The sequence below is a fragment of the Sceloporus occidentalis genome, unplaced genomic scaffold, assembly GCF_023333645.1.
Source record: "Sceloporus occidentalis isolate IW3139 unplaced genomic scaffold, rSceOcc1.0.p SCAF_43, whole genome shotgun sequence".
Lineage (NCBI taxonomy): Eukaryota > Metazoa > Chordata > Lepidosauria > Squamata > Phrynosomatidae > Sceloporus > Sceloporus occidentalis.
In genome coordinates this window covers 1,118,095-1,190,183 of record NW_028317023.1, presented here as the reverse complement: position 1 = coordinate 1,190,183, position 72,089 = coordinate 1,118,095, and the positions used below count along the sequence as shown (strand labels likewise).

Below are 72,089 nucleotides of genomic sequence, written 5' to 3'. Positions count from 1 at the left end.
AAAATCAGTGGGGCAGGAAGAGTATTTGGGGTCACACAGGAGATGCAGCACAGAGCATCCTGAGAGTTATGATTTGAGAAATAGGGTTATGTTTCCATAAGTGAATCATAACATGAATATGTTCTGTGTGCTGACAGTGATAACTCCAGGATATGAAACATGGCAGGAGAGGGTTAAACAAAGACTTAGAAGTAAGAATAGGTCATCTATCTATCAGGTAAATAGGGGGTGTTTGGTACCTGTATGCTTGTAATAACACGGGGGACGTGATCATTCTGTGCTTTATTATACAATACTTAGTGTAACTAAGAATTCGTCTGTATGTAGGTACACTATATGACCAAAAGTATGTGGACACCTGACCATCACACTTACATGATCTTGTTGGACATCCCATTCCAAAACGATTGGCATTAATATGGATTTGCCCCCCCCCCCATTTCCACACATAACAGCCTCTACTCTTCTGGGAAGGCTTTCCACAAGATTTTGGAGTGTGTCTTTGAGAATTTGTGCCCATCCAGCCAACAGAGCATTTGTTCTGCACCAGGGCGCAGTCAACAGGAAAGGGCCTTCCCCACACTGGTGCCACAAAGTTGGAAGCATACGATTGTCTACAGTGTCTTTGTAAGCTGTAGCATTAACATTACTTTTCACTGGAACCCAAACCCTGAAAAACAGCCCCAGACTATTATACTTCCTCCAACTTTACAGAAGGCACTATGCCTTTGGTAGGTAGTGTTCTCCTGGCATCATGCTTATGTGCTTGATTTTATACATGTTAGCACTTAAACTCAATAATTAGGATTAGTGTCCACATATTTTTGGTCATATAGTGTACATTGTGGCCTTTTTCACTGATCAGAGCTAGCGTTAGCTGTGGTTTATTTGAAGAGGATCCAGACGCAGGTTACATGACTTGTAGAAAAGTAATATTTAATACCTTTTTTTTATTTTTGGCGACTAAATAGGCATGTACTGCATGACCTGTGCATAAAGTTATTTGCAACTTTAATTCTAAAAGTAACATTTGGAATATAAGTAAGTATTATATCCAACATTAGAGAAGACATACTTTTATACATAAACTAAAATGCTCTTTTGTGCCTAGTTAAGCACACAATTCTCATTCAAACATGTATCATATTTATTTATTTAGTTGTCTTTTTTCTCTAGTGACAAATCGTTTTGTCACCCACATGAAAAATACCTATGCAGTTGGTGAATCATATATAACAAATGTGAAAGTCCTTGAATGGCCAGTTAAAAGCTATTGTATACAATTATTGAACAGAAGCTGAATTAAACCTAACCAGTGAATAGAAAGCCTATGATACCCCAACAGTTCGGAACAACAATTCTGAATCTTGCACAGCTACATGTGTTTTTATGCTTGTGGACATACAGTATGTGGAGGGCAAAGCTTAACCAAGACTTTTTATGTGACATTGTGACATACTTAAAGTCATTTGTGTAACTAAATAAGGTATTTAGAAAATGGAATGATGCATTTTATTTGTATAGACATGTTAGTGTAACTTTTATTATGTAACTATTAGGCTGCAACACACTGTGAAACACTCAACCCCTAGCAAACCCCTAGCTCCTGGAAAAGAAGAGCATTGGGGGAGGAAAAGGGACCTAGTGATTTGGGTCCCAAAGAGTGACTCCAGGTGATGCACCGCTTCTCTGTTTCTCTGGGTCAACACACCCCACTCCCCGCCCATTTCCACTTCATATGGGGGTGTTTCCACAATGTCAGTGGGAATGCCCTTGACATCATCGGAAATGCCCCCGATGTCAGCGGGACCGCCCACTGACATCAGTTGGCAGTCCTGGCCGCATCCTGCAAGGGAAGGCTCTGGGTAGCCGGAGCTCAAAATCTCCCAGGTATGGATATGAGCGAACAAGTAAAGTACAATGTTAGCACAGATGGATTCATGATCTCGTATTTAAAGAGGGACTGTCACTCTCCCCACATACTAAAATCTGTCAAATATATAGCTTATCTTTATTGTCAATTAATAGGTCAGCAATGAACACTAGTGATATTTTAGTTGTACAACAGTTTGTGTGACTGTCATTTTGTGTGACTGTCATTTATTAGGGGTTTACATTGCTGTTGTTTTTATGGTAAAAATCATACGAAAAGTATTCATTAGTAAATATATGGTACAGTACATTTTAAATCCTCTCCAATGAACATTACCTTTCACAGGGAACTCTTTAACTCGTGAGCAGGGTCTTCTTTATCAAATGTCATGTCTAGTTCTGCCCGATCCTTTGATCGGCTGCATAATTTTTTGGCACTATATAAAACAGCCTAAACATTTTTTTTAGAACAAAAAAATAGAGGAGGAAGGTGTCGAAATCAAATATTATACCTTAGTTTTATGTTTAATAATAATAACCATTTAGATGGTGATTTTAATGCATAGTTTAATGTTCTATGATTAATGAACACTGATAAAGCACAAATCCGTAAAGATAACTTGTGGATGCTTTGAATGGCAGCACTGTGAATGTTTCAGGCACAATGGAATGTGTCGGTGTCATAGATGTGAAAACGAACACACGGTTTGTTTGTTATAAAAAAAAAAAGAGGTAAACACTAAAAAAAAAATTCTGATTTTGGTGTAAAGCATATTGGTTAATGAAAGGGCCGAGAGTAGAACTTGTGGATCCTATGAATGGCGCATTCCAAACTGAGTTTGATAGAATCACAATGCATGTTCCCTGGAGCCTGTGATTGTTTCAAATGCAAAATTTTTACTCAGCACCATGGAGAGGTGACCTCTATAATGAAGCATGCATAGCCCTTTTTGTGGCCCCCAGAGTCTAGCATATTGTAATTAATTACTATATAAGATGTTTCAGTAAATATTTAACCATATGAAAGGTATACATGTACATGTTAAGATAATGCATATATTTATTTTATATGTGTATATTGACATATAATTTGTATGAACCAGCTTCAAATCTGTAATAAAAATTCAAGAATGAAGGACATGGAGTTTTCCTTATAGTTATGTAGCACCATTACTTATACTACCCACTGAACATGATACCAATGGCATAGTGTACTGTTACCTACGGACATGTCTCGCAGGAGGGGAAAACTCACTATGGTTGGAATATCAGACATATGCAGATTTTAATAATGTATTCCATGTCACACTTCATCTTTGGATGAGCCTCTGTGCTCACATGCACCTTTGCATTTGTGAACCTCGCTTTACTTGGGCTTCTTTGGCCTTTGCCTCACAAAACTTAACATACATTCATATGTATTTATAGCATACCTACATACTTAAAGGACAACCTTCACACAACCAGGAACTCAACACTTACACACACACACTAGGATACCCAGACACACATCTAACATTACCCAAAATTAAGGGGGTAACAGAAGCATTATTAAAAACTAATCTACACCCACCAGACAAACCAGTAGGCTTGTTTTTCCCTCAGAAATCTTGTGGTGCTGCCACCTTTCACCTTTATATCACCTTTACCACACCATAACTTTTGTTATGTGTACTAACATACCCACACACACACACACAGTCACACACACTAACATACCTAGACACAAATACTGTCACACATACTAACACACACCAGGATACCCAGACATACAGTCACACACACACTAGGATACCCAGACACACACAGTCACACACACTAATAGACCCAGACACACACAGTCACACAAACTAAAATACCTAGACTCACACACATCTTTACCCCGTAAAGCCTCAGCCTGCATTTATTGCAACCTGCACACAACGTGAGCTGGCTTGCTACTTCTGTGAGATCACCCAACGCAAAGGTTTTTGGCGCCATGAGGTACCTAGTAATGTGTGCTTTGTGGACAGGTGTTAGGTGAAGCATTGTATTGGAAACATGTACTTCCCGGTTCCCTCCATGTACACAGCCTGCTGTATCTCCTTTCTTCACAGATCTTCTGCATCAACTCTCCACGATGGTCTTCAGACTCAATGGGACAGTACTATTCTATGCTGATATCAGATGCCCTGTATGTGAAGCCACGTATCGCAGAAAATAAGGCTGCTTTTTGCAGCTTTTTTGGCAATGCCGTATGGTAAGCTGGACTCCATTTGCTGTGTATATATATATCTTATGTAATGGTATATATATATATATATATATATATATATATATATATATATATATATATATATATATATATATATATGCAATTACATTGCAAGCTACATTGTCTATGATGCAAATACTGCCCCGATCTCCAGTAGGTGAGTAACTATGTGGGTTTTAGGGTAAAGTATTATGTATGCATTAATTACATACTTAGTGCTTTATTAAAAACAATTGGACAGGGTGAATGTTAAAGTTCCCCCTTAACATATTTTTAAAACTTCTGTTTGGACACTGTCTTTTTCTTGTATATACTATGTACAATATATATAAGTCTAAAAAGAGGTAAATTTTAACCAAGGTTGTCAAAAGCACTCTAAATTTAGCTTGAAAAAACAACCCATGAAGGTTACTTTGTTGTGGGATATGTTTTGTTCTGTTTGCATAGGGTGATAAGAAAATGAAATAGAGGGTGGTGCTAGGTGTGTGACCTGGTTCTAAAAATAAACAAAGAAATACAATCTATATTCTCATGCAATGACTAAACTCCTAAATTTTGAGATTTTTGAGAAGTTGAAGATCGTCTGGGATTTCCTTTTGGATCAAGAAACAGATACGGTATAATACTCTTAACCATTGGTTAATACATTTCTGGGGATATCTTCAGCACAGCATTGGCTTTCTATGAACCGAGAGAAAATTAAAAGCCGGCCCCCCCTCAACTGAAATTTGGATTTTTTTATTGATTTTGGTAGATATTCGGTAGATCCGGTAAGATCAACTGTTTTTTTTGTTAGATCTATCACGCAGGATAAATATGCATTATCCCATTAATTAGACTAGATCTATGCATTATCTCATTAATTAGACTAGATCTTTTGTCTGATCAAACCTGATCTAACACGGATCTATCATAATCAATAACAGTTTGTTGAAATTTTTTGTTATGGGGGCTGGCTATGGGTTAGCCCCCCCCTGAAAAAGATTGTTAATATTGCATATTTTAGAGTAGATCTACAGTTGATCTAACCTGATCTAACAAAGATCTAACAAATGGAATAATCTTTTGTTAAAAATTTTTATATGGGGGGCTAACCCGGGGGAGGTGAGTGGAACTTGTCCTCCTCCTCTAGTCCATAAGATAGTAGTCCCTTAGCAGGCTGTGAATGCGCCTGTGATTAAACAGGATGGTTGCAGTGTGTTTGCAAATTTATTGTACAGCGCTACGGAATTTGATGGCGCTATATTAAACAATAAATAATAATAATTTAGATTACACAGGATAGGTGCAAGGTGTTTGATGGCTTCTCAGATGGAACCCATGTGCTTCTGCCACTGCACTTTTCTTCCTTTAGATATGAGAAATGAATGGTTAAAAATAATGCAGGTTATTCACACATTAACCACCAACATAATTATATACACACCAACAGGGACTTTGATGACATCACATTCTAAATACATAGACATTAATATGTAGTTGGTTCCCCCTTTGTAGCTATAACAGCTTCCACTCTTCTGGGGAAGGCTTTTCACAAGATTTTGGAGTTTCTGTGGGAATTTTTGTCCATTCATCCCATAGAGCATATGTGAGGTCTGACTCACAATCTCCGTTCCAGTTCACCTCAAAGGTTTTCGATAGGGTTGAGGTCAGGGCTCTGTGAGTATATGCATGTGTGTTATGTTTTTTTTTCTCTAAGGTGAAAAAACACAGTACTACACCAGGCTTTAGGCACCAACATGCAGTGCTGGCAGTTTGAGGTCTGCAACTTATTTGCATGCAGAAAATGAAGCACTCAGGGCCAAAAATGTTTGCCATCACTGATCTATATCAAGGTTCTCCAAAAATCCTTTCCCCAAAGCCCAGTATTCTGCCTCTGTCTAACATTAACCCCTTAACGTCCATTGCCGGGTCAGGCACGTCATGCAAAACGGTCACTTAACGACCTATGACGTGCCTGACACATCATGAGATTTAAACAAGCTTAGAAAGTGATCAACGATCACTTTCTAAGCTTAAACGGTGTTGCTGTAATGCCTCGATGTCGAGGCATTCAGCAACACCGAGATCGGCATCATGGGCCATGTCTGGCCCCTCCCCGGGGCGTCAACATCCGCCATACATTGTATGGTGGCGGACGCCCGTTTTAAAAGCGTTTAGGAGGCGATCAACGATCACCTCCTAAACTTCAATGGTGTCGCTGGAATGCCTCGATCAGGAGGCATCCAGCGACACCAAATACTTACCCCAGGGCGGGCTGTGACCGCTCCGGAGAGCGGTCACAGCCGCAGCTGCACGCAGTCTTCGCCATCCGCAAGATGGCGGCGGCCCGGGAAAAAAAAAAATAAAATTGAAAAAGTTCGCTAGACGGTCTCCAGACCCTCTAGAGAACTCTGGCTCCACTTGCAGGTTGAATACAGGTACTGCATTCAACCATACAAGTCAATGGAGCCCAGCTTTCTAATCACTATGTGATTAGTAAAATATTTGAAAAAAAAAGAAAAAGCTTAAAAAAAACATGGTAACATTTAAAAATTATTATGCTTTAGAGGAACTATCCAGTTCCAGCAAAATGTAAAAAAAAAAAGTCCAAAAAGAGTAAAATAAATAAAATAAAAAAATAAAGTTTATTATTATGAGCAAGTGCTAAAATTAGCGCTGTATCTTCCCAAAAATCCTGACATGGAAAAATTTTAATAAAAGCATTTCAAATACCCAAGGGTTTGATGGGGTAAATTGGAGTGGCCGGGCTCAAAGATAGGGCATAGGCACAGACTGACCGAAATGGGGGGAAAAAAAACGCACTTCCAAAATGTGGCATTTTAACCCCAAACACCAGACAAACCCATACATGTGGGGTATGACTGAACTCGGGAGATGTTCCTGAACACATATTAGGGTGTTGTTTGATAGTGACGTATACCTGGAGCTATAAATTTATACCCAAAGTACAATTTGTGTGAAAAAAATACAAAAAAAAATACTACCACAAAGTGTGGCAAAGGCTGGTGGTAGAATCTGATGCATGGAAAGGGTTAAATACTACCATTTTAAGTACCTTGGGGTGTCTAGTTTTCAAAAATATATGGTTTTATGAGGTAAATTGTAGTGGCCAGGCTCAAAGATAGGGCATAGGCACAGACTGACCAAAATAGGGGGAAAAAAGCGCACTTCCCAAATGTGGCCTTTTAACCCCAAACAGCAGTCAAACCCATGCATGGGTGGTATCACTGTACTCGAGAGATGTTGTTGAACACATATTAGGGTGTTGTTTGATAGTGACGTATACCTGTAGCTATAAATGTATACCCAAAGTACAATTTGTGTAAAAAAAATACTAACACAAAGTGTGGCAAAGGCTGGTGGTAGAATCTCATGCATGGAAAGGGTTAAAATACTAGCATTTGAAATACCTTGGGGTGTCTAGTTTTCAAAAATATATGGTTTGATGGGGTAAATTGAATTAGCCGGCTTCAAAGATGGTCCTATTAGGACATGGGGGCAGAATGACCAGATGTAAAAGTTCCAAGTTAAAAAATGTGCACTTCCTAAATGTGGCGTTTTACCTCCCAAACAACCCGACAAACCCATGCATGGGGGCTATGACTGTACTCGGGAGATGTTGCTGAACACATATTGGGGTGTTGTTTGAAAGTGATGTATACCAGGAGCTGTAAATCCATACCTGAAGAGCAATTTTAGCGATAAAAAACACAAAATAAATTACTACCACAAAGTTTGACAAAGACTGGTGGTAGAATTAGTACATGGAAAGAGTTAAAATTCTAGCATTTGAAATACCTTGGGGTGTCTAGTTTTCAAAAATATATGATTTGATGGGGTAAATTGCATTGGCCGGCTTCAAAGATACCCGAAATGGCACATGGGGGGAAGAATTACCAGATTTGGAAAAAATGGTTTTGAAATAGCAAAACGCTACTTGTACTTTTTTTTTTACATTTTTCATCATATTTTATTATTTTTTTATGGGAAATTAGATAATATGATTAAAACAATGGTATCTGAAGAAAGCCCTTCTTGTCCTGAAAAAAACAACATATAATTTGTGTGGGTTCACTAATTGAGTGAAGAGAAAATTACATCTAAACACGAACACAGCAAAAGTGTTAAAACAGCCTCGGTCCCAATGGTACAAAAGGTAAAACACAGCCTGGTCCTTAAGGGGTTAAAGGAACATTGTAATAATGCAGTATACCACACAAAGAATTACTAATGCACCAGGGCTGCAGACTTTTTTTTTTTTTTTTACAAAAGAACTTAGCGCTTTCAATCATGCTAAAAAGATTTATGAAGGTTCTTGTACTGTGCCCAAGCAGAGCTCTTGTGGTGTGCTAGTCTGCATTTTCTACTTTAAAGGCTAGAAAATGAGGAAGATCAATAATTTATAATGCTAGAATTACACCTTTAGAAATGGAACACATAAAAGTGATTTGTCATTGAAAGCAGGTGACTGAGAACAGTATTCTTTGTTCGCTGTGCTAATTTCTAGGTGACAAATATCCAAACCTGTGAGTATTCTGTGATACATTTAGGAGTTCAAGTACCAATAGCAATGTTTGGGCTCAGCTGACTACTTGCCTTTCAAATAGCTGTCTGGAATTGTGTACCTAGCCATGGTAGTGTGTGTGTCCCAAAGGGCTTTATAAATGGACTTATAGCTGTAAGGCTTCCACATAGTAATTACTTGCAAGAAAGTAGCATCCCTGCTGTGACAGAGGATTTTTTATGCCCTGTCTGAGATGGAACAATGACATAAAGCATTTGAATCTAAAATACAAGGGGTGAATTATCGAGCCATGACCATCAACAAGGAATTATCTTTAAACAGATGAAATTGTGTAATCATCAAGAAGAGGAAGAAGCGGACAATAAAGTCACTTGAAGAAGATACTGTTTAGCAGGAGGCCTTAATGACAGCCTGAAGTTTATTCCATCCCTGGTGCCTGACAGGTTAAATGTTTGGGAATCCAAACATCTATTTGGCCATGTAAATAATCATAGTACTATTCTGATCTTTGTATAGATTGTACTAGATCTTCATAACAGAATGCCCTTTTGTCAGGGTTAGAATTAATGGGGACTTTTACAGGCCACCCTTTGTGGGTCCCACCTCCGTGAATGTGTATAAGCCTCTGCTGTAAGACCCATCTCTATGAGGTCCTGTCTGGGCGTCCTCTGTATGCAAGTTCCCAACACCTTACTTCATCTTAATAAAAGTTCTTTGACCTCCTCACAAATTTCCTTTTTTTGGGGGGAAATACCTCTTTCTAGCTTGAAGTCAGAAATTGAGAAACACAATTTCTAGCAACAAAGATATTCACTAGACTGTATTATATGAAGATTGGGCATATTCTGCATTCATAAAACCTTCAATTTTTGTTCGGCAAAAAGCAGAGGATAGTTCATATTGGATATGAGCAACTTACTTCCATTGATGCAAGAGCTATGATTGCAGACACTCCTGAGTACTAAGGGATTATAAAAATAAGTGAATAAGACGTCTTCCCTAATCCCAAGAGCATGTTATATGTGGAGCTGAAGCTATTAACAACCATAAACATAAATCATTCAAATCTTGAAACACCTCTTTAATCACATGTGTATTACAAAGGAAGTTCTATTTTACCTGCCCATCCAAAGGCTAGAAATACAAAATAAAAACTACAAAAAATAAATAGATTGTCTAGGACGCTGGTTTGTTTCCTACTTTTGGAATATTTATTCTGTTATACCTGATGATCTTCTGCATATGGGGGCATTACCTCTAGTACAAATCAAAATTATTATACATACATAAAAAGTACAGTTATTAAGGAGAAGGTATTAAAATATGCAATAACATGTTATATTAATTGAATTATACTATCATTCTATGTGAATGTATAAAAATGAAAAGTTTGATGTAATTATAAAGCATGAAAATAAAAAGACAAAATTGCAATAAAAGCCATTTGTATCCTAATATTACATTATAAAACATTCATTAAGTTTATACTTTCCATGCTTTGAATACAATACAAAGCTGAAAACGTGCTCTTCCCACAGCTTGCGTCTCCCTTCAACAAAACTATCTGTTCTCCCCTCAATGCCACAAACTTCTCCACATCACCCTTTCTACAATAACTCATTCTTTCTCAGCTAGTCCTTCTCATTCTGTCTCATTCCCCTCAACCCCCTAATAAACTTTAAAGAGCAGGGTCCTCTTCTCCTTCTCTACTGGTGTTTCTTGTCATCTGTTAATATTATTGTCAGTTTTAATGTTATTATTCATTTTCACTCTCCCCCTATTCTAATAATGCTAAGGAATCTGCTGACATTGTGTTAATATATGTAATGCAAAGTTGTAGTAGTCAAGGAAATAATTTGTCTAGAGGGGATTTTATGTGACTTAAAGGAAACTGAGTAGAAGAGAATTCTCATTCATTGGATTGTCCCCTGAAATTGGCTCATCTGGTCACAATACTCCTTCTGGGTCTTTATAGTCCCTTGAGTTATTCAGTACCTATACATTTCCACTTTATAGCATTAATTGTTTTCTGCATTACTTGAAGATGATGTACTTTTCGGTTTAGAAGTTTACCCAGCCTCATATGCACATGTATTACTGTTCTGCTGGTAAACTCATTTTTGTCTGAATCACAGTAGAAAAAGGCTGAGTTGTTTTAAGTAGCATTCTTTATTCCAGATGCCCCCCACGGATAGCCTATAAAGCAAATTGAGCTATCCTAATTTGCACTAATTAGTTTCCTAAACCCAAGTATGAACTGTTTATCCCATGGCAACATTATACTGTGTTAATAGGATCTGATGTACCCTGAAATTATGGAGTCAATTTATACCATAATAGCAGTACCAGTCTTTCATTAAATACCCCCTAGGATGTTTCATTTGTGTCTTGCACTTGAATTTCTTATACATTTATCTGACACCCTTAAGACTCCTTAGTCCCACGATATTCCATAACTTCCCACTGAAGCTTTGAATTTCAAAATGCACACAGCTAAACTTAAAAAGTGCATAGCTTTGATATCTTTGCTTCCATTTTTCTCTTGTCAGTATCCTTTGTGACATTTTTATTTCCTGATCTACTGAGCTCTAAATGGTGCCTTGGTCCCATTAAAAAGGCCACCGGGAATTTTCCTAGGAACCACAGGAGTCAAACACAGGACCGTTTCAAAGATGCCTTTCGTCTTCAGAAAACTTAGGAAAAGAAAAGGGGATTTTGCTTTCTAGATACGTGTGAAGTGTAAAGGCTATGTAGAGCCTGTCTGTTTAAAAGGCCAAAAGGGGGAATGTTGCTGGGGTTCTTTGCTAAATTGTGAAATTGTCCCTTGGCAATATATTATTAACTCTTTTATGTAGACATGGCACTGCAAAGCCAATATAATAATATCTTTTGATTCAGTAGTTGTTCACATTTATTTTTTTGCTGTTCTTATACTTCCATCATATGTCCTCTCCTATAAACTTAATTCTATGATTCATGTATGATTCATGTAATCTCTTAATGGCTGTTTTACGATGTCTCAGCAAGGGATTGTATAAGTTTTCAAAATATCAAACACATTAATGTGGATCTAGTGTAGGGTGTGATCTTTGCAAATGTGAAATATGCTAAATAATGTTTATTGTGTATTTTGATATTTTAGTCTGCGCTAGTATGCAGGGCAGCTGAGTGAGGTAACATTATTTTTCTATTCAAGCCACTGTTTGTTAATTTTGGGGAATCTTGTGCTGCCCCAACAGCAGCAGCGCAGACAAATATTTTATTCTAGTAGCTTGAAGTCCACAGAACCCCAGAGATTTTTACTTTTATTTCATGTAAGAAAGCTTTAGTTACTGTAAGAAAGATTTACTTTACTGAGAGGGTTGTGGGTATGTAGAACAGCCTCCCAGCAAAAGTAGCTTGAAGGTCCACAGAACCCCTGAGATTTTTATTTCCATCATCTTTGATTGCGATTTTTAGTTTTAGGGTGATCTTTGTAACCTCTTGCATCTTGCCCTTGATTGTTTCCTGGGGAGTTTGTATTTCTTAATAAGAAGCACCTCTTAGATTTATTGGACTCATGAATGCTTAACAAGTGTACATTAACCAAATTTTCTGGGAACACTGCCAAAATGCCAATCACATCTTGATTAAGCCTGTCTAGCTCCAACAAAAGTAACATCTTCCAATTAACTGGCAACTGCCCAGAAAATGTGTGAGTAGGAAAGACAAACTAATGAACGAATCTAAGGAATATTCCGAGGTTTTTTTCTTTGTTTCATCTGGGGCCCTCCTCGTTATTGGAGATTTGCACGAACGAACAAAATTGCCAATGTTTGTTAAAAATAAACTTTACAAAACTGAATGCACCTGTCTAGTTCTGATTTCATTATTCAGAGCCAATTTGGCCCATTTTACAGCAGAAACATAATGCTTAAGTTAATTCATAAGATGAATTGTTTTCTCTTAGCTCATTTCACCTAAAATGTACAGTTTAGTGAATAAATACCTAGATCTAATCCCACTAAGGCAGGCATGTTGTGGGCAGCTGTAGAGAAGAAGGGCTGAGTAGAATGCTATAAGCAATGAAGTTAAAGCTAAATACAAGTTGAAGGCTTCCTGCACAGCCAACACTTATACTGTATCTCTAAATGTCTATGCCTGTTCTTGAAGCTAAAGTTCTCCAATGTAGCCCATTTTGGCATATCTACCCTAAAGAATTACCACGCGCACTTTGTACAGATCCTAAGTTATATGTGCATTTAAGCCCCAATTTACTGAAAGCATTCCTCCTGTCTTACCTTAGGCAGATTTAAATCTCAATACAGATGAAAAATGAATTATCTTGAGGTATACAGACAAAGTGAACCTTCTTATAATAAGAAAAAGATGTTCCACCATTCTCTTATAATGGCCTTAATGTACTGCCTATGTACTTTACATCATATTCTGATTTCATGAATCACTGAAGTGGGATTGCAATGATATCCTGCAATAAATCATCAAGTATGGGGATTATGATACAAGCATTTTCTTTACACTAGTTATATTAAATCATGCATGAGAAAACGGAACATATAAGTGTCTTCCTCAGTCGGTCACCTGTTGCATTTTATATATATTGAACTATACACTCACTGGCCACTTTATTAGGTACACCTGTTCAATTGCTTGTTAGCACAAATAGCTAATCAGCCAATCACATTGCAGTAACTCAATGCATTAAGGCATGTAGACCTGGTGAAGACAACTTGCTAAAGTTCAAACCGAGCATCAGAATGGGGAAGAAAGGGGATTTAAGTGACTTTGAACATGGCATGGTTGTTGGTGCCAGATGGGGTGGTCTGAGTATTTCAGAAACTGCTGATCTACTGGGATTTTCACTCCATCTTGTTGCCTTGCTGATGTCAGAGGTCAGAGGAGAATGGAAAAACTGGTTCAAGATGACAGAAAGGCAACAGTAACTCAAATAACCACTCGTTACAACCAAGGTATGCAGAATACCATCTCAGAATGCAAAACTCAACAAACCTTGAAGCAGATGGACTACGGCAGCAGAAGACCACCCCGGGTGCCAGTCCTGTCAGCTAAGAACAGGAAACGGAGGCTACAATTCGCAGAGGCTCACCCAAATTGGACAATGGAAAACTGGAAGAACGTTGCCTGGTCTGATGAGTCTCGATTCCAGCTGCAACATTCAGATGGCAGGGTCAGACTTTGGCAACATGAACAAAATCGTTATTTATCATTCATTTAAACACCAAATAAACATCTTATGTACAAGTGTTATATGCAATGCACTGAAGATATCCAATCCATACATTAGATTTAAATCTAATGCAAATTAACTCAAATCTCTGGTATCATTAGCTATTTTCCCCACAATGTCTCTGATTATGTATACATCAGTCACATCATTTAGATTGTCAAAGTCGTGTTCCCGATGCCCAAAATGACCCAACACCAGCCTTGCCAAAATTATCCTCCCCTTGTTGTTTTTTTTAAATATAGCCTGTATCTGACAATGTGTGTGTCAGCTGTTTGTATGACCCTTGAAATCAAACCAATGAAAGAGCTGTCCTCGCTACTCAATCTAAGCCTTCACTTTGCTAAACTTTGTTAAGCCCATAAAATGTAAGCCTAGCCCAATTAAAAAAAAGGGACAAAGATAGGACAGGTGAAAGAATAACTATGCAGGCTTTGCCATGCCAGGCACGAAAAGGTATGAGGCTAATCAATCTCCTTCATAACAATTTTCCTATGAGAGCTAAAATAGCACTATTGCAGTACCTTTGTAACTATTACATGCTTCAAAAAAGGGAGAATTAGTATATATACCAGGTCTGTCACTGGCTCCCCTGACGGTCGTGAAGTTCGTGGGGACAGCCGTCTTCATGGTGGCAGAGTCCTGACTCTTACCTTCTTTTGTCAGTGCCTCCGGCATCTACTAGTCTCCTCCACGGGGACCCCCTGCACCTTCAGGGCAGCGGGCTCTTGGGAGCGATGTGGCACTATTGTCACTAGCAGGGGGCAGAAGTGGATGGAGCTTGCAAACCCAGGCAACCCAAGAGAGAAGGGAGGGCCTAACCCTTTCTCCATCTCATCATCAGCAGGCCCTCTACAGGTCAATGTCAAGGAGGAGAGGCCATCTCGTTTTGACCTCAGCTGCACTATAAAGAGCCTAAAGATTTCTATACCAGTGCTCAGTAGTTCTGTTGCCTCTGCTACAGTGAGCTTTTTCCTATGCTGTGCTCTAGCTATAGTATTTCTTTTTATTGCTCTGATTTGACCTTGGCTTGTCTGTACTGTTTATGATCCTTGCTGCCTGTCTACTAGCCTGTTTATCGTAGTTGAACCTTGCTGCCTGCCTTGGACTTTGGTCTATCCTTCCGGCCCTCGTGCTCCCGTTTCTCTCTACGAGTCTATTCATCTTACTAGACTCTGTGGTCAGTGGTGTCCCCCTGTCTACCAGCTCCAATTCCAGGCAAATTCTAACAACCCCAAGTAGATTCATTAATCACCTTATGTCTGTGTTAGGATATCATTAAAACTGGCTTAGTTTATAAAAATAAGGGAGTTTATTTTTAAACAAATCTGATATGTGTAACACAGGTGCAGCGCACAAGTAGGTCAAACACACAAAAGGACATGCAAAGTAAACACTTATAAAGGAGAAACTTTGTCTTTTCCCGTTTTGAAGATAAATAAAGAGATGTGCTACAGTACCTACCTGCTTATTGGGCCATATTTAATGCCAATATTATGTGTAATTTAATAGCAATTCCTACATAGATTGCAATGTAAAAAAAATATAAAAAAAGAACAGTGATATCCCAGTTAATGAATCTTTGGCTAGATATCCCTGTTTTAATATAATTTTTTTCCCCATTGCAGTCTAGGTCGATATTCAATTAATTGCGATAGATTTATCTCTGGCACGGGATCTATCGCATTGTCTCGGACAAATGTGTTATTAAGAAGCTCTCCTTTGTAGTATCTGGTGGCATTGAAGGCATTGAGGAGCCTCTTCCTGCAGAGAAGATTACCTGGTATAATCTCTGCAGGCTGTGAGGATCGTGCCTCTGAACACTGATATCTTCTCTCGAATGACACATTGACAGCCAGACAAATCCAGCTAATGATATCCACTTAACAAAAAGCTGTGAATAGTGCCAGTGAACAAAAATCACTCCTATCCTCTGCACGGCTTGGACATTATTTATCGGCTGCAAAAAGGAATAACAGTGCGTTACTGCATCACATTCCCTTGCATGGTATAATGCGGAAGGAAATAACGAAAGGAGGCTAAATAGTACAGTAATAATTAATACAATAATACTTGCACTTCAATATACTGCTACCTGTGTGTCCAGCGTAACAAAGACTTCCGGTAGGATCTGTATGGCCACCAGATCCTTTTGTCCTCCTCTTAAGGAGTTCACAGGTACATTTTGGACAGGACTGGATAGTACACACTGAGCAGATTTACTGCGCAATTTGGCTGGTTGGTGGAGGAGATATACATTAATGGAAAGGTATGCACAGCCTGAAAACAGTAGGTTAAGATTATTATTGTTGTTATTATTATTATTTATTGTTTTATATAGCGCCATCAAATTCCGTAGCACTGTACAAACGGTAGACAGGACATAACTTGTAGTATATAACATAACAATTTGACTTAACAGAAACAACAGGTGAGGTGGGCCCTACTCAAAAGATCTTACAATCTAGAAGATACCTGCCCCATGGTGCATACTATTATATATATAAAATTAGTGCGTTATGATATTTACATATTGTTCATTTAATATTATATATATATAAGATTAGTGGGTTCTGATATATACATATTGTTCATTTTTATTTGTGAACACCATTAAATTTTAATTTGGAGTGCTGAACTGAAAAACTAGGGGTATACTCAAGGCTTTTCTGATGAAGAAATGACTTCTATACTAAAAGGGCTAATAATTAACACAATACACAGACTTTGTTTTAATTTATTACATTAAGTAATTATTACATCTAAGTAACACTGCAATAATTATTTTAATATTATTAAGGGACACGTTGTTACACCTGCTCCGTCTTCTTATTGAAGAAAACAATGGGAAATTTTGCTTACGTTCTGATCACACTGTGTTATTCCCAACAGATCTATAGATTTGCGTATGTGTATTTGCCTTTCTCTCACCCAATATGCACCCCAATCCCATTATATTTCTCAATCTACAACACTTTATTAAATAATCCTACTTCTCAAGTTCTTTCAGAAACGAAAGAACCACTCGCAGATCCAGCCACAACTGAATAGTGGATAAATAATTTTATTCACACTTGAGACAAAGAAATATTCAGTAAAATTCTTCAAAGCATCCCAAATTATCTAAAAGGGTATATTTATGTATATATATATATATATATATATATATATATATATATATATATATTTTTTATTTTTTTTAAATGTCCATGATGCATCAGACCAGTTTGTATTGGAAAACTTCCAGTCAGCCCCGGGAATTATTGAGGCAGACACTAGTGTTTGTCTGTCAGAAATAACTCACCCACAGGGAGCTACCGTCTCTATTTGTATCGGAGGGGCTGTGATGTCTCGCAGCCACCAGTGAGTTGCATGGAGTGCAGGACTTAATTAACAAAATGGGCTTTCTGAGACGCACGCATCATCCCAATTGTACTGCAGACGAGGCATTGTCTATTCACTGGTGCCCTGTGAGATCTGTGAAACATTTACTTTCGATAAAAATAGGTTAAATGTCGGGCCAGGGTATTTAGGGGCAAGATGTTAAATGATCTCAGAAGGGCATCTATAATAAAAACAATAGATTTCATTTAGGAGACTAAGGGATTGCAATACACTGAATTTGTGTGTAGACTCTCTCCACCTAATGTATCGGTGTGTCTTAGTCTGTCAATTCTTGTCTCGTCATACCCCTTGAATTTATGTATTGTATTAAGCGCTGCGTAAACTGTTGGCGCTATATAAATAAAAGATAATAATAATAATAATTTCTTCCCTATATCCTCTGATGGGAGCCACGTAGAAATATTCTAACAATCGGCATAAAACCTATGGTTTTATTAAGTTAATTTATATTAATTTAATAAACTTAAGGAAGGCTTGCCTATTGAGCGATAAAAAGGAGTTTATTGCTATATATATATATATATATACTGTTGACAAACCATCTTGTTCAATAACATTTTAGGTTGTAAGAGGACAGTTTTTGTTAATAAGGTGGATAACATGATAGACAAAAAAAAAAAGCCAGCTAGCTAAATCTCCCCCCTCCCTTCCTGTTTTGTTATTCCAGCTTCATTCATCCAGATAATAGGACATTAATTATTAATGAAGAATCAGCAATGTCAAAAATAAAATGGTAAAAGTGTTTCAAATGACAGATCTGATGTGCAGCCGTGCCCCAAACCTGCCATTTTGGGTGAGACACATGCTGTGCGTAATTATTATCTGAGAGCTGGAACCTGCCTGTCAACTCCCATCCTGCATATTTCCCAATTCAGATATGAGAGCTCATGATTGTGGAAAAGGAAGAAACAATACAATCAACAGAACAATGTATATAGACAGACATTCAAACTACAGCAATATAGAAATGCACATACAATATTTAATGTGCCCAAAGAAGAGACCAAATTTGCTCTCTTTCTTTCCATAACCAACACATTACTATTCTATACCTTTGAATACATCTAGGTGTATAAAGGCTGGTAATTTATCATTACTCCACAAGTGCAATTATAGGCATTGTTTCTATCATGCACTTGCTACACCCTAATACATTAACCACCTTGTCTTTCTTTTATTTCTTTAGTGTTAATTCACTAAAGCATGTAAGTTTACTGGAAAGTTGATCCCTCAACTCACATGACATACTAACTCTGTGCATCATACAGGGCCAGCCATGCTCTTCTTGCAGATACATCGAACTGGGTTTGGCCCTTCATGATACATAGTGATAGTTATGATGGCAACTCTAATGCAGACTCTTTAATAAATAAAAACATTCATAGTCAAGCATCCTTCTAAGATGACTTCAAGATTGTTCTCTTCATTTATTGATTATAATAACCCTTTCACGATTGGGGGAATGTACCAGAAACGTTATCAGAAGATGTCCCTTGAGGACCAATGACTTACCTGGTGCATCTTTGTCAAAACGTACCTAAATAAATGGTTTTGTTTTTGTATGTATAGTTTTAATAGGTGAAACTGAAAAAAGGGGTTTTGTTTCTTAATTTTCCCCACTTTTTTATAGATTTTTTTCATACAAAAGGTATAATATATTTATTATTTCAAAAGAAACCCCAACTTGTCCTAAAAATACAATATATAATTTGAGGGAACACTATATATTTGTTGGAAATCATGCAAAAACACCAACAAAATGCTGTAGTTGATTTTGGAAAACATTGTAACATTGTCTTTAAGGGGTTAATATATATATACATTCAGACATTCTGGATTCTACCACAAATTATTTCTCTTGCCCTCCTATTTCTGATGGGCTTTAAATCACTAACCAGGGTCACTCTTGAATTACACTGTATAAGCAACAGCTAGAGAAAAACATGAATTATTATGAATATTGTTTGACATACTTTATATAGTGTTATGCTTCAGTCCTGTGTAACAGAAATGTTATATTGCTAGTAATGATAAGGTAAGAAAACACTTTGACGCACAACCAATGTGCTCGATAATAGCATGTTCATTGTTCAGATTTGTTACTTAACAACAATGACTATTCTACAAAAATATAATATATATAAATAAATCCTAAATCAGGGTGTTTTAAGACAGATTGTTGAGCAGAACATTGATTATAATGACTGCATATTGTGCGCCAAACATGCTGGTCTGCTGGGGGGTATTTCACACTGCCAGTAGCTGACCAGCGTTCACGTCCCACCTGTTCTTCTCAGATGTTCAGCATCTCGCTCCCTACCGAAGGATTAAAAAAGGGTTATAAAGAGAAATGATTGGCAAATGTCTTACATACGGATTTCCTGTATTGTTTGTTTTGTTTTAGTTGCTGTATTTTTTTTTAAAACAAAGCAGATTAAAAAAGAAAGAGAAAAAAAAGGTTTAAGGGTTTGTATATTAATAGTGACTTTGGTGCATAGTATATAAAGCAGACTTATCACCATAGCAACCAATTGAATGATCCTGGATTCCATTGATTGTTCCGGTGATACACACCTCTTTTCAAACTTTGTAGCAGAATCACTTTTTTATATATATATATATATATATATATATATATATATATATATATATATATATATATATATATATATATATAGAAACTTAACCCCAATTATGCCTTAATGATCAAATCACGTTATATTAAAATTAGTATCTGAATGTCCTCCCTAGTCATTTAGTAGTCTAATGAAACAAAAGGCATGGATGTTTTTTGTATGACTTTGACAGCAATACAGCATTGACTTAAACCTTTAATATTTAATATTCTTATCGGGCTTATAACATACAGGGAATTCTCCTTTAAGGAATGGCTTCATTTGCTCCTGGAAGTTAAATGGATGATAGCTGGCTGTAGGGCAAAAACCCCATGGTCAAGTTGGGAGCAGCAGATGCTGCAACAGAAGTTCAACCCCCAGGGGTTTTTACTAACAGACCGTTAAGCAGCTTTTGTGGATAACAGGCGGACGGTTCTGCTCTGGCCACTAATATCTTACGCCTGACAAGCAAATATTACTATAAATGAGAGTAAATATACAGTCAAGTGAATGCAATATATTGCTCCGGCACACAGGTTATGTTAAAGTGGATATCTATATACTATTTGTTTATTCATAGAAGTATGGGTAAATGTAGGGGTTAATCCACTATAAATTCTTAATATGGATCTTAATCCATCTGTCGGATTCCTTAAAATATTTATCTTTGCAATATACAGGGCCAGCTTGGCCCTACATACTCGCTGTCCTTCATGTGTATTAGAATGAATGTGTATGTGTGTGTTAGTGAGTATAAGTAAGTCTGTGTAATTTGTGAAAGTGTGTTTACATACGTGTGCCAGAATGTATGTTGGAAAGCGGGGGGCAAGGGCAATGATGTCACAGACCAGCTGTTGGGGGGCCCCAGGGCAATTTTCACCCCAGGGCCCTGCGGTTTCTAGTTACGCCCCGCCCACACCGCTAGTGCTGGCTTGTGTCGCGTGTGTAGAATCCCATTCCATCTAGTGAATAACTACTTATAGCTGCCAAAACGGGCACAAATTACTGCACTCGATGAGTGCTTTAATACATACCCATCTTTGGTAACAAATGCTTGGAACAACAGACTGTCTCTTATTCTCGCCTCACAATAAAACCCATCATATTGATAAAAAACTTCAATTGAAAAGACAAATGATGAATGTGGGTAATTTGTGGCGCTATTAAGTAAAAAAACACGTCCGCTCAGCTACATGTTACTCTTACAGCTGCAGAATCCCACCATGTATTTGAAATTAATTTTAAAGAGATCTCTCAGCTACCATATCCATGAAAGTGCATATGATGGCTGGAGAGTCCCTTTAACTGTCTTGCGAAGCATCCCAACATATCACACAGGGAATAATGTATTTTATTTACACAATTTCATTTATGAATAGATTTTGCCACATACATGGTATTGTTACACTGTAGAACACCAGTATACATTCTTATAACTCAAATGTCCTCAACCCCTAGAAAAGCAAGGCATCAGGGGTGGAAAGAGGGCAGATCCTTCTACACAGGGGCAATTGGTTGATACAGGACCCCCAGTCCAGCTGGAGTAACACAGCTTACACCTGATTGGTCACAGGATAACATTAACATTCTCCCTAAAATCCTCTTTCTTTGTAGCCTTGATATTTTTAAAATAAAAGTCTAACTGTGCAATTATCAGAATTTCTTTTATGCAGACCCAGTGCATCTATAGCAAGAACAATTGCTGCATTACATTCACATCTAAATTATGGTTAGGATCGTTCACTATTGCTATAGTAACACAATCATTGCCTGGTTGCATACATGACATACTAAAAAAAATCGATCGAATGTTTTTTTATTGAAACCCGCACACAGCTCCAGCTTCAATAGTCTGATGCAACAGCAGCGAAACGCTTTTCGACGCATTTTGTCCCTACCTCTGCCCTGTAGCCGAGTGACCTCACTGTGTCACATGCGCACTCGGATCAACGCTGATGTATCGCAGGAGCGCTAAGTGAGAGCACGTTACACGTGAGTGTTTGCAAGCGAGAGACGCGGTAGCCGTGGGGGGAAAAAAGCTGTTTACGAGGAATTAAGAACATTTAGTTTTGGGTTGGGGTCATGGAAAACTGCCCTCGTGGGGTATCCGTGCGAGCTGCCATGTGTAATATAACGAATGCGACTGCAGCGTTACCAATCCACTACAGGTCATCATCGGTTACATTCCGTGATTTCAGTTTATGTTAAGCATAACCACCCTTAGCCAGCCCCATCAATAGGATATGTTATGAATAAGCACGTTAGGAGTTGTATGTCCTGGCAGCTCGAGTGACAAGTTGGAGGCACCAGATACACGCGCGTTAAAAGTTGTGGGGTTTAAAAAAAACCCCAAAAACTCTTTATGAAGAGTAGATGGAAAGTGATGATTTAGACAATACACTCAATGATAATACATGTTATGCTAATTATCATACATAATAATACTCCTGGTCCTAAAACCATACAGTTAAAGCTGATATACTATTAAAGATGGCTGTAACATTTCACTAGCCATAGGTTATAACAACTCTCATTCAACTTCAATACATATATCGGTAATATATATATATATATATATATATATATATATATATATATTTGTCAATAAGGTGAACTGTATAGTGCATGAAATAGTAGACTAATGTATCCAATTTGGAAGAAAAATGTTTTTGTCAAAATGTTGAATATACAATGAGAAAATATAAAAATTTAATTGACCTTTAATTAATTTGTGCAAATGATTGATTCAGTATTTATTTCCATAAGTGATAAATTGGATTTGGGACCCAGGTGTAATCCAAATAAATGAAATCAACCTATTTTAATGATGCAGTCATCTTAAACTAAGCAATATATACATATTGACACGTCCCCGCATGTGTTTACTGTGGGGGAAAGTTATCCTGACACCGTTTTCTGAGGATCTGCATGTTTATTTCTATAAATAAACATCGCTGCTCTTTATGTCTAAAGGTATTTGGCTACAATATTTCTAAAGATGAGATGGGGAGAAAACATTGGCTCTGCTGACCTTAACCCCTTCAATCCCAGGGGTTTTTGGTATCTCAAAGCCCGGAGCAATTTTGCCATTTTTGGGGTATGTCGGTTCAGTGATGATTCTCCTTTCCTGTGAATAGTGTACCCATATAAACTATATATTGTTTTTTCAAGGAGAGATAGAGCTTTCTTTTGATACCATAGTTGGATGATTAGCTGAAAATTTAGAATTAGAAATTTAGTAAAAACTAGCAAAAACTAGAAAAAAACCTGTTTTTTTACATTTTCCCTCTGAATCCTCACAAAATTAGGTAAAGAGACAGAAAATTCCATCCAGATTTATCAATTCAGGTGTCCTGATTTCAGAAATACCTAATTTATATAGATTTTCCATATTTTCCCAGCACATATAGGCAACATACTATAAGGTGCACATTACTTTATACAAAGCCGTTAAATTTTTACATTAGGTACGATGGGACTGCAACTCTAATTTTAAACAAATAAAACAAAAACACCCACAAAGGTATATATTTCTGTAAAGCAGACAATCCAGGCTATCCTATCAGGGGTATTTGGGAATTCTACATGCAGGTATTTGGCCACCAATCACTGTCAAAGGTGGCCACAGATATTAGTTCCTGCACTTTTTTCACCAACGCGTCTTAGTATTTTGTAGTATTCTTAGGATTTTTTGTGCAGGATATGTGTTACGGCAGAGAAATCTATCCTAAATTGTTCAGCCGCCTCTCCTGATTACGGAAATACCCCAAATGCCTAGTTTTTTTGTGGTTTTCTGGACTTTACAGGGCACAAACGGGACCATGCGCGTTATAGATTCCAAACGTGAAATTTTCACATTTTGCTTTAGTAGACCTATGTTTAATTTGGGGCTGCTTAGCACCCCCCTAATTATAAATACCCCCATAAAGGTATATATTTCTGTAAAGCAGACAACCCAGAGTATCTCATCAAGAGCATTTGGACAATTTTCATGCAACCATTTGGCCGCTAATCACTGCCAAATTCAGCCGTTGCTCTAATTTCGTTAAAATCGATTTTTGGCACAGGGTATGTGTTACGGCAGAGGAATACAGCCTAAAGTGTACAGCCGCATCTCCTGAAATACCCCACATGCCTAGTTTTTTTGTGGTTTTCTGGACATTACAGGGCACCCAACTAAACCCAAATTTTTTTATTTTTGTTTTTTTTTTAGGTTTGTTTTTTTGAAGATCGTGGGGAGTAAAGGGTTAATTTATGGTAAGTTATGTGTGGTTACGTACTGATTTTTAATTTTATAGGAGATCAGGCAGCAGAAAGCCAGCGACGCTGGCTTCTGCTGCCAGGGGGGAGTCCAGGCTTTCAAACGACAGCCTGGTCTCCCATGCAGCGGCAGGGATGTGTCCCTGACGCTGCACGAAGGGCTAGACGCACCGGTACGTCCATAGGGGTTTCTTAGTGGGCGTTTTTTGGACGCCCAGGTACGTCTATAGGGGATTGAAGGGGTTAAGGGGCTTATCTTTTCTATGTTATTTTTTCATTTAAAAAAAATTAGAAAACCTAAAATGAAAATTTATAGTTTTTCAAATCAGGGCAAGTTAAATATATTTCTAGTGGTTTTTTTTCACTTTTATACTAGCTCCATATAATTTTTTTATCCTGTTTTTATTTTCATAGAAAAATAGCTTGCATATATGAATATGGTGAAAAAAACAAAATAATACTGCTCCCGAAAAGAAAAAACAAATAATAATAATTAAAAAAAAATATATATATATATATATATAATATACAATTTGTGTGCTTGTGTTTGAAGAAAGACATAGCAAAAGTATGATAATTGTTCGGTTAAGATTTGGGGTACTTTGCCCTGTCTGTAAGGGCTGTTATTCTATTACCAGTTGGTCGGCGGCTTGTTTTTACAATACTTTGTCCTGGAATATGTTACCTACCATGAATGATTTTCAGTGTAGCAGAAAATGGCGAGGTGCTCAGAAAGTTAATGCCGGATAAATTTGTTTACTATGTTATGCATTTACATTGCCTAGAGTAGCCACAAAACAATACAAACGTAAACTATTATCCCTAATATATGTGTGAATAAGGCTCTGGAATCCACAGAGTTAACTAGCCTCAGTTGAGTTCCGTTCTCCTGTAATGTGATTGATAGGTATAGCTGTATTTGAATGCTTTGCCCAATGATGGAAGTATATCCCTTAAAAGCCTTTATTCTCCCGTGCATGTGTGTGTGTGTGCGCGTGCGCGTGTATAGAGACCTTTAGGGGATGCGGATTTACTGCTTATTGCTAGGATACAGAGGTTGCAGCGCAGCCATCAATTTCTCGCGCCTGGGATTTATGGCTATCCGTTTCTGTTTCTGTCATTTCAGAGAAGGAATGTCTCTTAATAAATCCATGCACCCAAGAAACCGCTACAAAGACAAACCTCCAGACTTCGCCTACTTGGCTTCCAAGTATCCAGAATTTCAGCAGCATGTGACTCTGAGCTTGGCTGGAAAAGTAAGGTATGTATTCCTAATATGCGGCTTTGTCTTTTAATCACTATAATGTGGCCGAAACGCTGGCTTTTTGTGTTAAGTGAACTGAGTAAATATAATTTGGTAGTGTAGCGTAGCAGACCTCACTGATCTGAGCACCTAATTGTGTTAATTTATCTTTTGCTGCTTGGTTTTGATGGTCTGTAGCTCTAAAACCTCATATTTTGATCTATGACAGTCTTTATGAGGACCTGGGAGGAGAACTTCGAGAAAACTTTGAAATACAATGAGAGTTTGAGCCATTTCACCTTGTAGCTGTTAGGGTCAAAGTGACACCCCCAAGATAAGTCTGAGATGGCTTTAGTGAATACCCCAAATGGCTCTCCAATAAAATGCCAGGATTGCATTATCACATCTCTGCTCATTTCATAACTTAACCCATATAAGTGTTTATTCATAATTTTGTCTTTCTGAAGGTTTTCTTCTCATTGGATGGTTCATAGTTGAGGTGACGGACATGCCGTGCATCACTTTTTAAGGGGGGTACTCCCAGTTTAGGAGCGACATCCCCTGTCCTTCTTTCCTCCCCTGATGTCCCTTTTTTCTAACAGCTCAGGATGGTTGTTGGTTATCACAGTGTTCTACAGCCCTAAAAGTCCAAATAATGTTAATAAACAGCAACTCATGTTAATAAACAAAACATTTAAATAAAATATATTCTAAAGCCCTCAGTTACACAAAAAACTACAGGTAAGCAACAAAGTCACTTTTGGTAAAGCTCTGATCTGCCACCGCTCCACTTAGTGATAAGGTTAGAAATAAGTATGGTGGCAACTCGGTCTTTCTAATAATGCTGTTATTACCTGAAAAGCTAATAGAAATAATAAAAATAACAGCGTGAATTCGAAAATAGCATCATTCTCCCAGTAAAAATAATTTTGTACTTCTATGAAGAATAGAAATAAGTATAAATTATCTGTATTGCTTCCCGGAATTTAAACTTGAATGCATCAATTTGACGTGACCTTTTATTTTTATTTTTTGAAACTTGGATCGCATCCACTCTTGCCCGCAATACACGCAATGAAATAAAGGTTCTTTTTCATATAATAAATTGTTTTGCTTCTGGCCTCGTCCACACAGAATTCCAGGAGTAAAAATAGATTGATTCCTTTAGAAAGAGAATTGTTTCATAGATGAGTTCTAATTCGGTTTTGCTTGAGGCTTAGGGTTTTTCTTTGCCGTGGTGTGGAAATATGAAGCCATGTGATGTGCATTTCAAAAAAACAATGTTCGAGTCTAACCTTAATGTGTGCTATCGCATGCAAGACTTGCCATGTTTGTTTTGCTTTGCTCATGATCAACTATCGTGAATGCAAGATGAAAACACTGATTTTTGTGGAACTCGATTGGATTGCTGCTAGAGTTTCAACTCGGATAGGGGCAGTAAAGAAAATGACTTTCCGTGGTATACATGCACCGTCACCTGCTTCACTCTTGGTCTCTCCATCTGGATGAAATGAAAGTGGTGTTAAACATGCCTGCCACTGCTCCCTTCCACATGCCATCTTGTCCCTGGTCTTCATGGCAGAAGCTGGTCTTGGACCACAGAGGACCAACTGTTTCTGAAAAGCATGCTTAGATCCACTGGCAGCATTTAAATGGCCGGAACGAGGCTCACACCTGGGGAGCCATCAGCCTGTATGACAAAGACTAGTACTAAGACTAATACTAGATGTGATCAGAAAAGCAAGTCTGTTACCCCTTAAAATCTTACAATAATAAAGCAAAAACATATCATGCATTGCTGAACTTGAAGGATGTTACTGGAAATTAATTGGAGGTTTGTATATCCTAGGCAAAATTAAGAAATCCTAGGCAAAATGCTATTATCAGATAATGTTTGGGTATCAATACGGTTTCAAATGAAAAAAAAATTTTGGGTACTCTATGTCACGGGCAGGGCTATTGGCCGAGCCGCAACGTGGGAGTATGGGTGTACCAAGGGTTAAACGCCAACCAGACTTCCGGCGCGTTTGGTCACTTTCCCCGCAGGGCACCAAGCAACCACCACCAACCCCAACCAGTCACCCCAAAACTCCCAGTGTAAACCACGCTGCCACCACCAAGAACTTTAAAACCGGGCGTCTTAGGTTACCCAAAAACAATCAGACCGCGATAACTACACAATCCCCAAACTGATATCTATATAGTTAACCGCTTAGTAACGTGACGTATTTATATGTATACAAAAGGCTATCTCCAGGCTGAATTCGATTAGAGAACAAAGACAGAACTGATTAAAAATGTTGAATCTGAGTATAAAATGGGTCACAGTGCTGTTACATAAAAATGCATATAAAAAGAGACATAGACTTAGATAGTACAAAACAGTGTAAAATAAAAGGGATAAAACAGAGTATCATACCATACTTCCTTGGAGCCTTGATGTTGTCTCTGTGTTGGTAAAAACAGGCTCTCCCCCATTACCAATTGCCCACCTTTTTATCCCCCCCCCCCAAGACCGCCCTTTTCCTGTTACCTGAGCAAGGGGATGGGAGTAGGGGGTTCAGAACTATGACTTTCTGAAGGCGGGGTTATATCTTCTCATCTTGGGTCTGGGATCACAAAATATGTAATATGACGCTGGCTGAGCTTGGCATAATTATGACACCAGGATCATCATAATTCTCTGGTCCTAGTGATCATTTTCATACCAAACTCCACACCTGTATCAGTTGGCACAAGGACACGTTCGCATAACACTTGTTATGGTCATGCCTGCATGGCGTGTTTGGTCTCCCTGAAACCAGCACGTCGCAGGCATAAGGATGCAATGTACGATGGGGCCCAAAAGTTATGTACCCATCATATTTTGGACATTATACATTTAATAATTTTACCCTGTGTCTATTGATACCCTGTCTCCACACCCCAGGGAGATGTTGCCAGGATGTCTGGCCTTTCACTCTTCCACAGGAATCTCTTCCTGTCCAAGGTGACAATACCCACCATGGGGTAATCAAGTTTTATTTTGGGTTCTGGCTCCAAAAGGAAAGGTGTGAACAAATGTTACTGGACTTAGCCTCAAATCCCTTAACCCATTCAGTGCCAAGCCCCAGTTACTCATGCCATGGCATGACACTCTAGTTGAGTGAGCATGAAATCACATTCGATCAGAGATGTATTAAGCACTAAAAATGGTTTTAAAAAAAATTATAGGAAAAACACCTTGGACTATTAAAGGGTAGTTCTAAAACTAGAAGAATCTGCATTTGCATGTTGGTGTTCATTCAATAACACAGTCCAGCCAGTGCCAGAGAATACATCATTGTCCACCATTCATTCAAGTACAGAATATATACACACACCCACCATTTTTTACTGATGTTTAAATAAAAACTCTTTGGAGTGTATTCACTGAAGGGACCATTCTGTTTTAACTCTGGCTTGGCTGGCTGCGAATACTGTATAGGTCATTTAGAGTCACAGAATTTTCCCTTTTTTGACTATTTTGGCTTACATTTTTGAATGGTTTTAAATGCTTTTACCTGTTTTACCTCACAATGGTACTTATTACTTTTTAGTTTAAACTTCAAGGACCCAGAAGCGGTGAGGGCCCTGACTTGTACCCTCTTGAAGGAAGATTTTGGGCTGAGTATTGATATTCCTCTGGAGCGGCTCATTCCAACAGTTCCTCTGAGACTTAACTATATCCACTGGGTGGAAGATTTGATCAACTACCACGATTCTGACAAAACTGCTCTCCGTCGAGGAATCGATATAGGTAACTTCTTTTTCTGTGCTTAATAAGACTATATCAAGACTGTACCCACTCTGCTGGCTGCCCAAACCCACCTGAGAAGTCTTTAACCAAGTAAAAGTTTACCTATCTTAATAATTTATATGAGCCACTGATAGGCAGTTTGGTTTCTATGAACAACCTATTTAGTAATCAAATTGGGTTCTGCTGCTGTTGCCTGGTATTTTTTACGTAGGGATGGATAACTAGTAGTTTGACTGCTTTACAACTGCAGCTCTGATGATCTCTCATTAGATTTTATTGCTGTTCGAGGTAGAGATCTGAATACGAAGATAGCCAAGTCTGTTACCCACTGGCTTCATTGTGAAGAGAGTGTCAGAACTGCCAAAGTAGCCCTGTGTAATATAACTGCGTTATTACACGAGGCCTGTTCGGCCCATCCCACCCCAGACGTGTACCAGGTTTACTTCTTCATAATGTATGGTTCACATCTTCATCTAACCACAAACACAGCTTTTAGTGAATACATCAAACATGTTTCAAATGCTATACAGTCAGTGTTTGATTTAAAGTTGTTTTTTTTATGTTCAACAGAGTCCGTGAAACACTTTTCCAACTATATCCTGCATTAGAAACCTCATTCTTAACCAAACGCACATTACAAAGCATGTGTACACAGGATTTGAATTTCTAGTAGGAGATTTAGAGTCTACTATCCCCGAAACCCAGATTTTATCACACGATACCCAGTAAAGATACTTCAATGTATTGTTGGAGGTCTTGAAGCTTCATCAATTTACACAAACACAAGGTTATTGTGAGGGATTTTCAATATTGTGTCACATATGAGAATGATAGACAAAGAAGACACAGAATTCTAATGGCTTCTTATGGAAACATTGAGGTGTGACCTATGTCTGGGGTCTCAACCAGGAATCCTTAAGGGCGAATTAGAGGTTAAGCTTTAAGGTGATCTTTCACACAAAAGACACAAAACGTGTCATTTTGATTGATTTATTTCTCTGAAATCCACATTTTTGCTTGTTATCAGCACCTGATCTCCACAGTTTGAGACTTAAATAGTTTTTCACTCAGCAGGGGCCTGCAGTTTATTGATTTTTTTAATGTCTTGAACCCTGCTAGGTGGTTGGAATCATTAAACATCGCATTGCAGTTAAATCAAATGCAGTAGGATTATGCAAGAGTGTCCAAGAATACTCAACAATGTTTTTTTAATGCATACCATATATATATATATATATATATCACTAGAAATGCTAGTTTAATAAGAGAAGGCTGTCTGGAAGAACAGTCTGCTGAAACAGTATTATAAAGCAACAATACATCATCAACAGTTCTAATGCCATTGATCTGTTTATTGTTGGCTAGGGTTGTTCTTAGCTGGGTGGCATTGTGACATAATAAGATTGTGATCAGATAATGTAGACATACCCGTGTTAAAAGGGGATCTGTCACATTCGAGATTCTCTGATCCTATTTCTTACATTATTCATACTATTCTATTCATTCTTGTTTACTTAAGTAATATAAACATTTTGCACGGACTCCGATGCATTTCACAGCATGCGAGTTGGAACGTGCGTGCTTTAGTTATTGGAGTTAGAAAATGAATAACCTGTCCTAGTGTCATCTGCCCCTGACTGCCTGAAACTCAGACCGAGTAGCATTAGTATGTTATCTTCACTACGTGTTCAGTAGCCATCCCGTTAATAGTTTTGTCTTAATGTGGTTTCTGTGATGAAAAACCCCTGGATTGTGGTTCTGTTATTTCTAAATCTAATCTGCTGCGTCCCAATGTAAGAGATTCTCTGCTTTGGGAACTCCTCGAAAGCCAACGCTGCTTCGGTGCTTTAGACTGTCTATTACCTTTGTGTGTAGCACTTCATTAACTGACCTTTCTATATAAACATCACCGTTCTTCCGGTTGGCTCCATCTGTCCGTTGTTTTCTGTACTGCTTTTTAGGAGTATCCCCTGATGGTTTTGATTTTTTGTTAGATGCTTGAAGGGTCCGCGTTATCCATCTGCCTTCCCGCCTCCCCCTCCCCTTCACCTCATTGACACGATTTGGCTTCCTGCCGGCGGCCTCCCGCAGCTATTCCTCGCCGGATAGAAATTAAACCCAGTGCCGGCATGTGATGAGACTTGATGGGGTGCGAGAGACACAGACGACTGCCCTCCCGCCCTATTATTTCTCTGGCTACTGCGCAGATGTGGCTGGAACACGCATATACGTGCTCTTTATTTCAGCCTGGCACAGTCATGTCGTGCTCAGGGATATCCTCGTAGTACATTTATTATGTTTTCGTATCTTTCACTATTTGTATTATAGTGTTGGCTTCATCTGCCGTACATTAACACTGCAACAGTCAGCAACCAACGACACCACAGTGGTCTTTATTACGTTTTTGGTAAAATGTTGACATTTAGCACAATGTTATTGTAGCAAAAATGACCACCGATTTTGTATTTTTAATTGTAAGCTCGTCACAGACAATCACACATTTTAAAGTAAAAAAAAAAAATGTACTTACGATGGACAAAACTAAGACGCTATATACCGCTTAGAACAGGGGCGTCCAACATGCGGTCCGCGGAACCTCGAGGTGCGGCCCGCGTGAGATCGGCAGCCAGGATCACAAGAGCCCTGCTGCTTACTTGTGGGAGGGTCTATTCTCTGCTCCAGTCCTGCCTCCTCTGTGGGGAGAACGAGGTAGGCCGCGCCCCCTGCTGAAATCTGAGAGCGGCATCGAGAGCTGTAAAGCAGATAAGGGGGTGGGGTAGGTTGTGTGAATGAGTATGTCTGATTGAGGGAATGAATCTGTGAATGAATGAATGAGTGTGTGTGATAGCTTGGATGTGTAAGTGCTGGAACCTAGGCATGATGGGACTGTGATTGCTGTTGGCATGATAGGAGTGTGATTGCTAAGTCAGCCAGTACATGCTGAAACCTGGCTAGCTGCCCCCCTTGTGTATTGATGCTGCCAGCAGTATGGGGTCTGCACTTACAGCCACCCTGAACCAGCACGTATTGGCTGACTTGGGATGATAGGAGTGTGATTGCTAACAGCTAACAGCAATCTGCAATCACAGTCCCATCATGCCTAGGTTCCAGCATTTACTGGTTGCCTGGGTATAAAAAGAGTGTGTTTGCTGTTAGCAATCACACTCCTATCATGCCAAGTCATATTGTTGATTTTTTTGTCCAATTGTGGTGTGTTACTTTTATTAAAAGTGTGGTTACACACTAAAATTGGACAAAAAATACAATGCCCAGCCAACCAATACATGCTGGAATCTGGGTTTGCTTGAGATTGCTGTTAACAATCATAATATATAATTTTTTGTACAATTTTGGTGTGTAACTTACTTTTATTAAAAGTGTGTGGGGGGTCACTTTCAGTTTCGGCTAAGTGAACCCTGAATTTTCGGTTTTGGTCCAGAATTTTCATTTTAGTGCAACGCTATAATAAATAGAACTATTTTATTTTTACTTATCCAGAATCCTGAATTTGTAGTCACAAAACTTTCTAGGCCCAGAAATCAGTGAGAGGAAAAGTAAAGGTTTTGTGTCATTTACTTTATTTTAATCTGCATATTTTATTAAAGGCCGTATTTTTTCTCATTGAAAAAATGAGTGCGGCCCTCGCACGTATACAATTCTGATTAAGTGACCCACTGCAGAAAAAACTTGGACACCCCAGGCTTAGAACATTTCTTCTCTGCCTGTGTTGCCGTACGCATATAACAGTCCTAGCCCAACAGAAGATTGAGTCTTTAGTGAACATTGATGAGGTGTGAATAATTGTTACTTTTTGGGGTACATCTAAGTGCATGTGTACATGTATACTCTAGATTGTGTGCTTTCCTTGTTAGGGTTAATTCTTCTATACTAATAACTTTTAGTATTGGATGAGAACTATTTCAATATTTCTGAAATTTGAATTATTATGTAGTATATTTTTTTCTTTCTCTAGAAGAAACGTGGCTGTAATTTTATTTAATATGAACAGAGCTTAAAAGCAGTTTCTTTCCCCTGTTCGGTTTTCCCAAGCAATTAGGCAGAAATAATCGTAATACAGCATTGTCTGCTGAGGCTCGGGATCAGTCTTCCAAGGACACATATGCAGCTAAGTTTGGCTTCCCATACAACTTACTTCCTATGAAATTCTGCTCATTGGATCAGATTGATTTTTCCCTTTTAATTATGAGAACCTAATTTCATTGAGGTTTGATAAAATATTTTCCATTGTTTCAGAAACTTAGAATCCGTGATTATATTTATCCTGGACTGGCTGTAATTGTATAGCCTCATTAAGGATGTTCCATTTATAGATCTCAACATAAATCTCCGTTCATTTTTTGACTACTTTAAAAGGTTATGTACAGTACGTGTTGACATTATCGTATTCTTATTATTTTTCTTGATGTGATCATTGTTGACCATGTATATGTGTATCCGTATATTTTATGTGTGGATGTGGTCGGCTTCAGACCATAATTCAGCCAAGATAAGGCAGGTGTCCAGTTAATAAGAGATTAATGTGAGCCGAATGTAGAACATTTCCCTGATCATTACCCACATTGTCTTTTGTTGTTTTTAGGTACAGGAGCGTCTTGCATTTATCCATTGCTTGGGGCTACTCTAAATGGCTGGTATTTCCTTGCTACAGAAGTGGATGACATCTGCTTTAATTATGCAAAGAAAAATGTGGAGCAAAACAACTTGGCAGATCTCATTAAAGGTATCGGCGTTTTACAGATTGTGTGTCTGTGTCCTCCATGCCTCTCCTCTCTACTGAAGAGTTAAGTTTAAAGGGGAACTGCCGCATATGAGATAAGACATTATTCAGTCCAGCACTGAAAACCGTTACCTATGTTATTTCTGCTCATGGGTCCTTTCATTACAAAATGGACCCAATATGCCAACCAGTATCTCGTACGTCGTGTTACACACATCAGTTTTTACACAGCATTTGTTTAATGTCACATGAGACTTTGGTTGTAGACCGAAGCCTTGTGAATGAGACCAAAAGGGTAACACAATTTTTTTATTACTAGTTTTAGATTAACAATACGTTTTCTGTTATTTAACCCAATCTACTAGACAGACACCCCAATTCCTTTATCGTGCTGTCTTGTGTTAAACAATAGAATGGCTCGTTGTTAACCCATTAGTGACCTTAGGATGTACCATCACCTCTTATAAAACAGGCCCTAGATGACCGAGGATGTAATAGCACACCCTATAGTTTTTGCACCGGTGGGAGATCAGGGTGTTATTAGACACAGAGTGCCATCCTCTGTCGGCAGGAGCAAGCATCGCTATTTTATGAGACCCCTGAGAGGGAGAAGATCGTTTTTGTGTTGCTGACTAATGGTAAACAATAATGGAACAATTTCCGTGTTGCTTTACAAAACTACACAATGCATGAACGCGTTGAAAGCCCCAGCGGAGGTTGCTGTGTATATTTGATCATCTCTGGACATGGTGACTGTGAGAGATAACAAGCTGGCATGTGAAGGGCACGGTTCCGCATGCCTACCGGGTGTACCACGCAGCTGCATTCATGTGTGCTGCAGTGTTTGGCTAGTTTCTGGTTTTAATCCTTTAAATAGCTGTGTCAGCGTTCTGTTCTGGTGCTAGAATTGCTCAAACTCCTGCCTCTGTATTTTGGTTAAAGGAGGCTATATGACATATTACAGAACAGAATTACTCACCTGCAGGGTTTTTACCTTTACTCTGGGAATTTACATGACAAGAATGTAATTCTGTTTGGGAATATTTTTATATATACTAAAAAGAGATTTAAGTATTTTCATCAGGATTTGCCTTCTTATTTTTTCCATGCTTAGTGGTGCAATAGAGCGGCCCAACGATTCTAAGTATCTAATGTGTCTGTGGAAATAACAGGCTATGTGATGCCCCCTACTGTTGGATGCGGTATAAAGTCGGTGCTGTTGTTGCCCCCAGAGCTGCTATCCCCGGGTTGACGGTTTCCAATAATGTAGATCTAACAATTTCTCAAACATGGAACTACCACCTACGAATATTGTAGTATTTTTGCTGTTTTTTGTATGCAAGTGAATGATATAATGAAAAATATCCTTTATAGGTACTCATAGATTTTTGTTTTCTTTTAGTGGTCAAAGTTCCTCAAAAAACTCTATTAATGGATGCATTAAAGGAAGAGTCCGAGATTGTTTATGATTTTTGTATGTGCAATCCTCCTTTTTTTGCCAACCAACTGGAAGCCAAGGTAAAGTATCTTATGTTTGTGTCTTAGAAAAGGAAATAAAAGTTTTGTATGCATTTGGAAAGAGTAAAATTGATAAATACTATTTTGTGTATTTAGCGTATTTCCCCATGTATAAGACGCATCTTAATTTTGGGGCCCGAAATTTACATAAAGTTATTGAACTGGCTGCCTGGGTATGATATGAGTGTGATTGATGTTAGCTGCTACCAATTGTTAGCAATCATACTCCTATCATGCTCAGGCAGCCAGTACATGCACATCACTTTCAGCCTCCCTGTGCCCGCCATTTCTTTCTTCACCATCAGTTTCTTAAGGACTTAAGGTTGAGAAGAATAGAGACCGCTTCAGGACAGGGAAGGTCCATCGGTCAGACCTTCCCTGGCTGTCAGAGATCAGAGTTCCCCTCACCGGGGAATTCTCTCTGACAGCCGGGGAAGGTCTGTGCGATGGATCCAGACAACCCCCGCTGCCAACCGCACCTCCTTCCGGCTGCAGCGGAAGTTGCCTGCGCGAAATGCATAGACGTCTACACACTGCCCGGACTACGCACCGGTAAGTTTTTCTTTTGGGGGGGGTGTTAAATTGGGGGGCATAAGGCATTTCTGTAGGCAGAGTGCCCAATGATATGCCTTTTAACCCCCTTAACGCCACTCTGCCTCCAGAAATGCCTTATACCTCCTTATATGCCACTCTGCCCCATAATATGCCTTTTAACCCCCTAAATGCCAGAGTGGCATATAGGGGTATAAGGCATTTCTGGAGGCAGAGTGGCACATAGGGGGTCAAAAGCCATATCATGGGGCACAGTGGCATATAGAGGGTTAAAAGGCATATCATGGGGCACAGTGGCATTTAGAGGGTTAAAAGGCATATCATGGGGCACAGTGGCATATAGGGGGTTTAAGGCATTTATGGGGCAGAGTGACAAGCCTGGGGGAAGATGTGCATAACTGGGGGGCAGGTTGGAAAATAAAAGGAATTAAAAACAAAATATTTTTCTCAATCATAGCTTTTATTTAAAAAAAAAATAGTTTACATGAATTAACATTTACTGGTAAAACTTTTTTCCTATAGGGTCGTCTTATATTCAGGCTTTTTTTTTCTGATTTTGGGGGGTCGTCTTATAATTGAGGAAATACGGTATTATTCACATGAAAAGAGAGAGGCTGGGTTTCCACTTGGGTTTTTTTTTGCTAAAAACGCCAATTCAGCCGCACGGTGTTTTTTTGTGAAAAAAACGCTGCGGCCAGATGTTAGCTTTTCTTCAATAGGAAATCGCACAATGCCATATCCACTCTGCGTTTTTCTGCTTGGCGTTTTTTCAGTCCTCTTTGACGCTTTTCTGCTTTTTTGGGCTCTGTGGCAGTTTTTCAGAATCGCAGCATGTTGACACTCTGGCGTTTTTTGCAAGGAAATCTTGGCGTTTTTCTCCAATAGAAGTCTATGGGAGAGAAAAAACGCCATGAAAAACCCATGTGGGTTTTGCCTTGGCGTTTTTTATGGCGTTTTTTCCACAGTTACAATGCAGAGGATGGACCCAGTATCTGTGTGTCCTACGAGATATAGGCTGGAAACAAACAGTTTCACACAAAACAAAGTTCATATTGAATTTTACACCATTTGGAACAAACATGCCATTACAAACAAACATACGCAACGCATCAACTGGATCCTGCGTGCCAAAAGCAACAGCAAACAATTTGCACCATCATTTGGGGCCAATCTTCCTAGAGGAGCAGACATTCGGAATAAAGCATGCCTTACAAACCACAGAAAAGAGACAAAAGGATCCACCGGGGTGTTTAAGTAGAACTCTACCAAGGAAATGACATCAGGAGGGGGCAGATACTTGCCATTTATCCTATTCCCTTTTAGCTGGGTGAAAATTCCAATGTGTAAAGGCTGGAAAAACTGCCTAAGGTCAAAAAAGCAATTTCCACAGAAAGGCTAAAACACCAGAAAAAACGCCAAAACGCAGGAGAATGCAGTGGCAGCTTTCTTGGCGTTTTTCATCAAGAAAAAAACGCAGGACAAAAACCCAAGTGGAAACCTAGCCTAAAAGCTACTTTTTATGCATTATAAAAATACAAATGTTTCCCCTGCCTTTTTGCAGTTTTGTTCTCCCTGTGAAATCCGTTCATTCACTTGTCAAAATGTGTTTTAAAATTATAGCTTTTCTTTTTACTTTTTAATAAAGTACAATAAGAAACATTTTAATGACGAATGCATTTTGTGCACTTTGATTTAAATGCTTCTTTTATTACAAACTTTATACAAAATGTTGAATTGATAACTGAGAGAAAAAGCTTCTGGATTGTTCTTTGCAAAATAGAATTCGGTTTGAGTTATTTTTGGAAACTTCAGTATCTAATGCACATTTTGATTGACATGTTTTCATGTAGCTTTTAAAGACGCAGGCTGATCCATTTCTAATATTTTTTAGTTAATTTTAATGCATATTGGAGTCTTTTTTTTGGCTACCAATGCAGACAAGATGAGGCATGCGTTCTTTGGTTATTGTCTTGCTTATTTTCTCACTTTTGCAGCTTCCTTTGAAAGCAGGAAGTGCCGGAGGGAAGCATTCTTAAGTACGATTCCTCACAAGCAGTGAAAGCAGGCAGGGAGGAGCTCTGTTTCATTTCTTAATCAAGTTCTCCGATTATAAGAAGTAGAGAAACAAAGTTTTAAGACCTTTGGTGTATCATTTAAAAAAGTACATACAAGGTTCAGAAAGGAAAAGTTTACAGTACGATGATAAAATAGGTATCGACATATTGTACACGATAAACATTTTGGCCATATCTCATGAATCATATGTTTCTCCCGAGGAATCATGTAAAAAGCGTTTCCAATGATCGCCTGGTAGGTTGGAGTAATTGAAACTTTAACATAGTAACCCAACTCCAGCATAACTTTTTTTTGCCATGATAACTTTTGTTATGATAACATATAATAAACAGTTCCCAGAAGCTCAGTCAGTTCCGGTCCCAATAACGGTTTGAAAAGATGGGGAGTTTATAAAGTCTTTCCGTGGGGGCCACTTACTCTTTCATTTTCTAAGACCGCTTTCTAAAGAATGCATGCACACAAATGCATTGGGGTCATTGCACAACCGACTCTAAAGTGCTTTACTTTTTGTTGAGGATTAGACTGTTCCTTTAACCCTTAGAGTGCCAGCTACATGCGTGGTACATAAATGCTGGAAAAGGGCTAGATTGTGAACCAGGTACGTGTGGCCCTTTCAGGGCAAAAGCCATGCATACCCTTCGAATGAGATTACCAACGTTTTGTGTTTTTTGACAGGGAGTAAATTCCCGAAACCCTCGCCGACCACCACCTAGTTCAGTGAACACTGGGGGCGTTACAGAGATCATGGCTGAAGGGGGAGAGTTAGAGTTTGTTAAGAGGATCATTCATGATAGTCTGCAGCTGAAGAAAAGGTTGAGGTAAGTAAGAAAGTGATAAGCGTTTGTGGGAATATTAACCCCTTCGTGACAAAGGCTGATTTTACTTTTTGTACCCTTCGTGACAATGGCCGTTTTAACATTTCTGCGCTGCTCGTGTTTAGCTGTAATTTTCTTCTTTCCCGTTTACTGAACCCACACACATTAGATATTTTTTTCAGGACAAGAAGGGCTTTCTTTAGATGACATTGTTTTGATTGTATCGTATTATTTACTATTAAAAAAAGTATAAAATATGGTGAAAAATTTAGAAAAAAATGACTGTTTCTAACTTTTAGTTGAAAAATCTTTTACTCATCTATAAAAGGTAATAAAAAAACCTGCTAAATAGATTCTACTATTTGTCCTGAGTTTAGAAATACCCAATGTTTTTATGGTTTTTTGCTTTTTTCTGCACGTTATGGAGCAATAAGTACAGGTAGCGTTTTGCTATTTCAAAGCCATTTTTTCCAAATCTGGTAATTCTTCCCCCCATGTGCCATTTCGGGTATCTTTGAAGCCGGCCAATGCAATTTACCCCATCAAGTCATATATTTTTGAAAACTAGACAGCCCAGGGTATTCCAAATGCTGGTATTTTAACCCTTTCCAAGCACTAATTCTACCATCAGCCTTTGTCAAACTTTATGGTAGTAATTTTTTTGCATTTGTTTTTTCACACACATTTTACTTTAGGTATAAATAAACAGGTTCTGGTATATGTCACTATCAAAAAACACCCCAATATGTGTTTAGCAACATCTCCTGAGTACAGCGATACCTCACATGAATGATTTTGCCTGGCTGTTTGGGGGCAAAAGGGCCACATTTGGGGCATGCACATTTTTCAATGTTGCACTTTGGCATTTGGGGATCCACTGCCCATGCCCTATTTGGTACATCTTTGAGCCGGGCCATTTCAGTGTGCCCAATAAACCCATATATTTTTGAAAACTAGACACCCCAGGGTATTTCAAATGCTAGTATTTTAACTCTTTCCATGCACCATATCTACCACCAGTCTTTGTCAAACTTTGTGATAGTCATTTTTTTCCATTTGTTTTGTCACACACATTTTACTTCAGGTATGAATTAAAAAGTTCTGGTATATGTCACTATCACAAAACACCCCAATATGTGTTCAGCAACATCTCCTGAGCGCAGTGATACCCCACATGAATGATTTTGCCTGGCTGTTCGGGGGCAAAAGAGCCACATTTGGGGCATGCACATTTTTCAATGTTGAACTTTGGCATTTGGGGATCCACTGCCCGTGCCCTATTTGGTACATCTTTGAGCCGGGCCATTTCAGTGTGCCCAACAAAACCATATATTTTTCAAAACTAGACACCACAGGGTATTTTAAATGCTGGTATTTTAACTCTTTGCATGCACATATTTTACCACCAGCATTTTTTCAAAGTTTGCAGTAATATTTTTGTGTGTGTATTTTTCCCACACACACCTACTTTATGTATGAATTTACAGCTCCTGGTATATGCCGCTGTCACACGACACCCCATAATGTGTTCAGCAACATCTCCTGAGTACAGTGATACCCCACATGCATGGGTGTGTCATTTTTGGGGGGAACTAAAAGGCCACATTTGGTACGTGTGCATTTTTCTAATTGGAAATTAGATGTGTGGCCATCCTTCCCCCCGTGTTAATTGGGACCTTGTTGAACCCGGCCAATTCAATTTACCCCATCAAATCATACATTTTTTAAAAGAAGACACCCCATGGGCATTTAATATGCCAGTATTTTAACTCTTTCCATGCGAGAATTGTTTTAAGCTAATATGCTAATTTTAGGACTTGCTCACAAAAATATATTTTTTATATATATATATATATTTTTTTTATTTTTTTTTAAAAAAAATTTAACTTTTTTTCAACTTGGAGGTTCCCCTGATAGTGACATCAGTGGGAAATGATTTTTACATTTTACTGTTTTTTTACTATTTTTTTCTAATTATTATTAATTTTATTTTATTTTTTAATTTATTTTTACTAATCACACTGTGATTAGAAAGCTGGGCTCCATTGACTTGCATGGTGAATGCAGTACCTGTATTCAACCTGCAAGTGGAGCCAAAGTTCTCTAGATGGTCTGGACTATCTAGCGAACTTTTAAAATTTGTGGTTCCTGTTACAGGACGGCGGCCATCTTCCTTGATGGCGAAGATTGCCGGCAGCTGCGGCTTTGACCGCTCTCCGGAGCCGTCACAGCCCATCAAAAGGTTAGTGTTTGGTGTCGCTGGATGCCTCCTGATCGAGGCATTCCAGCGACACCATTTAAGTTTAGGAGGCGATCGTCGATCGCCTCCTAAACGCTTTTAAAACGGGCGTCCGCCGCCATACAAAGTATGGCGGATGTTGACGCCCCGTGGAGGGGCCAGAGATGGCCCCTTCGTGCTGATCGCGGCGTTGCTGAATGCCTCGAGGTCGAGGCATTCAGCAACGCTTTTTGGGTGCAGAAAGCGATAGTAGATCGCTTTCTGCACCCGTTTAAAGACGTGCCGGTCCTGGCACGTCAATTGTCGTAAAGCACATGCTTTTCCGTGCCGTGCCAGGACCGGCAATTGTCATTAAGGGGTTAATGACGTGCCGGTCCTGGCACGTCATTTGTCGTTATCGACATGAATTTCCGTGACGTGCCCGGACCGGCAATTGTCATCAAGGGGTTAAAGGAAGTCCGTCATTTGGTTTTGTTTCTACAAATGCTGTGTAAACGCAATGCTGATGTATCCGCTCCTTTGAACAATCGTATTAATGTGGGGTAGTGGATCGCTTTACTTCCCGTAGTTTTAGGAACGAGCTCAAAATATGTTTGAAATAACTACGTTTTTTTAGTAAATGTACTGTGTGTTTCTGGAAAAGTTTTTTTTGTTTTTTTTTTTTAATGAATATGCATATTACATAAACAATTTGTAGAAATAGACTTTGGAAATAAAATGTTACTTTAATGAAGTTCGGGGTGTAAGGGGGTGCTCTTACATCGCAGGAAGGTGCTAACCGTTCAAGTTATTGTTGCAGCCAGAATGACGGATAATTTGTTTTGAACTTTAGATGAGCCAGCTTTCCAAAATGCACTTTACAGATTTTTACATCGCTTTAATGTTCCTAAACATCCATTTTTCCTTCTGGCAAAATGGAGCAACGTGGGTTTACTAAGACCTCCTGGTTTTTTTTGTTGGGCACTCGGTATACGCTATCACCAAAGAGGAGGAGATACGATTAGTAGTTAAAAAGGTAGTTTTTTTTTCTTTGTCCCTTTTGAAACATATGTTGGTAAAAGAGAACCCCTGCAACATTTTTTCTAGAAAAAATATATGTATATACACACACCCTCACAGTATATATGCTAAAATTAGTGTCACCTATACATTTACTTTAACGTTAGGGCCACCCAGTTTTAGGCTGGCTTAGGGCCTCTGCTTGCTCACAACGATGAATGAAATCACTAATGTCCGTCTACCGGGCCTCTTGTTTCGCAGGAACTGAGTATTCAACCTGGTACAATCCTCATAAAACTCACATTGATCAATAAGAAGGAAGTTTTGTTATTCATATGGTCCTATAGGGACTGCTTCCTTAAGACTAGCTCAATGCCTACTTAAAAGAGAAGAGTATATAAACGGGACATTGTCCACACTTCTCTAATTGGGTTTATGTATATGATATATTACATATAGGGAAATCTCTTATTAACACAGAGCCCTTTTCTTTTAATTACATGTTAATAATATCGTTTGGGGTCTTGTGGGGCCAATTAGTTTTATAGGTCTTCTGTGTCATGTATAATTATGATCTTTGTCAGGTTCATGCTCCTGGGAGGAATGAATCTGCAGTTCTTTTGTGTTAATTGAGATTTATTGACTAAAGTGAGAATTTACAGATAAGGCAACAATTTTGCCTCCCTGAGCATAGAAACAGTATAAGAGTGTACAATAACGAGAAAAATATTCTCTTTGCCATGCGAGAGGCCTGTGCCGTTGGATGTAGGTATTAGGTCCTCCATATGTTTGAGCTTCTCCTGTAAAAATAGCTGAGCTGACCTTCCATACTATAAAGTTAAGACAGTTGAGCTTTCCTCACCGGTTGAGCTTTCCATTATATGAGCCAGGCATACTCCGAGTAACACTAGCTTTAGTTAATTTTTCTGCCAGAAAATAATGGCGTACAAATGGAGCACATGTAGCATAAATCATGTGTATTTGATATGGTGGTAATGATTCTATACATGTGAGCAGACAGTTAAAGGCCATATTTAAATATTAAAAAAAGGGGCATAATTGTAAGTATGGAGCAGTCACCATTGAAACCATTGTGTTTACTTGTATCGTGTTTATCAGGGCTAGAGAAATGTATATAGTATCAAGAGGCCTGGAAGGGCTGCATCCATTGTGATCAATAGAAGTGTCAAGAAGTTAATCTCTAGCGTTAAATTGTTAGGAGCCATATCTACCAGTCTAATGGGAGTTATCTGGTCATAGCATTTATTGCTGACACGTGTGCTTGATGGGTAATGTGTAATGTGGTTTTGTTACTTAAATACTTATAGAAACATACTGTTTGACAACTTTTTAGCCCGACCGCTGTGACACTTTACTGTGAAACCTAAGACCCCCGTGTAATCTCCCGCTCTGTCCTGAAATGTAGCAGCCAAGTGCCGCATTGAGCATGAATGGAGACGGCTGTCTTATTCCTGACGCCTACATTTTACTGACAGCGAGCACAACAGATTCAGATGTTGTGTGATTAGTAAACAGATGGGCTTTGACTTTAATCCCGAGCACGACGGCATTTAGAGTAAAACCCTCCAGTGGTTTTTGTTCATAGAACCAGCCCCGGCAAACTGCTGCCAGGAGCAAATACATTGAGCTGTCAAAAGCGTGATCGAGGGAAACTGATATCAAGAACTGTCTTCCAAAAGAGGTTAAGGAGATCTCTTTTTGAAGGCTAATTATTTAGGGCTGCTTAGGTGTGAAGAGACTGAAGAAAAACACACACAAAAAAAAAAAAACTACACCATCGGTCTCTCTTTTATAGTGAATGCAGTATATGTTTAAAATAATAATAATTTGGCTCAAGATCTAGTCCTGGGCATTTCCTTCGTAAGAAAAAAAACCCCCAAATACTTGTGTATCCAAAACTAAAATGGAACATATTTGCAGGTAATATCAACATTCTTAATGTAACACCGTTAAAATGATAAAGGAAAATTATTATTTTAATAATTATCTAATGAAGTTTTCCAAATGTCAATCTTTCTTACACCGAGATGAGTTTTGGAGGGTCCTGCTGACAATCCTGTTAAATTGCAAAGATTGTTGGATATATCATCGGCTGATGAGCTTGAAACCGAATGCACTCAGACTCGCGTTCAATATATAAAGGAGCACAAATATAAAAGGTGTGAGATGAAGGTTTGCTTTACGAAGGGTTAAAGCTGCTAAAGAATCCCACGAGAGGAGCCAAGTATACACACAAACACACTACATATAATTTTATGCAACATAATCCATATAATGGAATAATAACTGTGAATCAATTTTTGAGTGTTGACTATTCAACATGATTTATTCCTTTTTCTAATGCTGTTAAATACGATGAAGTGATGATTGATGGGATTTTGTGAATGTTTTTATATATTACTACATGTGTAACTCATAAAAAGTGCATCACACCTCATCGTGAAGATCCAAACTAATCTGACGTGATATTGTGGTCTGGCACAGACATGCTTCGGTACACTGCCGCATATATCCATTGTTCTCTCCTTATTTACAGACAGGTTTGCTCATTATGTTCATTATTTATTTTAAGTAACAAATAGTTACATATAGAATATTTGATCCAGAAGGATAAAAATTGCTTTATCTAACTCCAAAAAAAAAAAGGAATGTTTGTCCCAAAGTCGCCCCAAATATTGGTTCATCATAGTTGTAATTGTTTTATTTATTTTTTAGGTACCACTTAGGTTTGATTTTTCTGTTGCAGACTCCTGATGTTTTTATATGTCAGAATTACCATCAATTATCCCAATGTGTTCTGCTTTCATAGGCCTGTAGTGCTGTAGCAGAATGACCCGAAAGGGATTAATTAATGCAAATCAGTAGTTGTGTTTTGCGTGTTCATGCTGTTGCGGTGAAAAATGTCAAGATGTCTGGATCACGGAGTAAAAATTTCTGCATAATACAGTGACTGCTGAGCTACCTTTGGCTTTTGTGTTTTCCCGCGGTGAATTAAAGCTCCCCAATTATATACCCTGTCGGCTTTTTCATTCTAGATGGTACAGCTGCATGTTGGGGAAGAAGTGCAGTTTGGCGCCTTTGAAGGAAGAGCTACGAATTCATGGGGTACAGTTTGTTGTTTTTTATTTTTGTTGATTTTTTAACTCTGAATCTGTCTGAAAATCTCATATTTTTTTAAGAAGTTATAATTCCATTTTAATGCCATATTCAGAATAATACAAAAATGGCGCTTGTTTAACCCCTTCGTGACAAAGGCTGATTTTACTTTTTGTACCCTTCGTGACAATGGCCGTTTTAACATTTCTGCGCTGCTCGTGTTTAGCTGTAATTTTCTTCTTTCCCGTTTACTGAACCCACACACATTATATATTGTTTTTTTTCAGGACAAGAAGGGCTTTCTTTAGATGACATTGTTTTGATTGTATCATATTATTTACTATTAAAAAAAGTATAAAATATGGTGAAAAATTTAGAAAAAAATGACTGTTTCTAACTTTTAGTTGAAAAATCTTTTACTCATCTATAAAAGGTAATAAAAAAACCTGCTAAATAGATTCTACTATTTGTCCTGAGTTTAGAAATACCCAATGTTTTTATGTTCTTTTGCTTTTTTCTGCACGTTATGGAGCAATAAGTACAGGTAGCGTTTTGCTATTTCAAAGCCATTTTTTCAAAATCTGGTAATTCTTCCCTCCATGTGCCATTTCGGGTATCTTTGAAGCCTGCCAATGCAATTTACCCCATCAAATCATATATTTTTGAAAACTAGACAGCCCAGGGTATTCCAAATGCTGGTATTTTAACCCTTTCCAAGCACTTATTCTACCATCAGCCTTTGTCAAACTTTATGGTAGTAATTTTTTTGCATTTGTTTTTTCACACACATTTTACTTTAGGTATAAATAAACAGGTTCTGGTATATGTCACTATCATAAAACACCCCAATATGTGTTTAGCAACATCTCCTGAGTACAGCGATACCTCACATGAATGATTTTGCCTGGCTGTTTGGGGGCAAAAGGGCCACATTTGGGGCATGCACATTTTTCAATGTTGAACTTTGGCATTTGGGGATCCACTGCCCATCCCCTATTCGGTACATCTTTGAGCCGGGCCATTTCAGTGTGCCCAATAAACCCATATATTTTTGAAAACTAGACACCACAGGGTATTTTAAATGCTGGTATTTTAACTCTTTGCATGCACACATTTTACCACCAGCATTTTTTCAAAGTTTGCAGTAGTATTTTTGTGTGTGTATTTTTCCCACACACACCTACTTTATGTATGAATTTACAGCTCCTGGTATATACCGCTGTCACACGACACCCCAATATGTGTTCAGCAACATCTCCTGAGTACAGTGATACCCCACATGCATGGGTTTGTCATTTTTGGGGGGAACTAAAAGGCCACATTTGGTACGTGTGCATTTTTCTAATTGGAAATTAGATGTGTGGCCATCCTTCCCCCCGTGTTAATTGGGACCTTGTTGAACCTGGCCAATTAAATTTACCCCATCAAATCATACATTTTTTAAAAGAAGACACCCCATGGGCATTTAATATGCCAGTATTTTAACTCTTTCCATGCGAGAATTGTTTTAAGCTAATATGCTAATTTTAGGACTTGCTCACAAAAATATATTTTTTATATATATATATATATATTTTTTTGCCTTTTTTAAAAAAATTTTACCATTTTTTTTCAACTTGAAGGTTCCCCTGATAGTGACATCAGTGGGAAATTATTTTTACATTTTACTGGTTTTTTACTATTTTTTTTCTAATTATTATTAATTTTATTTTATTTTTAATTTATTTTTTCTAATCACACTGTGATTAGAAAGCTGAGCTCCATTGACTTGCATGGTTGAATGCAGTACCTATATTCAACCTGCAAGTGGAGCCAGAGTTCTCTAGAGGGTCTGGAGACCGGCTAGCGAACTTTTTAGACTTTGTTTTTCTTTATTGAATTTTCCCGGACCGCCGCCATCTTGCTGGTATCCCCAGGTAAGTGTTTGGTGTCACTGGATGCCTCCTGATCGAGGCATTCCAGCGACACCATTTAAGTTTAGGAGGCGATCGTTGATCGCCTCCTAAACGCTTTTAAAACGGGCGTCCGCCGCCATACAAAGTATGGCGGATGTTGACGCCCCGGGGAGGGGCCAGAGATGGTTGCCGGTCCTGGCACGTCATTTGTCGTTATCGACTTGAATTTCCGTGACGTGCCCGGACCGGCAATTGTCATCAAGGGGTTAAATTCTTCACACACTCGAGGGAGCTGGGATCAGCTCAGTGTGGTGTTTGAGCAGAGAGAGTCATCCAAAATATCACCGACAACAACGGCAGCCTTCGGGATAAAAGAGGTTTATAGGAACAAAATGAAACCACTGAGTTTCCTTCGATGCTAAACTACATTTTTGTATTCAACACCATATATAATGCTTATATAATTTTTTTTCTAATGGTATTTCCCCATTTAACAAAGATAAACCCATATTCTGAGACTTTAGATTATTTGTATTGGTCACTTACCTAAATATGAGTTTTCTGTTTGCAAAACTATATATTATATTAATGAACTATATTAAGCTCATTGTCTTTTTTTTTTTTTTTTTTTTTTTTTTTATTTATTAATCAATGCCATAGGTTCCCAAAGTTGCCCATACAGAATTTTATCAGGGGCGCACAATGCGTTGGGCTCTTGCATGGAGCTTTTATGACGATGTAATCATCCCGGTAAGTTTAAAACAAAATCATCTAATGATTCTAAACAAGGTGTAATGCAAGGTTGTCCACTGAACTTATATATATATATGATGTTGGGTAATTAATAAATATGAGTATTTTGGGGCACATATTTGGTTTTACCTGTTCATAACCGTGCATTCACTGCCTATACGCTCAAGCAGATCTGTTTTTCCCTGGTCTGACTAATAAACAACATTGCAGAATATGATGGTAGTATGTAATCATATGTATATGTAGTGTATGGTATTTAATGACTTCTAAACTAGAATGGCACATACTGTGTGTATATATTAGATATCTGCCTTATGTAAATACTGCAGGAGCAGCCATTCTAACTGTCATGGATGTGCATGATTATTCCTCCTTTTTAACTTCATTTTATTGGTTCGGGCAGCCTTTGCAATAATCACGTGAAGAAGAAAAAGAGCAGAAAAGATTAGAGACTCCAGTTGTGTCACATTCTGCCACATATCTCAACGAATTATCCCCAGAAACAGTCACTGGCTGACAAAACCCACATGCAAAAAGTAGTTTTAAGAAATACATTCAGATTATTTATTGAATAATTTCTGTATCTCGATCGTATTCTGCAGTGCTGTAAACGGTAAGAAGCAGTACATCTCATACTAATTCGGACAGAAAAAAGAGAGTCCTGCTCAATAAGATTACAATCTGGAAGGCGGTGGGGTGAAAATGCTTGACTGGGGCCAGCCACCAAACTGTATATTAGTCTAAACATAGTTTAAATAATTAATATTACTAGACACCCCTAAATTACTGACTGATAAGTAAGGTGGGAGACTCCTCGCAGCCTTTTTGAGTCTCGAAAAGGTGAGGCAGTTGCCCGGTCCTTAAGGGGTTAAGTAGCGTTCTGCTGTTCTGTGCTCAAAGCATTCAAACTGCAATCAGTATTTGCGATTTGAGTTACACCACAAAGATCTTGGGCTGATTTATTTGAGAATGAATGACTTGTAGATAAAGAAGAAGTGGGGAAATTGATAGATTGCACAAAGGTGCCAGATAATTGTTCTGTATCAGCTCGGCTGCAAGTGGGGTGAAGCAAGTTCAATGCGTGTTCCATCATATAATTATCAGGGGTATAGCCTAAAGATCTTACAGCTGTGTGTTTCTCAGCAGGTACAGAATCTCCACTCATGGGATTTGTTACACTGGGGAAAGGCTTGTATACACGTAAATGCCAAGAGGAGAGTCTGCCCTTTCCAAAGCATTCGCGTTCCCTGGCGCCTTCCCTCATATTTCTGTTGGCTAGTGGAATTTGCCCCTCAGTCACTGTCATTGGCATGGCCATACCTGCCAACTTCCCAAGTCACGCTACCCTCAGTTCTCCCTCTGGCTTCATGAGGGGTGGGGCTATTTCTGCATGTAGGCAGGGCTAGCCCCCCAAAAAAGTATTGAATGGGATGGAAAGTGGGCGGGGAGTGGGCGTGTCTAAATGTTGGCAGGTCTCTAGGAACAGACCTGGCGCTCTGATCACAGGAATTGAGAAAGGGGAGAGATAATGAGGGGGACGGAACGCAGTGAGTGAAGGAGGAGAGAAAGGCGCGAGATAGCGGCAGTAGCACCTTGTTTCCATCTACACCCATCCTATATATATATGTTAATGTACATAAATATGTTTAAACAGATTAAACAGGATAGGTTCAAGGTGTTTGCATATAGATATATAGATATTAGATCTTGCCAAAATATTGCCAAGCTATGTGATATATGGGGGTTTGAGTATATGCTTGTGTGTTTTATGTTTTTTTAGGAATTTAGAGAAAGTTAAGCATGTTTGTCCAAATTGATACTATCTGTGATGTTAGAACATGCATGTGCTTGTATGTGTTGTTTATGTTGTGAATACACAGGATTTTAGAAACAATACATGCTCGGTAACAACAAAATAACTAGAAAACCCTTTCCTACTACAAGACTGTCTTCTATAAATTCCTCCTTAACAGTGATGTCATAATTTAGTCTGCATTCTTTGTATGGGAAAGATGATGCACAAGGTTTTGCCTCAGCTGTTATAACCCAACATTAAAAATAGGGCTATGATTTACAAAGAGCTTTGTTGTATCCTTGCATATCACCCATTAATACATCTTTTTAGTAAATCTAAAATTATGATAGCCCAGTAAATTTTTTTGCCACTGAAATATCGTCGCTAACATTCTTTTCTTCCCAAATGTACATGTATTTTGCCGTTGGCTGTTAGACACAAAGCAATGCGGCACACACTGGAAATATTAGTATCGCTTTGTATCGGAGACGCATAAGCCCCCTAATAGCTCATAAGGCTTGGTGTGCCTCTGGGGGTCCGTGCTCCCTGTCCTGCCTCTGATAAATGCCTTTTGCACCCCCCGCATGTGACAGACTGGTCTGCTAATGCCCATTTGTCTGAAGGATTAGACATGCACACTGATTTCTCTGTGCTTAACAAATTAAGAAGGCATTAGCCGACAGCTTCTATCACACCATCGGCATAATGAAAGAATGGAACATCTTGGGCTAAATGTCAACCTTTTTATTATTATTATTAACCAAGTCTTGTTTTTCCCGTCCAAGCCACTGTTAGAAACATTTCTTATTCCCTTCATCGATTTCAGGTTTGTATTCACCCTGGTTGGGGGTTAACTGCAGATGTCTAGTCTGGCAATTACAATGCAGAGACTTGGCATTAAATAGGTATGATTGTAAGCAGCCAGTGAAAGGTCTTGGATGACGGCTGACTGTGATTTCACGCCGAGCATGGCTTGATAGAATTGATTGTTTTTTTGCAGTCTAACCATTTAAAGTGACAGTACACACTTTTCCTATACATGTGTACATGCTTTTCGTGTGTTTCAGTATTAATCTGGGGCAGAAAAAATGTCTGCTAGATACTTTTGGACGGCACTGAAACCCACAGCCCGCAAAACCTAAATACCGAGATGGGGAGGCGTTTTTAGAGATGTTTAGCTGAGTTAGTCTAGTGCCAATAGTAACACAAAAGGGCAGCACATGAGTAGCTTCAGGTTACCAGAAGAACGAACACATATTAGCCAAGATTTCCAGAATAATTTAGGTGTTCAGGGGCGATCTTGGACAAAAGTCTGTTGTTATGCGGTTTCTGCATTACATTAGCTGTATGAATGCAGACTGCACCCTTTCTAGTGCTATGATATCCTTCTTTAGAATAGGTGTCCAAAATTGCACAGCATATTCAAGGTGCGGCCTTACCATTGATTTATACAGAGGCAAAATTATATCTTTATCCCGCGACTTGATGCCCCTTTTTATACACGACAATACCTTACTGGCCTTAGCAACCGCAGACTGACATTGCACATTGTTGCCTAGTTTGTCAAATCCTTCTCATTTGCCGTTACCCCTAATTCACTACCTTTTAGGGTGTAAGTTGCTTGTGCATTCGCTACCCCGAAGTGCATAACTTTACATTTATCTATATTGAATTTCATCTGCCATTTGTGTGCCCTTTCCCCCAGTCTATCTAGATCCCTCTGCAGCACAGTAATATCCCGCTCGCACTGTATTACTTTACCTAGTTTAGTGTCATCTGCAAACACAGAAACATAACTTCCAATGCCTATTGCCAGGTCATTTATAAATATGTTGAGTAAAATTGGTCCCAGAACAGAACCCTGAGGGACACCACTTACCACTTTTGACCAGCTTGAAAATTTACCATTTATAACAAATCTCTAAGCCAATGTTCTACCCAAGAACAAGAATTTGCATCTAGACCAATTTCCTTCAGTTTGAATACTAACCTATTGTGTGGAACCGTGTCAAACGCCTTGGCAAAATCCAAGTAGATTACATCCACTGCAACCCCCTGATCGACACTTCTACTTACTTCTTCATAGCATGCAATTAAATTAGTTTGACAGGACCTATGTTTCATAAAACCATGCTGATTTTTGCTAATAATAATGTTCTTCCCAAGGAATTCTTGAATATTATCCCTAAACAGCCCTTCAAATACTTTCCCAGCCACGGAAGTTAAGCTCACAGGTCTATAGTTTCCGGGCACAGAGTTTTTGAAAACCCTTTTTGAAAATAGGAACCACATCTGCCTTCCTCCAATCCTCTGGTACAATTCCTGAAAGAAAAGAATCCCCGAAAGATTAGAAACAGAGGTTCACTTATCTCCTGACTCAGCTCCTTAAGTACTCGTGGGTGAATACCGTCAGGCCCCGGAGCTTTGTTAACATTCATTTTCTTTAGTTGCTGCAGCACCTTGTCCTGAGCCATCCACTCAGTTTGACTGAAAATTTTTCTCAGTGGTCCTATGCATATCCATTGCCTTAGGTTCCTCAATATATACTGAGGAAAAATAGTTATTTAAAGTTTCTGCTTTTTCCTGGTCCTCCGTAACCAACACTCCCCTCTCTGTTTCTAATGAACCTACGTTTCCATTTTTTGTTTTTTTTAGAATTTATGTACTTTTGGGGTTAGTTTTGCTCTCTTTGCCCATCACCCTCTCATTTTCTAGTTTAGCCCATCTAATCACCTTTTTTGGCTTCCTTATATCTTATATAGGATGCCTCTGATTCGTCTGATTTAAATGCTGTAAAAGCCATTTTCTTATTTTTAATTTTCTGCTTAACGTCCCCACTAAGCCACATCGGTTTCAATTTGTTTCTTTTATATTTGTTTCCTAGTGGTACATACTGAGAAGTGTACCCTGCTAATATTTGTTTGAAAATACTCAATTTTTCCTCTGTTTTTATCCCTGAAGAGTTTATGCCAGTCAATAAGTTGTAAAGCTGCCCTTATCTTATTGAAATTGGCCTTCTTAAAATTATACCTTTTAGTATTCCCCATGGGCAATTTCTTTTTTGAGTTTATTTCAAAAGAGACCTATTGTGATCACTATTACCCAAGTGCTCCCCCACTTGAATGTTAAGACACAAGATCTACATTGTTATCACCAGATCCAAACAAGTATCCTTTCTAGTTGGTGCTTGTACCAGTTGTGACATGAAGGTGTCATTTAACAGGTTCAAAAACCTGAATCCCCTTGCAGAACTACTAGACCCTCTCTCCCAATTTATGTCCGGGTAATTAAAATCTCCAATAATTAACGTGTTACCCAGATGTGCAGCTTTCTCAATTTGCTCTAACAGCTGCTCTTCCTCATCATTATTAACATTAGGTGGTTTATAACATATCCCAACCAGTAGTTCATTTCCTTTTTTTTGCACCAAGCTGATATCTACCCATAAAGCTTCCACAAATCCCTTGTCGCCTTCAAGATGCTTAATATTTGACTTTAGCTCGTTGTTAACATACAAGCATACGCCTCCTCCCTTCCTGCTTTTTCTGTCCTTCCTATATAACGTATAACCTTTTAAGTTAACTGCCCAGTCATGGGTCTCATCCCACCATGTTTCTGTTATGCCTATTATATCATATTGTTTAGTGTATGCTATTGCCTCTAGTTCTCCCATTTTGTTATTTAGGCTCCTTGCATTAGCAAGCATACATTTAATATTACCCTGAGTCTCTTGAATTTTATGTGAATTTTTTATTAATACATACCTCCTCTGTTCTGATCTTGCCCCTCCCCCCATCTCCACCCCCCTTGTTCTGATCTGAAGCCCCTCTTCTTTCTGCGCTCTCTCCATTTTCAAGATCTCTGTGTCCCTCCCCCCCTATATATATATATATATAATGGCTGAGCTTATGTGAAACAAATTGCTTATATATCAACAGTCATGAAAAGCTTTACCTGTTCCCAGAATGCAAGGGTAGAAATAATAATGGTCCCCCTTTAATAATGGCAGATGAGGGGGTCAGGCCATATTCTGTGACCTGCGGAACCACAGATTATTTCCCTGGCAACGGTATATATATATGTACCAAAAATCTTTATAATTGTGTAGCATTGGTATCGTATGGCATTTAACCCTCGGTTATCCAGTGAACAGAAGACACCATTACAATGCAAACAGGTCCAACACTCGGCTGGGTACAGTTTCTAAAAATGAAAACCATTTGAGTGGAAATACTGGCCTATTTCCATTCCGGCTCCTGCAGTCACCAGGACTTCTTTAAATGTTTCTAGTCTCTGTGAATAATGATGTCAGGACTCGGGTGATCAGGTCGGGTAGGAGCCCATGCGCAGGGGATACTTGGGGTTCAGTATGTAACCCAGGGTGCATGATTATGCAAACAAAGACACCACAAACAGAAATCCAGGTAATGCAGTGTATTTCATGTATATAACAGGGCCAGCAAATAAGGGTAATATAGTCTAAGCAAGTAACCGGACGTATGGCAAAATAAAATACAGGTAATAAGTCTTTTGGCAGGGAGCCCGCTTGGAAGGGCGCAACAGACAGAGAGCCCGCTTGGAAGGGCGCAACAGACAGAGAGCCCGCTTGGAAGGGCACGAAAGCCACACAGCCCGCTTGGAAGGGCACGACAGACAGAGAGCCCGCTTGGAAGGGCACAACAGACAGAGAGCCCGCTTGGAAGGGCACGACAGACAGAGAGCCCGCTTGGAAGGGCACGACAGACAGAGAGCCCGCTTGGAAGGGCACGAAAGGCACACAGCCCACTTGGAAGGGTACGAAAGGCACACAGCCCGCTTGGAAGGACACAATAGCAGGGAGTCCACTTGGAAGGACACAATAGCAGGGAGTCCACTTGGAAGGACACAATAGCAGGGAGTCCACTTGGAAGGACACAATAGCAGGGAGTCCACTTGGAAGGACACAATAGCAGGGAGTCCACTTGGAAGGACACAATAGCAGGGAGTCCACTTGGAAGGACACAATAGCAGGGAACCAGGAACAGTACAGGTGCAGAGCCACAGCAGGAAGGTCCATAGACTTCAATACAAAGGCCCTGACTAAAGGGCAGGGCAGGTTCATAAAGGCAGGGTAATCCAGGTAATAAGGCCCAGCTGGATGTAGACTAGTGCTCAACCCAGGTAACAAGGCACACCTGAGTTCTGAGTGCTCCAGAGGGTGGAGGGTGGCCACTAGTGGTTGCAGATGTAAACACCACAGGTATTAAAAAAGCCATGGTTCAGGCAGCGAAATATTGGTTCCTGACAGTACCCCCTCCCCAAGGAGCGGTCACTGAACGCGAACAGACTGAACAAAATCTGTACACCTTTAATAAACTGAGCAGAAGGGTGTACTTAACGTGATTTCTTCTTCTTCTTCTTCTTCTTTTTCGGTAAAGCTTGTTCACAGATCTCCAGGTCTTCCTTTCTGATTATATTGCCATTAGAGGTAATAACACAATCAAAGGAAAGGTTATCTGTGGTGCAATCGTAGGTCAAATTAGGACTGGATGCTGAAGAAGTTGATGAGAAGGTATGATTCAGTGCTTTCTCTTTCCATGTACCAGGGGTCACATAGCTGCCCTGTACCCAGGGCACTACTGGGAGCAGGGGGGTAGTACCAGAACTGCACTGGGTCAAAACGGGAGAAGCAGGCTTGGTATGGGAAGCACTGATGGAAGGCCCCTTCTTCCTCAGAGATGGAATAGGGTCATGTATCTTTGCTATCAGTCCAGAGGTGATACTAGGGGCTATGGTAGTCTCTGGTGTATCACACTTTGCTGAGGTAGCAGTGATAGGAGTTGCAATCACGGCTGAACAGAAAGCAATAGGAAGTTCATCCATATGGGAGCAACCCACACTGCCACAGACTGTAGGATCACAGACGCTGCATTCCATCACAGAACAATCATCAGGCTTCAGCTGGACATCCACCGGAGTTTGAGAAGCACCAGGAATCACCAGGGTTGGTATATACTCCATGGGTTCACTATCCTGGGGAATAAAGCTACTTCCCCTTTTAGCAGAGCTCTGTGGTTGTGACGTAGACTGCTCAATCGGTACAGAGGGTTTAGGAGGTTTCAGAGGACATTGGGTGATCCAGTGTCCCTTTTTGCCACAGTAAAAGCAAGATTCCTCATCACGCCTTTGTTGTAATTCGGTTGTGGTAAGGGGTTCACGTTTCCTAGATTTCCTAGGAGATTCCTTTTTAACACTGGTAACAGGCTTGTTGGATTTCTCAGGTGATGTAGCAGGTGTAGGTGAATGGTCTTCATGAGAGTGATTGGAGTTGGAGTCCCAGATTTGCATTAATGATTTGCACAGTTCAAGCAAGCATTCTCCTATCATTTTGATGACTGAAAGTAACCCCGCTGACTCCTTGTAATGGCCTTTGTATTCTGTCAGGACTCGGGTGATCAGGTCGGGTAGGAGCCCATGCGCAGGGGATACTTGGGGTTCAGTATGTAACCCAGGGTGCATGATTATGCAAACAAAGACACCACAAACAGAAATCCAGGTAATGCAGTGTATTTCATGTATATAACAGGGCCAGCAAATAAGGGTAATATAGTCTAAGCAAGTAACCGGACGTATGGCAAAATAAAATACAGGTAATAAGTCTTTTGGCAGGGAGCCCGCTTGGAAGGGCGCAACAGACAGAGAGCCCGCTTGGAAGGGCGCAACAGACAGAGAGCCCGCTTGGAAGGGCACGAAAGCCACACAGCCCGCTTGGAAGGGCACGACAGACAGAGAGCCCGCTTGGAAGGGCACAACAGACAGAGAGCCCGCTTGGAAGGGCACGACAGACAGAGAGCCCGCTTGGAAGGGCACGACAGACAGAGAGCCCGCTTGGAAGGGCACGAAAGGCACACAGCCCACTTGGAAGGGTACGAAAGGCACACAGCCCGCTTGGAAGGACACAATAGCAGGGAGTCCACTTGGAAGGACACAATAGCAGGGAGTCCACTTGGAAGGACACAATAGCAGGGAGTCCACTTGGAAGGACACAATAGCAGGGAGTCCACTTGGAAGGACACAATAGCAGGGAGTCCACTTGGAAGGACACAATAGCAGGGAGTCCACTTGGAAGGACACAATAGCAGGGAACCAGGAACAGTACAGGTGCAGAGCCACAGCAGGAAGGTCCATAGACTTCAATACAAAGGCCCTGACTAAAGGGCAGGGCAGGTTCATAAAGGCAGGGTAATCCAGGTAATAAGGCCCAGCTGGATGTAGACTAGTGCTCAACCCAGGTAACAAGGCACACCTGAGTTCTGAGTGCTCCAGAGGGTGGAGGGTGGCCACTAGTGGTTGCAGATGTAAACACCACAGGTATTAAAAAAGCCATGGTTCAGGCAGCGAAATATTGGTTCCTGACAAATGACTATATTTGCTTTATGTTGAGACCTGGTCTGACCTATTTGGCCTCATTACCGTTTAATAATGTGCTTGCCGGGGTATAAGCTTCCTGCCATGATCATTTTCATAGCATGTATGTATATATATATATCATCTTTAATATTTTAGTCCTACAGAATGATCACATCTATTGGTGTTGGGGGGGGGCTGGGGATCGGTAGCTGAATTTTGTAAATCACATTTAATTGTATTGCAGTCTGCTGCTTGTTGCTCAACTGATTTAAATGGCACGTCGATACGTCACTTAGTAAAAGAGCCAGAATATAAGATGCTGAACATGCTTTCTTTTACAAAGCCGCAGACCGAGTCTCCAGTAACTGGCTTACCATATGCATGTTTTTCTGATAAGTCCAGGTTTTTAGCATACCCTCCAGGGATTGTTATACCTCTGATGTGTTTGAAAGGCATATTAAAGAGAATATGCTATGTTCAGTTGCCTGTTAAATAGACAGCTTGCAGAGAATAGGCTACGGCACACCGAGAGAATGCTGAGTGGGCAGAAACGCTTATTTTCATTCCTTCTCCACCGTGAAGCTCAGACATGTAGTATTCACTAACCACGGAGTCCACATGTATACATTTCTGCGCGGGTTGGCTAGAATACACACACGTGTGTTTACACTGCGGCACCCACATACCTCTCTCTTTGTTGCTTGCCCTTGTTCAGGAAGAATCAATGTCTGTTCCGAGGAGGAGGAGGAGGTTTCACAATAGAAATGTGCAGACTTTGCTAAATCTGTCGCAGCTGAACGGCTCGTTCATCAAGTTCAAAATGCATGCGCTCATATAGTATGCAAAAATATTTGCACATTTATCTGCAGGTTTGCTGCCTCCATTCTCCAGTTCCAGATCCAGAAATTCAAATTGTGATCTAGTTTGCAAAAGCAGAATGTGCGTTTTCTTTTTAATATTTGCGATCTGAAGTGCGGGGAAACAAAGGAACATTAAAGGGCAGCAAACACACTGACTCCTAATCAGTAGTGCCTGTGGTAAACAGTAGAATGGCTCGGTCTCAATCATCCAGCCTGACACTGACTAGTGAAAGTCTGATGAAATAATTCCATTGTACAGCCAGAAGCTCATTAGCGTTGCCATAAAGAATCAGCTCAGTGTGGTGTTTGAGCGGGGAAAGTCTCCCAAAATATCACATCACTGACAACAAAAGCAGCCTCCAGGTCAGAAGATAAAGGGCGTTTATGGGAATAAAACCTGATATAATCAGGTTTTTGTCACTGACAATCTACAATTCTGTATACAGCACAATATTTTATGATCAAGGAGAAAAGAAATGTTTTCAATGAAACATCCCCTTTAAAGAGAAGGTCATAAACACGCCAATCTTTAAGTACAAATAATTATCCTTTACTTTTCAATAACTTGAATTCAATATTCACAGGTTTTTGCTTTACGTAAAATGCCTGGGCTAATCAGTGCTCTGTTTGGGTGCCTGATTGTGAAGTGGAATGTAATGGCTTGAAAACTTATATTCATTTGCCAAGTTAAAAAGCATAAATCATATCTTGTTTTTTCCGTTTTACTCTTCGTTGATCTGTGCAGCAGCATAAAGGTTATTAATAAAACAGATCAGTATTTTGGTGTGTAAAATGTGAATGCAGGAATGGGTGGGTTTAGCTTGTTTTTCACAAATGTCTCTTGTGGTTGTCTGGATCCATCTAGTGGTATGTCGGAGGAACTGCGCCCTGAAGGAAAATGTAGTGAAGTGAAGACGTCTCCTGCCTTCTGACATAGATTACATGCAGACACTCTTTAAAGGGTGTTCGGCTAATAGTACCATTAATGGTAAAGACCATATAATTAGTAAAGATTATCACTCCAGGCTCCTTACCTATGCTGAGGCAAATACATACAACCTTTGAGAGAATAGAAGGAACTCCAATGGATCTATTTGACACTGAATACTTAAGCACAATACCCTTCTTGCTCTCAGCTTGGTGCTCCCATAGTCCTTTTGAGAGCCAAGCCTCACTCAATCGCCATTCCCTTTTTGATTTCGTGTAACTCCCCAATCTCCAAAGGAGCCAGGGGGTAAAAAAACAAAATGTTTTAACATTTTGAGATTTCATTATTCTGCTCGTGTGTGTGTGTGTGTGTGTGTGTGTGTTTGATGTTCATCGCTGAATTGTTTATATCTGGGTTACATATGGATTGTAAACATATCCTTCCATGTGTTTTCATTCTGCTACAGAGCATTTCTTTATTTTGTTTTATTCTGCAAATGATTAAATTATGTTCTTTATTTGCTTTGGATTCAGAACCCTCCTAAGAAGAGAAAGTTGGAGAAGCCCCGGAAACCCATGATGTTCACGGTCCTTGAGGCGATCGTAAAACTGCTGGCGGCTAAATCTTCCCAAAGCTTGGAGGATGTTGGGAGCATCGCAGTGGTTACAGAATGGATGAAAAAGATTCTGACTGATCTCAGGGTAAGGGACCTTTGAAGTGAAAACAAAGCAGGAGTTGGTTCACATAATACCACCAGTAGTGATAAATGTAATCGCAGCAAATCTAGTAAAAGAAAAGTAGGTCAGAATCATAAAGGAGTTTAATAAAAGTCAACTTGTGTTAGCAATGCCTTCTTTGATGTACGCTACCGTTCAAATGTTTGGGGTCACCTAGAAATGTCCTTGTTTTTGAAAGAAGCACATTTGGCCATTAAAATAACATTGAGTGGATCACAAATACATTGTAGACATTGTTAAAGTTGTAAATGACTATTGTAGCTGATTTTGAAAGGAATATCTTTAGAGAGGTACAGAGGCCATATATCACTCCTATCACTCCTTCTAATGGCACGTTGTGTTCGATAATCCAAGTTCAAGTTTAAAAGGCTAATTGATCATTAGAAGATTATTTTTAAATTGTTACAGTGAGATATTGCCTTGTTTGCCATGAAAACAGCTAAGTGCCATCTGAATGGCATATGTCTAAAAAACGTAAAACCTTACTCTAGTGGGAGATATTGGTGGCGATTTAACCAACTGAAGTCAGGTTTCATGCCTTCTTCACAATCAAAGCCTTTGAAGACTATACCTGCAAAAAATCTTCCTGTTTTAGATGATGGTCTTTTTCTAACATTTTTCCTCTGAAGTAAATCAACATCCCTAGAAACATAGAATGTATCAGCAGATAAGAACCATTTGTCCACCTACTTTGCTCAATTTCTGAATACTTTCCTTAGTCCCTGGAATTATTTTATATCTAGGATAGACTTATGCCTATCCCATTCATGCCTAAACTCCTTCACTGTATTAACCTCTACCATTTCTGCTGGGAGGTTATTCCATGCATCCACTACTTTCTCAGTAAAGTAATACTTCCTGATATTACTTTTAAACCTCCCCTCCTCTGCTCTTGTTGTACTCCCTCTTCCTGCTACTAATGCTATACAACCCAGCTCCTTGCTCGCTTTGTGTGGTACTTTGTTGCATGGGTTCTGAGAAATAATTACTCCTATGTCCCTCTCCTCCGTTGTCACTGACAGAATGGTGTCCTCAATGCTGTATTCTTCCTTGCTATTTTTATGTCCCAAGTGCATTATCTTATATTTCTCAATATTAAACTGCAGCTGCCACACCCCCGACCATTCTTCTAAGGTGTGTTATGCATGAAATTGTTCTAATCTCAACTGAATCTAAAATGTTAAACCAGTGACTTTGTTTTATGGATTAAAACGAATGATCATAGTGCCCAAAACGTGCCACTATTGCAGGTAAGGTAAGGTTGTTTATTCCAGACTCTGGCTGGCAGTCAGGATGTGGCATGGCTTATCTGTGTTATTCCAAACCAGAATGTACATCTGGTCATTTGGAATAACATGCTTGTGTAAATAGATTTTATCAGTTGATGTGATTACAATTGTTGTAACATTTTTTTTATCAGGTTCAACATAAATATGTCACCTGCAGTAATGTAGAAGAGAGCTTGTTTCTCACAGCCATTGAAAACTCTTGGGTTCACATTCGTCGGAAGAAAAGGGACCGAATGAGGCAACTCCGAGAGCTGCCTCGTGCTCCTGATGACTTCCTGCAGACAAACAAGGAGGAAAAGCCTCTCCAAAAAGAATCTGTAAAACAAGACGTCCAAATAGCAGGAGTGCCCCCGGAAGAGAATGAGACAGATCCCACAGCTGCAAACCCCACTTGCACTGAACCTGTATCTTCCAATCCCGATGACAGCTTCACAGTGTCTCCTTCCCTGGCCGGAGATGCTGATCCAGAAGCTATCGCAGATGTAAGCATGAGCTCAAAGCCAGAGGAAACTTCCCAGTTTGAAACCATTGAAGAGACTGAAAATGACTGCCCAGAAGAACTGAACCTCCCAACTGAGGAGTGTGCGCCACAGGCTCAAAGCAGTGGCACTTCTTTTCTTTTTAAGTGTGTGATGAATGTGAAGAAGGACATAAATGATGTATTAGTTGAGATGCACTTTGTTGAAGGCCAGAACAGAGACCTGATGAACCAGCTTTGTACATACTTACGCAACCAAATCTGTCGGCTTGCTACCAGCTAACTTATCATATCCAAAGTCAAGTATTCGGTTCGCTGTGTTTTTGAATATTTTTTATACGTTAAAATAGCAGTATGTGTCCAACAATCACTTCCCATAGAACAATATTTTCATACTTATTTGACTGAGTAGAGTGGAGATGCAACCAGAAAAAAATATTAATCCAACAAAGTATACTCATCGGAGGGTCTGAGTTTTTGAGCGGGCTGTCCCTTCAGATTAATTCTAATTGCTCAATCTACTCTGCAGAGTAACTTCTGGGTGAAAGACTCTGCAGAGCTTTTTAGGTTTAGTTTGTGCCCGTCACCCTCCAACCAGGCTAATGCCAGGTAAGCTCAGCCTTTGACCCTGCCTCTAGGAGAGAAACCATGGGAAATGTGCACACAGTACAGCCAGCAGTGTTGCCTTCTGTGAAGCAGCTGCCAGTGAGATAGGCAATTAGATTTAGTAAATAAAATGTAAAAAAAAAAATAAAATGTATGCTTAGCAAATCCAAGGAAAAATAGGCCAAAACTTAATTTTTCCACAAGTCAGACATTGCGGTAATTTGTTTGTGAGCAATGTATGTTTTTATTTCTCAATTATCTTTTAATTAAAACATTTCAAATTGCAAAACCTTATTTTGATTTGTTTATATGTGGCTCTCTGCTTAACGGGACACTTTAATGGTAAATTGCCACCGGTTTTTATTTCTAGTGTCAGATTAAAAATGTTTTCAAAAATATTGTACTGCTTTGTTTTTAAATAATTGTTCCAGTTTTTGAATAATGTTATCAGGCAGCGGCATCTTAGCCATTTGTATGTTCTTGATCCGTTATCTTAGCCCAATCTGCAAGACAAACACCGCGACTCTGTATCATAAATAAAGAGTGGCTCAGGCCGTTGACAGTCTATGGAGGAACAGACTTCATTAGCATTGCCATAAAGAGTCATCTCACTTTGGTGTTTGAGAAGGGAAAGTCACACAAAACCCCAGATCTGCAGATAAAGGAAGTTTATTGAAATAAAATCACATTTTTATGCTCAAGGAGAATAATATGCTTCCATGCAAAACATTGTGTTTAAACCATGCTCTTTAATACAGAATTGTGGCAGGGAGTGTAAATATTTTATACCGAACCTTAGTAAGTAATAAAGAAATTTTTTTCTATAACACGTTTAAACGCATTATACATGTTCTTAATACCTAACCCCCCAGCACTTCTGCAAAGTTGGCTGCATGTTGATGCCTACCCCTCATGTAGTGCAGATTTTTTTTTATTTTTTTTTTTAATTATCCAGAAATCTGTCGGTCGGCTGCGTGCAACAACACAGGCCTTGGCTTCTCCATTGTAGATTCACCATTGCTGCACTAGACTGAGAGTTGTAGTTTCAACTCGCCGACTTCACTGTTAATTATGAATGAACTAGCGCAGGCAAGTTTCTCCATCAAGAAGGGCTGATCTTGCCCTGTATAATGCAGAAATCAATCCATAAGGAGACTACAGCTTTCTCACTGCTTTAACAGGTACATCCTAAAACATGTACCCTGATTACCTTTATGACGTACCCCTACGGCATGTGGATGTGCCGCTGCACAGGAGATCAGGCTGTCTATTGGAAGCCAGCGTTGGTGTGTTACATAGGGAACGCCAGATCCCGCAAACATGCATTCCTTTCCGGTAGGCATCACTGGAGGACAGGAGACACTCAGCAGGGCCTGTCTAGATTGCTTCCCCAGCTGGCTGATCGCATGCATTCCGATTATCAATGCAAGTCTCCAGAGCCTTGCTTGCTGATCACAGGGCAGGGGAAATTGAAGGGAAGAAAGTCAGAAACAATGTTTCTCCCTCTTTCTATTAAGGGAAAAAGTACAAGAAAAAAAACTTTAAAAATAAGTAAACAATACAGTAAGCTCAGTGATGTCATCGTGATGGATTTCTAGCCATACTGCATTGATCACAGTGCAAAAATATATACGTGCCCTAGCACTACATCTAAAAAAAAAATAAAAAAATAAAAATACAACGCTTGTCCCTGTTCTCTACCCTAAACCCCTTAAGCCAGAAGTATTATAAACTATAAGGGGTACTAAGGAAGAGAAGTATGTATGTGGGTTTGTCGAAGCATATGAATCCTTCCTCCTAACAAGATAGCAAGGGGTTAAAGCCTCCAAACAAGGGCAGGGAGTTGGGCCTTTCTGTCTGCGGTGCACGGGTGGATCAGGGAACCTAATTAATTGGGTTTAAAAAGTGCTGCCGGTTTGAATCTAAGGCAGAGGCCATCGTGAAAAGAAGTCTCTGGGTCAGTGATGGACACTACCCGATGGGCGCTTCTGGAAGCGATTTATATTCCCTCCTATGTGTAAAGAGAAGTGGTTTTCTTTTATTTGCTGTTTATTAACAAGCTGTCTCTGAAGTTAAGAGGTTGTTAATTGGGCCGTAGAGTGAAATTAAACAGACTTTTTAAGAACATTCCTTCTCCTGTCCTGCTGCGACAATACCCCGCAGAGACTCGCACTACCACAGTCGGGTATGTCTGAACTTAAGTTGGGTTATTGTTCATCAGTGGTACCTACTTTAAAAAAAAAAAACAATTTTAGTATAGTTTTTAAAAAAAATTTCACAAGTATTTTTTTGCATGTTTCTATGGTTGTAAAATGAAAGCCGTATTTATTATGGAGGTATATTCTAAAAGGTATAATTTAGGGGTACCTCAAACACGGAAAATAGGAATCTTGATTAAAGCCCCATTTGGTAAAAAATGGCACTTATGGCACTAAAAAGTTTTGGTAAGGAGTGGGTTAACTATGCATCATGCAGGGTGAGCAAAACTTGGCGCCCTGCTCGCCTTGGTTCCTCAGAAGCTCACTGGGGTAGGACCTTCATAATGTATAGTAAAGTAAATGAGTTAAAACCACAAATCTCTCTTTAGTGAATAGACTTCTTTTGTTTCTTCATTGAAGCAGCTGTTGGGTCATTGCCTTTATAAATACCCAGAGACGACATGGACAATGCCACTAATGTGCAAATACGCTCTGTATGTATCCGTTATACAACGCAAAGATTTTATGACGTGGAGAAAACATTTTAATAGTAAAGGCTTGTAGGAGAATTCACTGACAATATGAACTTTGATATACTGTCTGCATCAGTGCTAACAAATCTGACAGGGTAAAGGGTTTTGTTACGATGATTTTTTACAGGATAGGAAAAACTGCATTTATAGCCCTACACACCCTATCTAGTGTAAATCACCCCTTTATTTTCCTCTATAATTGGTATAAAAGCCAGCTTATACTATATTATACATATTAATGTATTACAATACTTTGTAGCACTCTCCATAAATTAGTATTTCATAATATTGTTGTGCAATCCCCCTCATTTCCAGAAGGTGGCAGCATTTAACTACACTGTAATATTTCAAATTGGCTTACAACAGTCTTCCTTGCCTAGAGTATACTTAATGTATTTGATGGCTGAGTAACATTTAAATTAAGGTTTTGGGATTTTTGCATGCACCCCATTTGTTTGCCCCGCAGGAAATGCCCCGGTACTGTCTTGCACAAGCGACCGCTTCTCAGCACACAGTGACTGTAAGGTGGGATGATTGCCGCACATCACGGGAACCTGACCTCATCGCAGCTTCATAAGGGATCTGCAGTAATCTTGAACTCATTGTTGTGTTCCTCAAACCATTCCCGGACCATTTTTGTTTTGTGGCAGGGTGCATTATCCTGCTGAAAGAGGCCAATGCCATCAGGGAATACCATGTCCATGAAAGAGTATACATGGTCTGCAACGATGCTTAGGTAGGTGGTATGCGTCAAAGTAACATCCACATGAATGGTGGGACCCAAGGTTTCCCAGCAGAACATTGCCCAAAGCATCATACTGCCTCCACCGGCTTGCCTTAGCATTGTGCATCCTGGTGTCATGTGTTCTCCAGGTAAGCGACGCACATGGACCTGGCCATCTGCATAAGAAAACGTGATTCATCAGAACAGGCCACCTTCTTCCATTGTTCCGTGGTCCAGTTTCTATGCTCACGAGCCCATTTCGGCACTTTTGACAGTGGACAGGGGTCAGCATGGGCACCCTGACTGGTCTACAGCTACGCAACCCAAACGCAACAAATTGCGATGCACTGTGTTCTCTGACACCTTTCTATCAGAACCAGCGTTAACTTTTTCAGCAATTTGAGCTACAGTAGCTCGTCTGTTGGATTTGACCAAACGAGCCAGCCTTTGCCATCATTTGGACGAAATGTTCATGTTTCATACCATCAGGATACCCTTCATCCCTCAAAAGCCCATGCAGTTTGAAGAACACCCATTAGTTCTAATCCTCTTCATTTGGAAGGACCATGGTTACGATACATGTAAGATGGAAAAGGACTGTTCTGTTTAATGTGATGCAGTCTGTGTTTAAGCTCTGGTGATTCCTTGCGCCTTTAAATAAACTTGTATAATCAACCAGTTACAAATGTATATTTAAGAAATTAGCATATTTAATAATCACTTAGTAAAGGGACTATTTGTTACGTGACTCCATACTCTGTGCTGTGACCTACTTCTGCGAGGTGTGACTCATAAGATATTAGTTCTTTATGCGTCAGACACTAGAACCGCGCTTTCATCTGATTTCTAATCTCCTTTCCAAAATTAAAACTCTACAGGGCATGAAAAGAAATCTTATCTTATTAGTTAGTAACCTGAAGAAGGATGCAGCCTTTATATATTTATTGGAATTGCCTAGTTTTTAGTCAGTGTATTGGACAAAAGACACCTTCTGTGAATATTCGGTGGGTGTTTGGGGAACACAAGTCCTCAATCTAAACAGAGGTGTAGGTGATCATATACAGTGATCAGCCATAATATGACCACTGACGGGTGAAGTGAATAACACTGTTAATCTTGTTATCATGGCTCCTGTCAGTGGGTGGGATATATTAGGCAGCAAATGAACATTTTGTCCTCAAAGTTGATGTGTTAGAAGTAGGAAAAATGGGCAAGCGTAAGGATCTGGGCTACTTTGATAAGGGCCAAATTGTGATGACTAGACTATGCTGGATCAGAGCATCTCCAAAACTGCAGCTCTTGTGGGATGTTCCTGGTCTGCAGTCGTCAGTACCTAACAAAAGTGGTCCAAGGAAGGAAAAGCAGTGAACCAGCAACAGGGTCATGGGCGGCCAAGGCTCATGGATGCATGTGGGGGGCGAAGGCTGGGCGGTGTGGTCTAATCCAACAGCTACTGTAGCTCAAATTGCTGAAAAATGCTGGTTCTGTCCACTGCCGAAAGCGCTTACAATGGGCACGTGAGCATAAGAATTGGACCACAGAGCAATGGAAGAAGGTGGCCTGGTCTGATAAATCATGTTTTCAAGACTTAAAAGGACCTGCTGCTAACATCTTGGTGCCAGATACCACACCTTCAGAGGTCTAGTGGAGTCCATGCTTCGACAGGTCTGGGCTGTTTTTGTGGCAAAAGGGGGGCCTATACAATATTAGGCAGGTGGTCATAATGTTATGGCTGATCAGTGTATACTAACCGATTGTGGCGACGATTGTATGTCGTAGTGAGTAAAGATGTGGGGAACAAATAAGTCCATTAAATTCAACCTTTCAAAGATCCAACTATTTGCAGTTATCAAGTTCCTTACTTGCATGCATACATATAAAAAAGTATACCTTATTTTTATATACATTCATGTTATTGAGCTGAATTTACGTCTGCTTTTTCTTTGGGTTCATGAATATGCCAGCAAGGAGTATAAAGTTAACATGAAATTGGAGGCCAGCTAGTAGCCTAGATATATCTCACTAAACACCAATGCCCAATAGGCATTTACAGACAGTCTGATGTTTTGAAGACTGATAGTCCAGCCATTCAGATAGCAATATGAGTAAATGCTACAGATGTACTTGTTGGCACGTATCTAATATTATGTATGTTGAGCATAAGCAAAACTGTATGGGGCCATCATTTAATCACACCCTTGTGGTGCTAAAAATGCTTCTAAAACAAATGATCCACTGGATTTGTGTTTCACTCGCCAACCCTTAAGGCCACCAAATGTTCTGGATTCAGAGATATTGCCCATCTGCAAACCATTGTGACCTCGACAAAATCAGGTCGGTTGCTAGGTCTTGAGCATTATTCCCACCAGCTTTGATCTTTTTTTTTCTGCTCCCATCCAAAGCCTTTTGTCACTAATCACGCTGACCAACGACGTCTTAGACCCATCTCCAGACGCAAATGGGTTCTTTCACTAGCCTTATTGTTAAGGGTTTGCTCCTTAGATTGGATTCCTTTTATTTACTTCTGTTTAGGCTCCGCTCCAAACACAGGTTGGTCAATCCTTCCAATCTGTTGCTTAGGACACTTCTTTGAGCGTCGCCTGTGTTACCCTTTATAAGTGTCTATGAGCAAGTGGCTTGAACTTTGTCTATTGAGACTGACCACCACTAGTGTCTTTATTCCCTGGCTTCAGCTAGTCGATTTCTAAGTCTAGGTGGCCACACAAACCCAAAGGCTCAACCTGAGTGCAGTGTAGATGCTATTGATGAAGATTAGTATAAATACAGGTAGTTTAGCATATCTATTCTGAGAGCATCCAGTCCTGAACCCATTAATTTCACCCATTGAGTTTGACGAAGTAACTGGTGAGGGTTTTTCAATATTAATGACATTATAAACCTATACCTATATATATGAGGTTTCATATTTTGAATCTAGAAATGGCTGGAATGCTATTCACCATAAATACACATATCTCCTTATTATAAAAATTGCCCCAGGGCCCCCTGACCAAGATACATGCGCCATCTTCGTCCCCCAAACAGCTTGTCTGGCCCATCTTTGTCCCCAAATATATAATTTAAAGCATGCACACCAACAGGAAAAAGAATGCATAAGATATGTGGGAATAATATTTACTGTGTATGGCAAGTATCATAATATACAAACACCAACACATACCAAACTTGGCAAGGCAAAAAATGCATTAATACAGAATAAGCTGACCCCCTGTGTGAAATCCTGTAACATTTTGCAAAGTGCCTCTGTCAAATGTTGTCCCCAAACAGTTTGTCTGGGCTTTTTTGTCACCAAACTGGTGAATGCCATGAGGGGCAGGCAAAACCAAGTGGTCCCGTTGGCCACCTTCCAGCTTCCTCTGTCACATACACACTGGCTCACATTTTACACACTTACATATACATACACTTTTGTTCTACAAACATGGGTAAACTAGCACTCGCAAACACACATTTACACCTATACACTCATACTAATACACACTCATGCCAACATACGCACTTACATGTATACACTCATGCTAATACACACACTTACACATACGCAGTCATGCTAATGCTAACACACACTCTCATGGTATATACACACACGTGCACATACAGTCATGCTCACACTCTCTCTAACACACACAAACACTATGTTAACACATTCACTGTTACATACATACCCTTTCTCTCACCCTTTCATAATCTCATTCACACCCTCCCACCACTTATGTTCTCTTTTCTTTAACTGCAGGTTCGCAAGTGGTCCGGTCCAAGTCGTCTGCGGGAGAGAGATAGCGAGTGTTAGCATGTGTGCGTGTTTTAGTTACTGAGGGGTGGAGTTGCCCAAGAAGTACCGCACCCATGGGCCACTAACCTTAGGCTCACCCCTGAGTGTGATTTAAGAAATTTCACTGCTTTAACTAAATGATATAGGGCTTTTTAATGCATAGTTCAGTTGGTTTGTTTAACTACAACTCTCCTCTTACTATAACCTACTTTATTGTATAAACCTCTATAGAAATCAATATTGGCAGTGATTGACATTTGGCAGTGAAATAAAGACATTAGCGTTGTTCCTGCCTTACTGGTTTGCATTAACCCAACCCATATTGATGGAAATATCAAGTCATATCATTCTGAGAAATCAGAGCATAAAATCACAGCTGTGCTCAGGGATTTAATCTGCCATAGCTCCCAAGTGCCCTGATTTTTTCCCCTGTTCTGCCAAGCTGCTGCACTGTCACGCTTTTGTTGGCAGCTGGAATCAGAGACCAGTAAGGGAGATCAGAGGTCCTCTTCTGACAACCTGAGCTGTACAGGCTTCAGTCACAGCTACTGCGTGACCTTCTGCAGATGTATTGAAGCATAGAGTTTTGATATGCTGTCATATTCCAGGGTTCTGATGCAATGTATCACAAGGTGTTTGGATAAGTAGATTGATGGCCATGTACCCGGTCCCACCTCTAACAAGGCCCCAACAAAATGTCCTGCTTTGTTGGGGGTGTCTGTAATTTTTTATTATTATTATTTTGGTGTTCTTTTTTTTTTTTTCTTACAAAAATGCATTCTTTACTGGTCTAAAAAAATAAAGAAAATAAATAAAAATAATCAGCAACTCTATAAATATCTCCCCTCCAGTCGACAGGAATCTTCATTTGAAGGGCCATATGAAAATGGGGTAGTGTATTTATAAGCTGGTTTTCACTGTACCTACTATAGTCTGGGATTTAAACAAAGAATATACCAAAAAAATATACACGCACTATGTTTTGTTGCAAAGAAATCTTATCATCGTGAATGGTTCCAGTAACGCGGACTCGGTCAGAGCTGTGTTGCTATGAAACAGGCTGTAGAAGCGGCATCTCATCTGTAGCCTTCTGACACTGTTAATGTGGCAGACGCAGAAAAAAATGAACTTAGACGAGTAGCACACATCTGTTCTAATTTGTATCTACTGTCATAAGGTTTATGATCGTATATGAATTTAACAGCCTACAGCAATATGTGAGATGGTCACAGATGAGACTGAAACGTGTCCAGGATTATCGGTCCTCTTCTTTGCAAAAAGTTTTTGTTGTTCTATATTTAGGATCCAATGCGAAGCTTGGGTGCGTAGTAAGCAAAATCAGGTATAAACTGGTAAAAGCGGAGCTACTAGCGGGGCGCATTTAATTGGTTTCTCTGGAGATTGCTACACTTTTGCTACACGGTGTCCCAGTCTCCAAAAATCTCGGCCCTTTTGCAGAAGTGCACCAGGTGGCTGGATTCATGCAGAAGCAGACAAAAAAGAAGGGGGGAGCAGATGAAAAAAGAAGATAGAAGAACAAGAGGCAAGGCAAGAAACGGAGATGCAGGAAAGGAGACCAGGACGCGGAAGCTGACGGCAGAGAATGTATGGAGTCTCTGCCGGCATCCTGCCCAATGCACCCCTGCTATCCAGAACGTCCACCTAGTCGTGGCTATGCCAAACGGGTCCTAATGTTCTTCACTTGCCAGTTTTTCACCATTTTGTACAAATAGAGGTCTGACCTCAAATAAGACTAAGGTCCAGATCCCCCGCAGATCTGCAGGGGACCTGGATCCTCCTCTCTGACAGCGAGTGGACGTCTGCACAATGCACGCAGACAACCTGTGCTGCTGCCAGCACTTCTGCCGGGGCATCTTTGATGGAGCACTAGCGTAACGTGACCTTCCGGTGCTCAGTCATAGAAGCCCTGGTGGAAGCACTGAGCAGAAGCGGAGGTTGTCTGCGCGTGCATCGTCCCCAACTAGGCACCAGGGAGTCTGGAGCACTGGGGACATGGAGGTCTAGGGATGCATCGTTAGGTTGGGTGGCATATAGGGGGGTATAAGGCATATCTGGGGGCAGAGTGGCAAATAGGGGGTATAAGGCATATCTGGGGGAAGAGTGGCAAATAGGGGGTATAAGGCATATCTGGGAGGCAGAGTGACAAGGCCGGGGGCAGATGTGCATAACAAGGGGGCAAGTTGGCAAATAAAAGGAAATAAGAAATGCATTTTTCTCAATCATACTTTTTATTAAATATGAAAAAATGGTTTACATGTGAATTAATATTTACCAGTAAAACTTTTTTCCTATAGGGTAGTCTTACATTCAGGTTTTTTCTTTTTTTTCTAAATGAATATTCAAATTTTGGGGGGTCATCTTATAATCGAGCAAATTCTATATTTTTGCAGAGGTTATTATACTTACACTGCCCATACACACACACACTGCACTTACACATGTCTGTCCATATGCACACTCTTACACATTCCTGTCCATACGCATGTGTATACAAAAAACAAAATACTGTCTGCGCTTCTCACCCTAATAAAGTTGGCAACAAATATATAAACATAATATAAATGAGAGGTTTTGGTTATATGAATTGGCCAAAGCATAATTAAGCTCACCCGCCACGTCAAGGCACACTCTCAATAGGGTGAGAACCTACTCTCACCTCCTACATAGTGGGCACACAAAGCAGTTTATACTGCTACCAAAACCAAATTAATGTGTTGGGGGAGGTGCAATTAAACCTCCTCCCATTTAACCCCTGGACAGCAAGCTGCAACCAGACTAAGGAGGTGAGAGTAGGTTCTCACCCTATTGAGAGTGTGCCTTGACGTGGCGGGTGAGC

At 39.6% G+C, this 72,089-nt stretch overlaps 1 protein-coding gene across 1 annotated transcript; it reads left to right on the top strand.

Annotated features, from left to right (window-relative positions):
• The first annotated feature begins 25,312 nt into the window (after positions 1-25,312).
• Positions 25,313-61,661, top strand: LOC149289660 (RNA N(6)-adenosine-methyltransferase mettl16-like). Its single transcript, XM_089490334.1, has 9 exons — positions 25,313-25,440; positions 29,001-29,200; positions 33,801-33,941; positions 35,341-35,456; positions 38,760-38,902; positions 45,194-45,263; positions 47,810-47,899; positions 59,408-59,575; positions 61,032-61,661. The coding sequence occupies exons 1-9, from the start codon at positions 25,313-25,315 to the stop codon at positions 61,659-61,661; spliced, it is 1,686 nt and encodes a 561-aa protein (XP_089346460.1).
• The last annotated feature ends 10,428 nt before the right edge of the window (positions 61,662-72,089 follow it).

What these genes read in the sequence shown, in the direction of transcription:
- LOC149289660 (XM_089490334.1), top strand. Translation starts at nt 25,313, where the DNA reads ATGTCTCTTAATAAATCCATGCACCCAAGAAACCGCTACAAAGACAAA. An exon ending in CCGTCGAGGAATCGATATAG is followed by an intron (nt 29,201 to 33,800) that starts GTAACTTCTTTT and finishes TGTTGTTTTTAG; the next exon opens with GTACAGGAGCGTCTTGCATT. An exon ending in CCAACCAACTGGAAGCCAAG is followed by an intron (nt 35,457 to 38,759) that starts GTAAAGTATCTT and finishes GTTTTTTGACAG; the next exon opens with GGAGTAAATTCCCGAAACCC.